We start from the raw sequence: 55800 nt of genomic DNA, 5'->3' as shown, positions 1-55800 counted from the left end.
CGAATGGCAAACAACTGTTATATTCCTAACTTGAAACAGACATTTCCGTAGGTAAAAAATAATGGTTTGAACCTGGTTTTATAGCTAAATAGACATCTCACTTGTAAACCCTGCTTTGAGTGGAGTTTATGGTGCTTACTCTGGTTTTATAGCTAGATAGACATCTCACTTGTAAACCCTGCTTTAAGTGGAGTTTATGGTGCTTACTCTGGTTTTATACCTAGATAGACATCTCACTTGAAAACCCTGCTTTAAGTGGAGTTTATGGTGCTTACTCTGGTTTTATAGCTAGATAGACATCTCACTTGTAAACCCTGCTTTAAGTGGAGTTTATGGTGCTTACTCTGGTTTTATAGCTAGATAGACATCTCACTTGTAAACCCTGCTTTAAGTGGAGTTTATGGTGCTTACTCTGGTTTTATAGCTAGATAGACGTCTCACTTGTAAATCCTGCTTTAATTTGAATTTTATGGTGCTTACTCTGGTTTTATAGCTAGATAGACGTCTCACTTGTAAACCCTGCTTTAAGTGGAGTTTATGGTGCTTACTCTGGTTTTATAGCTATACGTCTCACTTGTAAACCCTCCTTTAAGTGGAGTTTATGGTGCTTACTCTGGTTTTATAGCTAGATAGACGTCTCACTTGTAAACCCTGCTATAAGTGGAGTTTATGGTGCTTACTCTGGTTTTATAGCTAGATAGACATCTCGCTTGTAAACCCTGCTTTAAGTGGAGTTTATGGTGCTTACTCTGGTTTTATAGCTATACGTCTCACTTGTTAACCCTCCTTTAAGTGGAGTTTATGGTGCTTACTCTGGTTTTATAGCTAGTAAGACGTCTCACTTGTAAACCCTGCTTTAAGTGGAGTTTATGGTGCTTACTCTGGTTTTATAGCTAGATAGACATCTCACTTGTAAACCCTGCTTTAAGTGGAGTTTATGGTGCTTACTCTGGTTTTATAGCTAGATAGACGTCTCACTTGTAAACCCTGCTTTGAGTGGAGTTTATGGTGCTTACTCTGGTTTTATAGCTAGATAGACATCTCACTTGTAAACCCTGCTTTAAGTGGAGTTTATGGTGCTTACTCTGGTTTTATAGCTATACGTCTCACTTGTAAACCCTCCTTTAAGTGGAGTTTATGGTGCTTACTCTGGTTTTATAGCTAGATAGACGTGTCACTTGTAAACCCTGCTTTAAGTGGAGTTTATGGTGCTTACTCTGGTTTAATAGCTAGATAGACATCTCACTTGTAAACCCTGCTTTAAGTGGAGTTTATGGTGCTTACTCTGGTTTTATAGCTAGATAGACGTCTCACTTGTAAACCCTGCTTTGAGTGGAGTTTATGGTGCTTACTCTGGTTTTATAGCTAGATAGACATCTCACTTGTAAACCCTGCTTTAAGTGGAGTTTATGGTGCTTACTCTGGTTTTATAGCTAGATAGACGTCTCACTTGTAAACCCTGCTTTGAGTGGAGTTTATGGTGCTTACTCTGGTTTTATAGCTAGATAGACGTCTCACTTGTAAACCCTGCTTTAAGTGGAGTTTATGGTGCTTACTCTGGTTTTATAGCTAGATAGACATCTCACTTGTAAACCCTGCTTTAAGTGGAGTTTATGGTGCTTACTCTGGTTTTATAGCTAGATAGTCATCTCACTTGTAAACCCTGCTTTAAGTGGAGTTTATGGTGCTTACTCTGGTTTTATAGCTAGATAGACGTCTCACTTGTAAACCCTGCTTTGAGTGGAGTTTATGGTGCTTACTCTGGTTTTATAGCTAGTAAGACGTCTCACTTGTAAACCCTGCTTTAAGTGGAGTTTATGGTGCTTACTCTGGTTTTATAGCTAGATACACGTCTCACTTGTAAACCCTGCTTTAAGTGGAGTTTATGGTGCTTACTCTGGTTTTATAGCTAGATACACGTCTCACTTGTAAACCCTGCTTTAAGTGGAGTTTATGGTGCTTACTCTGGTTTTATAGCTAGATAGACATCTCACTTGTAAACCCTGCTTTAAGTGGAGTTTATGATGCTTACTCTGGTTTTATAGCTAGATAGACATCTCACTTGTAAACCCTGCTTTCAGTGGAGTTTATGGTGCTTACTCTGGTTTTATAGCTAGATAGACATCTCACTTGTAAACCCTGCTTTCAGTGGAGTTTATGGTGCTTACTCTGGTTTTATAGCTAAATAGACGTCTCACTTGTAAACCCTGCTTTAAGTGGAGTTTATGGTGCTTACTCTGGTTTTATAGCTAGATAGACGTCTCACTTGTAAACCCTGCTTTAAGTGGAGTTTATGGTGCTTACTCTGGTTTTATAGCTAGATAGACGTCTCACTTGTAAACCCTGCTTTAAGTGGAGTTTATGGTGCTTACTCTGGTTTTATAGCTAGATAGACGTCTCACTTGTAAACCCTGCTTTAAGTGGAGTTTATGGTGCTTACTCTGGTTTTATAGCTAGATAGACGTCTCACTTGTAAACCCTGCTTTAAGTGGAGTTTATGGTGCTTACTCTTTATAATAAAGGAGGTGAAAAACTTGCAACTCCTACAGGACAGAGAGACTTAGAACAGAGTAGGAGACATGATAAAATGCTTGGGAATATTATATTAAAGATATTTTTAAGTTTGTCTCAAGTGTCGTGAGTGTGGCACTCTCTTAACAAGGGCAATCAAATTTAACATTAAAATAAATACCCAGACATGTTTATAAAGAGATGTTTCATCGTTTGTGAAGACTTGATGTCTCATTTAAATTAAATATTGTAATAGTTTTTATTCCTTTAGCTGTATGGACATAATTTAACTTTTGGTCGTTTGAAGAAGGCATGTTGTAGCTCTTGCTGATGGATATAATTCATCTTTTGGTCGTTTGAAGAAGACATGTCGTATCTCTTGCCGATGGAGATATTTTAATTTTTGGTCGTTTGAAGAAGGCATGTCGTATCTCTTGCCGATGGAGATATTTTAATTTTTGGTCGTTTGGAGAAGGCATGTCGTATATATCTCTTGCCGATGGAGATATTTTAACTTTTGGTCATTTGAAGAAGGCATGTCGTATCTCTTGCCGATGGAGATAATTTAACTTTTTGTCGTTTGAAGAAGGCATGTCGTATCTCTTGCCGATGGAGCTGATTTAAATTTTGGTCGTTTGAAGAAGGCATGTCGTATCTCTTGCCGATGGAGCTGATTTAAATTTTGGTCGTTTGAAGAAGGCATGTCGTATCTCTTGCCGATGGAGATATTTTAACTTTTGGTCGTTTGAAGAAGGCATGTCAATGTCATGGAGTCAAATACCGTTGACTTAAATAAAGATTATATCAAAAGTAAAATTATAACTACGAAAAGTTCATATCTTGTATTTTGCAGAGATAAGCTTAACATTTCACCGTTGGCGGAAACGTGTTATCTCTCTTTCTATGGAAGTTGATATAAATTTCATAGTTGATTTAAGGCATGTCGGTTCGATTAATAAGGAAAAAGTAAATTAACAAAAATACCGACTCTGAGGAAAACTGGAAACGGAAAGTTCCTAAAAACTGTCATATTCCTGACTCGGTACAGGTATTTTCTTATGCAGAAAATGGTGGATTAAACCTGGTTTTATAGCCAGCTAAATAAGGACAAGAGTAGCATACTGCTGTTCAAAAGTCATAGATATATAGAGAGAAAACAAATCCGTTTAAAAACTAAATAGTTATCAAAGGTACCAGGATTATAATCACCGTATATCATCGTACAGCGGATATAGGTACTAACCAAGCGGGCGTGAGCGATTTTGATCTTACACGGTAACGAAAATCTTTGTTGAGTTCACATAATATCAATGTGTACTTCAATCTAAACATTATTGCTATTTTAAGAAATGATTTGGTCGTAGGTTGATGGTTAGAGATGTCTCATTATTTCCCAAAACAAGAGGGATTACTAAAACATTGTAAAAGCATGTGCAAATACTTGTCAAAGAAGTTGGCCCTCGTCTCATCCGATATAATTCTATATGCATTGCAACTCTTTTTCTGATAGAAGGTCAATGTGTGTGTGTAATGAGTATAGCTGTTTCAATAATTGGCATTGAAATCTTTCATACATATGTTATTTTTCGATATTTTATCCCTAAAAAAGTGTTGTGGACGGTGTTTAGCTGACCACATAAATCCTTATGTACGGTGCATAGTTATGTTGTTGTACACCGTACACAAAAACATTATTTTTATACTCGTTTATTACCCAAAATGTTTCAAGGAATGAGTAATCACAGGTAGGTTTATGATTGGTGACTATTACTTTTGCCCTGTATTAGGTTTCTTTCAGATAAAACATGTAAATGTCTCAACAATTGTATCGAAATTGAAAGTTGGTGTTGACATTCACAACTATTTGCGCTTGTACAAGTTAATTGTTCTTATTAGAATATCAAATTTGTTTTATGAATAGGAAAAAATCGATGCAAAAATTATTTGGGAGCAGGAATTTCAAATGTTGAGAAATGTACATTGAATATTGATCAAGCAAAACTAAGATTTTCGTTACCATGTAAGGTCAAAATCGATCATGGCCGCTTGCTTAGTACCTATATCCGGTGTACTGATGATACACGGTGATAATTTAGTACGCCAGACGCGCGTTTCGTCTTCATAAGACTCATCAGTGACGCTCATATCAAAATATTTATAAAGCCAAACTAGTACAATGTTCAAGAGCATTGAGGCTCCAAAATTCCAAAAAGTTGTGCCACAGAAGAAAACACATAAACTTAACTCAAGCTTATGAAGTTGTTATATCATTTGCATTGTTCATTGGATGCATGTCGTCTCGCTTGCTAAGCAGTTGTTATAGTTTTTTCAATGTTTTTGAAGACTTAAGCTTGTGAAGTCGTTTACCACTTTACTTGTTGTAAAAATTTCAATATATAATGTGGATACTTTTTAACGTGATGTGGTTGCCTCATTATGTAATGATGTTGTTTCATTACATGATGTGGTTATTTAGTCATGGCATGTCGTTACTTTATTACCTGATGTGGTCATTTTATTGTTGTTATTTGGTTACTTCATTGAGCGATTTGGTTACTTCAATACGTGATGTGGTTACTTCATTGTGTGATGTGGTTACTTCATTATGTGATGTGGGGACTTCATTATGTGATGTGGGGACTTCATTATGTAATGTGATTACTTTATTATGTAATGTTGTTACTTCAATACATGATGCTGTTACTTCATTACGTGATGTTGCTACTTCATTACGTGATTTTGCTACTTCATTATGATTTTGTTACTTCATTGTGTGATGTTGTAACTTCATTCTGTGATGTGGTTACTTCGTTATGTGATGTTGTTACTTCATTCTGTGATGTGGGGACTTCATTATGTGATGTGTTTACTTCGTTATGTGATGTGGGGACTTCATTATGTGATGTGATTACTTTATTATGTGATGTTGTTACTTCAATACATGATGCTGTTACTTCATTATGTGATGTGGTTACTTCATTATGTGATGTTATTACTTCATTACGTAATTTTGCTACTTCATTCTGTGATCTGGTTACTTTATTACGTGATGTTGTTACTTCATTCTGTGATGTTGCTACTTCATTATGTGATGTTGTCACTTCATTTTATGATGTGTTTATTTCATTACATGATACGGTTACTTCATTATGTGATGTGGTTACTTCATTATGTGATGTGGTTACTTCATTATGTGGTGTAGTTATTTCATTATGTGATGTGGTTACTTCATTATTTGATGTGTTTACTTCATTATGTGATGTGGTTACTTCATTATGTGATGTAGTTACTTCATTATGTAATGTTGTTACTTCATTACGTGATGTTGTTACTTCATTATGTGATGTGATTACTTCGTTATGTGATGTGTTTACTTCATTATGTAATGTGATTACTTCATTATGTGATGTGATTACTTCATTGTCTGATGTTGTTACTTCATTGTCTGATGGTGTTACTTCATTACGTGATGTAGTTTTTTCATTATGTGGTGTGGTTACTTCATTATGATTACGTGATGTTGTTACTTCAACACGTGATGTGGTTTCTTCAATACGTGATGTGGTTACTTCATTATGTGATGTGGTTACTTCATAATGTGATGTAGTTACTTCTTTATATGATGTGTTTATTTCATTATGTGATGTAGTTACTTCATTATATACTGTGTTTATATCCTTATGTGATGTTGTTACTTCATTCTGGGATTTTGTTACTTCATCAGGTGATGTGAATACTTCATTATATGATGTGTTTATTTCATTATGTGATGTTGTTACTTCACATTCTGTGATGTGGTTACTTCATTATGTAATGTTGCTACTTCATACTGTGATGTGGTTACTTCATTATGTGATGTGGTTGCTTCATTACGTGATGTGAATACTTCATTATATGAGGTGTTTATTTCATTCTGTGATGTTGTTACTCCATTATATGATGTGTTTATTTTATTATGTGATGTTGCTACTTCATTCTGTGATATGGTTACTTCATTATGTGATGTGATTACTTCATTATGTGATGGGGTTACTTCATTATGTGATGGTGTTACTTCATTACGTGATGTTTTTACTTCAATACGTGATGTGGTTTCTTCAATACCTGATGTCGTTACTTCATTATGTGATGTGGTTATTTCATAACGTGATGTGGTTTCTTCATTCTGTGATGTGTTTATTTCATTATGTGATGTAGTTACTTCATTACCAGATGTTGTTACTTCATTATGTTAGGTTGCTACTTCATTATGTGAGGTGGTTACTTCATTACGTGATGTTGTTACTCCATTATATGATGTGTTTATTTCATTATGTGATGTAGTTACTTCCTTCTGTGATGTGGTTACTTCATTCTGTGATGTTGTTACTTCATTATGTGATGTTGTTACTTCGTTATGTGATGTGTTTCATTCATTACGTAATGTGGTTACTTCATTATGTGATGTGGTTACTTCATAACGTGATGTTGTTACTCCATTATATGATGTGTTCATTTCATTTTGTGATGTAGTTACTTCATTCTGTGATGTGGTTACTCCATTATATGATGTGTTTATTTCATTATGTGATGGTGTTACTTCATTCTGTGATGTGGTTACTTCATTATGTAATTATGTTACTTCATTATATGATGTAGTTACTTCATTTTATGTGATGTGTTTTTTCATAATGTGATGTTGTTACTTCATTTCCTAAAGTGGTTACTTCATTCTGTGATGTGGTTACTTCATTACATGATGTTGTTACCTCACTATATGATGTGTTTGTTTCATTATGTGATGTGGTTGTTTTAGTACGTGATTTGAAATTGCATTAGTTTACATGATGTGAAATAAAAGCATGGTACTTGATGCAGATACTTTAATACATAATGTGAATAATGCAGTACGAACCAAATCAAATCAAATCGATTTCATTAAGCACTAATACTGCAATAGTTCTTTGCAACATTGTTTTCTTCAAGGATTTATCATACATATTGTTCCAGTCCAACATACAGTACATATGTCAGTATCATTCCTTTTCAGTATAAAACTAAATTTATCTTGTTCATACATATTAACAAAAAGATGAGACAATGGCTGCATTTCTTTCTAACCAAAATTTTGTAAACGTTGTGTGGCGTTTGTTGTTGTTTTCTAAACGCTACGAAAGTAGAAACAAATACAACGTTTAATAAGTCTTTACTGACCCTGTTTGAACTTTCAATTATGCATACATATGTTGTTGGTAAACAAATTTTTTACAAACGTAGAAAAAATATATCGTTTAATCAAGTTCAAGTTAGAAACAAATGTAGCGTTTGTACTAACAAACGACGAACGACAAACTGTAGACGCATCTTTAGCGATTGCATAGTTTGTCAAAGTTTATGTAAACTTTGCAAACGTATGTAAGAAACAAATGATCAAAACATGTGCGCGCTTAGTCGTTTGCATCGTTTGTTGTAGAAAGAAATGCACCCTATATCATTTACATAACAAAATATGTTATTTTTCTGTCAAAGTCTAACGCTTTACATTTAATGACTGAGGAAATGGAACTCATTTGCAATTCCATCCTTGCAGAGTGAACAAATTCTCTTGTTCTAACGACGTTTTAGTATATCTACCAACTTTTATCAGTAATTTGCCATTACTCTAATTTTTACCATTTATGAAATGTCACTTTTGTTAAGGTCTAGTAGAAGATATTATTTTTCTAATTCGAAATAATTTTTAACTTTACAATACGTTCATAGTTTTTTACCATGACTCTTTATTTTAATTGCAAAAAATCTTTTTTCCAGAGTTCTATGAAACTTCTAATGTTTATTTCAAAAGTGAATAACAGTCATTTTGTATTCGCCATGGTACTTTGATTTTTCCAAACACGTTAAAAACCACTTTTAACTAATAATACTTTTCATAATGGAAAATCGATCTTTCTGAAAGATGCCGTTTGCATACAAAAATAAGGAGATATGGTATGATCGCCAACGGGACAACTTTCAAATTAAGTGGATGTGAGTAATGATAGGCAAGTTATTCTGTCACTCTGTGTTGTATAAGCTGATCAGATAAGAGCAATTTAAATGTAGTTAACATTAAAAATATTACATGTCTCGTGACCGTCGAGTAATTCAAGTTTGGTGCATGTATAATTATATTGTAAAAAGTGTATATATATCTTGATATAAGCTGTACTCAAATTACAATTGGAATAAAGTATTACTATTAATAGGAACAACTCTTTGTCACATGGAAAAATGAAAATATTTACACAAATAGCCAAGATGGTAGAAGTCTTTATTTTTTATAAGGAGTTTGAGACAAAAATTTGTACAATTTACGCAAATACACAACATTAAACATTTGGAATGCATGTTATATTCAAAGGGATCAAGATTATGTACAAACAAGATTTGTATACAAATCCTTGGTATACGTCTGAAATCGTAAAATCTTATCTATCGTAAACAAGAAAAATGTCTCCGGAAAAATATCATGATTATTCCGTATATGTTTCCTTCATCTTCAAAAAATATATTTTTAACCTTGACCGCAAACAAAAACAATAGCAAAGTATTTTTGAGAATCAGTTCTTCAGCCTCTTGCACTAAATATATAAAATTGTTGGCTCTAAAGATTCATAGTGTGCTTCCTAACTAAACCTGTGATTTACATGTTTCTGACTGAATGAGAAAATGAAACCGCATAACTCCACCAAAGGCAAGCATCATGTTCAAAGACAAAGGTAAAAGTAACAGCTGACTTGAACGTGAACATTAGCATGATGAGAAATGAGACGCAAATTTAGTTTAAAATGTTGCGTATCATGTCTTCTTGCCATTTTTTCATTTTCGTTTTTCTTTCTTATTTATTCAACGATTAATAACATTGACAGCTATCCACCCGAACAGAATAGACAGCATTTTATTCCAAGGAAATCTCCATTTGTAAAAGTAGCACAGAAAGGTACCAACTATGATAATTCAGAATGTCATGACCTGAAAGATGAACATAATGAGAAAGTGGAACTACATTATGACATTTCTACTTTGAATATGCTGGGTTTCATTGAAACACCTGAAGATCAAATTATTAGAGATGACGGTAAGTTTTTATAAATCATGCACATTTACAATCACTATAAGTTGATATTTATAATGAGTAAAAGTTGAGCCTGCCATATTGCCATATCTTCCATAAGACATATCTTTCCTAACTTGTACAGTGTTCCAGCTACATTTTTTTAGGATTTCAAAAGGGCAGGGTGCCAATCCTGAAGAAGGGCATTTAACGCGCGGTCCTACTAAAAAGCGCCCGAGAGCGCCCGGGAAAAGAAAAAGCGCCCGGGGAAAAGAAAAAGCGCCCGGGGAAAAGAAAAAGCGCCCGGGGAAGGAAAATTAGCGCCCGGGAGAATAAAATAATAATATTATATAACAATAATTTTATTCCAAAAAAAATAATCATTGCTTGTTTTGTCCTTAATATAAATTGGGATATGTACAATGCTACATCTAAAGTGCCGGTTCAGGCACTTTTGCATTTTAGATATCAAAATTGTATATACATAAGTAAATAAATATAAATGAGAGTATATAGAAGAATCCTGAACGATATTGTCCTCGATCAAAACGTATATTTTGTTACTTAAAAATAATCAGTGCCTGAGGTCTAATATTTTAGCAACTGCATGGTGAACACATTTTTTATGCAGATGCTGATAAAGATATATGATATCTTTTTATAAAACTACAACTGTTTTAATGGCAATGCTTATAAGGGTTTTAATGCTTAGTTTTAAATTTAAACAAAACTCCTGCTTTTTACCGCCTTGTTTTAACTGCGGTACATGTATATATATATAGTACTGCTTTATTTGCTGATTTATTATGTGTAACTCTTTTAATATTGATTAGATTGATATTTATCTGTGAAATTTAAGTTTTGTTTACATTTTTCATTTTGATATCGTTTTTGAAAAACATGTCTTTTGATGTCTTACAGTTTATGAATCTTCAGCATAAACTGTGATCCATTAATTACTATCTGTCTTTCGAAATAGTAGGCCTATTCATATATTATTGTTAAAATTGAAACATTTATACTTGTTTTTGTGTTTTATTAAAAATGTCTATTATCTTAATTTACAAATTTTATTTACTTGTCTAAAATTTAAAAAAAATCAATGTGCATAACTTATTTCATCGCCGGACACAAAGTTGTCTCATGCCAATTAAATATCTATATAATTTCCCCGGGCGCTAGTTTTCTTCCCCGGGCTCTATTTTTCTTCCCCGGGCGCTTTTTCTTTTCCCCGGGCGCTATTTTTCTTCCCCGGGCGCTTTTTCTTTTACCCGGGCGCTTTTTCTTCACCCGGGCGCTCCCGGGCGCATTTTAGTAGGACCCTTTAACGCGTGATATGATAATATGTAAAGGGCATGTTTTAATAAAGATATTAATCAAACAATGTATTTATTAAATTGTGCATAAAAAAAATAATAATTCAATAATACATGTACATGTAATTTTCCATAGTTATAATGTAAATATGATGTACAATGTACATGTATGTCTCTTTTAAAAGTGAAAATTGCTGAATTTGCAGTTTCAGTACTCAATTCAATATATATAGACCACTTTCGAGTTCATCCGTCACTGGAAAAAACTCATCAATTATACGCGCCTTTATGACGTCATTTACCAGATAAAGGGGGTTGCCTGTATCCCTGCACTATTTACGTTCATCAAGCGTCTTAGTGATCGTCATTGTGCAGGATAAACAAGAAATAATGGTTGTTCTGTAGGTACTTAATGACAATTCCCTTATGACAGCAATGCTGATTGTCAATTTTGAGAATTCAATCTGCCGAATAATTCGTACAATATAGAATTATAGTTTTCCAACCACTTGCTCAACGTTGGAACGGAAGTGACGACGCCCCTAAACGCACAGGGAAGGAAGGAAGTTTTCTGAAACTTTTAAGCAATGCTAGCTAATTACCACAAACACAGATCAAGTTTGAATTTTAGTGGCATCACTTGCAATGTTCTTGAGTTATGTTGAAAAATTGCTGAATTTGTTATTCTGCACTCATTGCATTTGATGTACATGTACATTGCACTTAAAGTTTACTTAACTTCAACTGAATGTTCTCAAATTTACATGTATTAATTAATACACAATGCCCTTTCCACCAATCACAGATCAAGTATACAATGTAAGTTTGGGTGTCATCAACTTCGTTGTTCCTGAGTATCCCTTTATAAATGAAATGGCCCTATTTGCTCTTTTTGCACACTCTATTGCTTTAACAGTTTTTGAGTTGTGACTTGTGTCCCTTTATAAATGGAATACATGTAGCCCTATTTTCTGTTTTGCACTCTTTCCCATCACCACATTCTTCTTTTATATCCTGTATTTATCGATATTTAATCCAGTAAGTATTTACCATACATATAGATTATTGTCTTCACAGGTTATAGATCTCATGCATTTAATGTACTAATCAGTGAGCGACTTGGTTACCATAGAGCTTTACCAGACAACAGACATCCAAAGTAAGTAACTTGCATACATGTAGATAAAGACAAATCTTGTGCCTTAGATAAACATAATAAAGGCAAATCCCATGCTTTAGATAAACATGATAAAGACAAATATTATGCCTTAGATAAACATGATAAAGGCAAATCTCATGCCTTAGATAAACATACATTGTAATAAAGGCAAATCTCATGCCTTAGATAAACATGATAAAGGCAAATCCCATGCTTAAGATAAACATGATAAAGGCAAATCTCATGCCTTGTATAAAAATATAATAAAGGCAAACCTCATGCCTTAGATAAACATGATAAAGGCAAATCTCATGCTTTAGATAAGCGTGATAAAGGCAAATATCATACTTTAGATAAACATGAAAAAATATCATGCCTTAGATATAAACAAAACTCATGCTTTAGATATAAGCAAAACTCATGCTTTAGATATAAGCAAAACTCATGCTTTAGATATTCATGATAAAGGCAAATATCATGCTTTAGATACAGATAAATATCATACCTATTAATTATATACAATGTAGATACAGGCAAAACTCATGCCTTAGGTGCAGACAAACCACATGTCTTAGATAGTCAGATGATCTCATGTCTTGGATACAGTCAAAATTACCCCTTAGATACTGACAAATATCATGCCTTAATTACAGGCAAAACTCATGCCTAACATGTAGATACAGATAAATATCATGCCTTAGATACAGGCAAAACTCTAGTCCAAATAATTATGACTTCTGGCAAGGCTATTTAAATTTTTTTCTGGGACTCCTTCCAGAAAAAAATTAAAATAGCCTTCCCAGACTTCATAATTATTTGGACTAGCAAAACTCCTGCCTTACATGTAGGTGTAAGCAAATCACATGTCTTAATTACAGGAAAAACTAATGCCTAACATGTAGAGACAGATAAATATCATGTCTTAGATACAGGCAAAACTCATGCCTTAGTTGGAGGCAAATCTTATGTCTTAGATAGTCAAATCTCATGTCTTGGATACAGTCAAATTTATTGCCAAAGTTATAGGGAAAGCTCATTTCTGAAATACAGGCATATCTCATGTCTTAGAAACAAAAAAATCTCATGCCTTAGATATAGACAATTATCATGCCTTAGATACAGGCAAATCTCATGCCTTATACATGAAGATATAAAATGCAAGCAAATCTCATGTCTTAGATACAGTTAAATTCATGCCTTACATGTAGATACAGACAAATCTCATGTCTTAGATACAGGCAAAATTCATGTCTTGGATACAGTCAGATCTAGATCTCATACCTTAGATACAAGCAAATCTCATGTCTTAGCTATAGATACAGGTACATCTAATGTCCTAGATACGGGCAAATCTTATGCCTTGCATGTGAAAGACAATCACAAAACTTAGTTACCATAGACGATTACAAGACAACAGATATCCATAGTAACACATGAGTGATAATGATAATAAAACAATTATTGAAAATGAGATACAATTTAGTTGGACATCTGAACAAATGATGCTGTGATTTTAAATACCAAGAAATTAAATACATGGTAGCAGGGATGTCAGATCTTTATTATAATTGATAAGTTCTACATTCAATTGATTATATTTTATAGTTGTCAGAGTAAGATCTACTCAACAAAGCTTCCCAGAGCAAGTGTTATTATATGTTTCTACAATGGTATATTTTATAGTTGTCAGAGTAAGCTCTACTCCACAAAGCTTCCCAGAGCAAGTGTTATTATATGTTTCTACAATGGTATATTTTATAGTTGTCAGAGTAAGATCTACTCCACAAAGCTTCCCAGAGCAAGTGTTATTATATGTTTCTACAATGGTATATTTTATAGTTGTCAGAGTAAGATCTACTCCACAAAGCTTCCCAGAGCAAGTGTTATTATATGTTTCTACAATGGTATATTTTATAGTTGTCAGAGTAAGATCTACTCCACAAAGCTTCCCAGAGCAAGTGTTATTATATGTTTCTACAATGAAGCCCCTTCAGCATTGCTACGTACAGTCCACAGTGTGCTAGACCGTACACCAGCTTATTTGTTACAAGAGATTTTATTGGTTGATGATAACAGTGACCTTGGTATGTATAATTTTTAGAATGTCATACAGTATGTAACAGTTTTCAGAGATTTCAATAAGATATTTATATTTCTATCATGACTATTGGACCATGATTTCTGTTGTAGTAGTCTCATTCCCTGTATCAATGTCAATTTAATTTTATTGGTGGAATATAACTGTATTCTTGAAGGTTTTTACAAGACCACAAATAGGATGTATTTTTATCAAATTTATTGTTCTATTTTTAAAACTGTTACAGATAGACAAAAAAAAAACACAACAACACAATTGATTATCATAGCATGATATATGAATTAGGATATTTGTAAGTAACTTGGCTTCATTGGTAAATCATGTGACCAGGTGACATCTGTCTATTTGTACATTTGTTATTATCCTGATTCGGAGTTATTTCTCGCAATTTGATTGGCTGATATTGTCCTAATAAATTTCAGTATAATTGTTTATCATGTCAATTGGAATTGTCTCCCTTATTTATTACGTCAATTGGAATTATCTCCCTTATATCATTGACCAAATAAAAAAAAATGAGTTGCTTTACAGTGCTAATATTTTTAATTTTTCACAGTTTCAGATTAAATATCTATAATATATTTGATAGATATATTGTCCTAAAATTGAATTTGAATATAATAATATGTAAAATAACAAAATCATGATAGAAATTTATCGCGTCAATAAAATTCTTGTATTAGGATAATTGCATACTGTGTAACTAATAATATCTGACATCTTATTATAGATATATATTTATATGCATCAAGGAGAAAATAAATTTACAAATAATGTCATCAATTGCCAATAATTTCAACTCAAATTTCAGAAATAATTCAAACTGAGACAACCAGAAATGGCCTATTTAGGTAATACTGCAGGTTATGAATGATGTTTAGATACATGTTTGATAGAATCTAATCTACTCTTGGTTTTAAATCCTGCTCATTTTTATTGTAAATTGGTGTAATAACAAAACATTGCCAAAATAAAAGCTTTCAGCCATATTAAAACCTTTAATAAATTAATTCAAAATTCAATAAAATTCTATAGCACAAACGGCTGAAATTAAACTTTTAGAAATGCCCTTACTGGTGTAATATAATTGTAGTTGGTCTTATTTTATATACATATAGAATAGAAAATTTATTTAAGTTTCTTTAAAATTTTCCATTTTAGACAACCTGTCATGTCAGATAGAAGCCTATGTGAAAAACAAGTTACATAAAGTAAGATACATGAGGACTGCCACAAGACAAGGACTTATCAGGGCAAGGATGTATGGGGCTAATCAGGCAGAAGGGGAGGTAAGTCTAATTGTTAGATACATGAGGACTGCCACAAGACAAGGATGTACGGGGCTAATCAGGCAGAAGGGGAGGTAAGTCTTATTGTTAGATACATGAGGACTGCAACAAGACAAGGACTAATCAGGGCAAGGATGTACAGGGCTAATCAGGCAGAAGGGGAGGTAAGTCTAATTGTTAGATACATGAGGACTGCAACAAGACAAGGACTAATCAGGGCAAGGATGTACGGGGCTAAGCAGGCAGAAGGGGAGGTAAGTCTAATTGTTAGATACATGAGGACTGCAACAAGACAAGGACTAATCAGGGCAAGGATGTACGGGGCTAATCAGGAAGAAGGGGAAGTAAGTCTAATTGTTAGATACATGAGGACTGCAACAAGACAAGGACTAATCAGGGCAAGGATGTACGGGGCTAATCAGGCAGAAGGGGTGGTAAGTCTAATTGTTAGATACATGAGGACTGCAACAAGACAAGGACTAATCAGGGCAAGGATGTATGGGGCTGATCAGGCAGAAGGGGAAGTAAGTCTAATTGTTAGATACATGAGGACTGCCACAAGACAAGGACTAATCAGGGCAAGGATGTACGGGGCTAATCAGGCAGAAGGGGAGGTAAGTCTAATTGTTAGATACATGAGGACTGCAACAAGACAAGGACTAATCAGGGCAAGGATGTACGGGGCTAAGCAGGCAGAAGGGGAGGTAAGTCTAATTGTTAGATACATGAGGACTGCAACAAGACAAGGACTAATCAGGGCAAGGATGTACGGGGCTAATCAGGAAGAAGGGGAAGTAAGTCTAATTGTTAGATACATGAGGACTGCCACAAGACAAGGACTAATCAGGGCAAGGATGTACGGGGCTAATCAGGCAGAAGGGGAGGTAAGTCTTATTGTAAGATACATGAGGACTGCAACAAGACAAGGACTAATCAGGGCAAGGATGTACGGGGCTAATCAGGCAGAAGGGGAGGTAAGTCTAATTGTTAGATACATGAGGACTGCAACAAGACAAGGACTAATCAGGGCAAGGATGTACGGGGCTAATCAGGAAGAAGGGGAAGTAAGTCTAATTGTTAGATACATGAGGACTGCCACAAGACAAGGACTAATCAGGGCAAGGATGTACGTGGCTAATCAGGCAGAAGGGGAGGTAAGTCTAATTGTTAGATACATGAGGACTGCCACAAGACAAGGACTAATCAGGGCAAGGATGTATGGGGCTAATCAGGCAGAAGAGGAGGTAAGTCTAATTGTTAGATACATGAGGACTGCAACAAGACAAGGACTAATCAGGGCAAGGATGTATGGGGCTAATCAGGCAGAAGGGGAGGTAAGTCTAATTGTTAGATACATGAGGACTGCCACAAGACAAGGACTTATCAGGGCAAGGATGTACGGGGCTAATCAGGCAGAAGGGGAGGTAAGTCTTATTGTAAGATACATGAGGACTGCAACAAGACAAGGACTAATCAGGGCAAGGATGTACGGGGCTAATCAGGCAGAAGGGGAGGTAAGTCTTATTGTTAGATACATGAGGACTGCAACAAGACAAGGACTAATCAGGGCAAGGATGTACGTGGCTAATCAGGAAGAAGGGGAAGTAAGTCTAATTGTTAGATACATGAGGACTGCAACAAGACAAGGACTAATCAGGGCAAGGATGTACGGGGCTAATCAGGCAGAAGGGGAGGTAAGTCTTATTGTTAGATACATGAGGACTGCAACAAGACAAGGACTAATCAGGGCAAGGATGTACGTGGCTAATCAGGAAGAAGGGGAAGTAAGTCTAATTGTTAGATACATGAGGACTGCAACAAGACAAGGACTAATCAGGGCAAGGATGTACGGGGCTAATCAGGCAGAAGGGGAGGTAAGTCTTATTGTTAGATACATGAGGACTGCAACAAGACAAGGACTAATCAGGGCAAGGATGTACGTGGCTAATCAGGAAGAAGGGGAAGTAAGTCTAATTGTTAGATACATGAGGACTGCAACAAGACAAGGACTAATCAGGGCAAGGATGTACGGGGCTAATCAGGAAGAAGGGGAAGTAAGTCTTATTGTTAGATACATGAGGACTGCAACAAGACAAGGACTAATCAGGGCAAGGATGTATGGGGCTAATCAGGCAGAAGGGGAGGTAAGTCTTATTGTTAGATAGACTGCCACAAGACAAGGACTAATCAGGGCAAGGATGTACGGGGCCAATCAGGCAGAAGGGGAGGTAAGTCTAATTGTTAGATACATGAGGACTGCAACAAGACAAGGACTAAACAGGGCAAGGATGTACGGGGCTAATCAGGCAGAAGGGGAGGTAAGTCTAATTGTTAGATACATGAGGACTGCCACAAGACAAGGACTAATCAGGGCAAGGATGTATGGGGCTAATCAGGCAGAAGGGGAGGTAAGTCTTATTGTTAGATACATGAGGACTGCAACAAGACAAGGACTAATCAGGGCAAGGATGTACAGGGCTAATCAGGCAGAAGGGGAGGTAAGTCTTATTGTTAGATAGACTGCCACAAGACAAGGACTAATCAGGGCAAGGATGTACGGGGCCAATCAGGCAGAAGGGGAGGTAAGTCTAATTGTTAGATACATGAGGACTGCAACAAGACAAGGACTAATCAGGGCAAGGATGTACAGGGCTAATCAGGCAGAAGGGGAGGTAAGTCTTATTGTTAGATAGACTGCCACAAGACAAGGACTAATCAGGGCAAGGATGTACGGGGCCAATCAGGCAGAAGGGGAGGTAAGTCTAATTGTTAGATACATGAGGACTGCCACAAAACAAGGACTAATCAGGGCAAGGATGTACGGGGCTAATCAGGCAGAAGGGGAGGTAAGTCTAATTGTTAGATACATGAGGACTGCAACAAGACAAGGACTAATCAGGGCAAGGATGTATGGGGCTAATCAGGAAGAAGGGGAAGTAAGTCTAATTGTAAGATACATGAGGACTGCCACAAAACAAGGACTAATCAGGGCAAGGATGTATGGGGATAATCAGGAAGAAGGGGAGGTAAGTCTTATTGTTAGATACATGAGGACTGCAACAAGACAAGGACTAATCAGGGCAAGGATGTACGGGGCTAATCAGGCAGAAGGGGAGGTAAGTCTTATTGTTAGATACATGAGGACTGCAACAAGACAAGGACTAATCAGGGCAAGGATGTACGGGGCTAATCAGGCAGAAGGGGAGGTAAGTCTAATTGTTAAATACATGAGGACTGCAACAAGACAAGGACTAATCAGGGCAAGGATGTACGGGGCTAATCAGGAAGAAGGGGAAGTAAGTCTTATTGTTAGATACATGAGGACTGCAACAAGACAAGGACTAATCAGGGCAAGGATGTATGGGGCTAATCAGGCAGAAGGGGAGGTAAGTCTAATTGTTAGATACATGAGGACTGCCACAAGACAAGGACTAATCAGGGCAAGGATGTACGGGGCTAATCAGGAAGAAGGGGAGGTAAGTCTAATTGTTAGATACATGAGGACTGCCACAAAACAAGGACTAATCAGGGCAAGGATGTACAGGGCTAATCAGGCAGAAGGGGAGGTAAGTCTAATTGTTAGATACATGAGGACTGCCACAAGACAAGGACTAATCAGGGCAAGGATGTATGGGGCTAATCAGGCAGAAGAGGAGGTAAGTCTAATTGTTAGATACATGAGGACTGCAACAAGACAAGGACTAATCAGGGCAAGGATGTACGGGGCTAATCAGGAAGAAGGGGAGGTAAGTCTAATTGTTAGATACATGAGGACTGCCACAAAACAAGGACTAATCAGGGCAAGGATGTATGGGGCTAATCAGGCAGAAGGGGAGGTAAGTCTAATTGTTAGATACATGAGGACTGCCACAAAACAAGGACTAATCAGGGCAAGGATGTATGGGGCTAATCAGGCAGAAGGGGAGGTAAGTCTAATTGTTAGATACATGAGGACTACCACAAGACAAGGACTAATCAGGGCAAGGATGTATGGGGCCAATCAGGCAGAAAGGGAGGTAAGTCTAATTGTTAGATACATGAGGACTGCAACAAGACAAGGACTAATCAGGGCAAGGATGTATGGGGCTAATCAGGCAGAAGGGGAGGTAAGTCTAATTGTTAGATACATGAGGACTGCCACAAAACAAGGACTAATCAGGGCAAGGATGTACGGGGCTAATCAGGCAGAAGGGGAGGTAAGTCTAATTGTTAGATACATGAGGACTGCAACAAGACAAGGACTAATCAGGGCAAGGATGTATGGGGCCAATCAGGCAGAAAGGGAGGTAAGTCTAATTGTTAGATACATGAGGACTGCAACAAGACAAGGACTAATCAGGGCAAGGATGTACAGTACACACAGAGAGGATGTAATCTCATACTCCCAACACTGATTCTGGTGTAACACAGTGTCACACTGTGAAACACAGATTTCCCCTCCCAAAAAACACCAAGTAATTACTCCCATCTGGGAGGGTTTTATGACCTGTTGATTGCAGGTAAAAGTAATAAAAATCAACAAAGCATGACTGCATGGTCATGACAGAGACACATAATTACATGTCAACTATTCTCTCACTTCTTCCTATTTTAATCATTTCCTATTTAGTTTAATTTTATTTCTGAAAGCTACTATAAAAAAGGTTAATGAAATGATTTTAAAAAATTATTTATACAAAAAGTATTTTTAGATTTGAAATTTATTTACATTCTTTCATAATCTCATAATTAAGAATGGTAACTTGATATTTACAATAAGTTGTATTTATAGTCAGTTTAAACATATAGATATTAATATATAATACATGGTTTAAAAATAATAGTAATGATACCAAAAAAATGAATATAATAAAATAATGTAGATTAATTTCATACATATTATAGTTAAATAATCTTCATTTATTATTTAAATTTATCAAAATAAAATTGAATAAATTCAATTAAAATATATGTCTTTATTTTCTATTAATAATACTCCACTTACAGGTGATATTTTGTTTGTATGCTGAATATTTTTAATAAATAAAGTTGTGCAGAAATCTTTAATAAAATCGAACTATAATATATCTCTGATAAAATTTAACAAATCTCACACTTTTCATCATTTTTGTGACTGTCATTTAATGGCAGGAAACATAAGAAATGTTAATTGTACTACATCAACAACTAGTCAGTCTAGTGGCACAGGCAGAAGGGGAGGTAAGTCTAATTGTTAGATACATGAGGACTGCCACAAGACAAGGACTAATCAGGGCAAGGATGTACGGGGCTAATCAGGCAGAAGGGGAGGTAAGTCTAATTGTTAGATACATGAGGACTGCCACAAGACAAGGACTAATCAGGGCAAGGATGTATGGGGCTAATCAGGCAGAAGGGGAGGTAAGTCTAATTGTTAGATACATGAGGACTGCCACAAGACAAGGACTAATCAGGGCAAGGATGTATGGGGCTAATCAGGCAGAAGGGGAGGTAAGTCTAATTGTTAGATACATGAGGACTGCAACAAGACAAGGACTAATCAGGGCAAGGATGTACGGGGCTAATCAGGCAGAAGGGGAGGTAATTCTTATTGTTAGATACATGAGGACTGCCACAAAACAAGGACTAATCAGGGCAAGGATGTATGGGGCTAATCAGGCAGAAGGGGAGGTAAGTCTAATTGTTAGATACATGAGGACTGCCACAAGACAAGGACTAATCAGGGCAAGGATGTATGGGGCTAATCAGGCAGAAGGGGAGGTAAGTCTAATTGTTAGATACATGAGGACTGCAACAAGACAAGGACTAATCAGGGCAAGGATGTACAGGGCTAATCAGGCAGAAGGGGAGGTAAGCCTTAATATAAGATTGATGGAAACTGGATAGAGTGAGGCTGTTTTTAGTTATAAAGGTAGACAGGATTCACTATATAGCTAGTCTTTGCATTGTTTTCATTTGAAAAAAATTGGTATAGTATGTTACGTTATCCTCCTCAGCCCTACCAATCAGGATCATGGATACAGTTTGAGACTAACTCATTTATAAACAATTAAAATTTCCTGTTCTTTTCCAGGTTTTAGTATTCCTTGACAGCCATTGTGAAGTGAATACAGATTGGCTACAGCCTTTACTTACTAGAATCGTTGAGGACCGTGTCAATGTGGTGGTACCAGTTATTGATATTGTTAATGCTGACACCATGGAGCTTCAGACTTCACCACTGGTTGTTGGAGGGTTTAACTGGGGACTACATTTTAGATGGGACCAGCTACCTGTACATATTAGAGATAACCCTGATGTAGCCTCAAATCCTGTAAAGTAAGTTATATAAAACTTTAAATGGAGAATGTGTCAAAGAGACAGCAACCTGAAAAATACAATATTTCCCTGCCATAATATTGTAAATTCAGAAATTATTGCGTGTATTTATTATTGTGAATTTTCACGAATGGACAACTTTATGAGTTTAATTATTGCAATTACAAAGAAATATGCATAAAGATCTATGTTTCTGTTATCAAAATGTGAGTTCTTATTATTGGGATACTCACCCAGTTGTATTATTCACATCAATAAAAACCTCGCAATAATTTCTGAATTTACAGTAATTGAAAAACATCTAAATCTATTTATGTTGTTAGTCTTTCTGGAAAAACATATATAAAATTGAGAATGGAAATGGGGAATATGCCAAAGAGACAACAACCCGACCATAGAAAAAAAACAAAAACAGCAGAAGGTCACCAACAGGTCTTCAATGTAGCGAGAAATTCCTATATATATGTTTGAATATAATAAATCTGAACCATAAAATCTGTAAAGAAATCTGTTGAACAAGAGACTAAAATAGATCAGAAAATTCATACGTATATCACACATAAATTTATTTACATTTAACCAATGCAAGAGATAACATCTTGGTCCTAGGGATTTTGACTGATGGATGGACTTTTTTTTAAACATGACGACCAGCAATGCATTGTGCTGAAGGACATTAAACTACCAATGATAAAGAAGTTTGCTTGCAGTTAATTAACAGAAAGTATATGGTTTTAGATATTATAAATAATTCAAACCTCAATGAAATTGGACAGAAGTGTTTTCTACATGAAAAAAAAATCATGTGTAAAAAAAAGTTTGTTTAGATTTTACTGAATTTTATTACGGATAAACGAACTGAGTTTCGGCTGTTTACATTATCATGATTCCAGTTTACAGTTTTAAGGCAATAAAGTAGATATGGAAAGTAAGATCACAAAAATACTGAACTCCAAAGAAAATATAAAACCTAAAGTCTGTAATCAAATGGCAAAATCTAAAGTTCAAACACATTAATATTCAAATGAATGGATAACAACTGTCATATTCCTGACTTGGTGCAAGCATTTTGTTATGTAGAAAATATTAACCTGGTTATATAGCTAGCTAAACCTCACACTTGTATGACAGTTGCATCAAATTCCATTATATTGTCACCTATGCTTGATGGTGGATTGAACCTGGTTTTATAGCTACATGTAGCTAAACCTCACACTTGTATGACAGTCGTATCACATTCCATTATATGACAACGATTTGTAAACAAAATAAACCAACATGATAAGTAAAAATGTCAAAATAGGTACAGCAGTCAACATTGTGTTATTATCGTAATTACTATATATAAAAATATATAAAACGAGTGGAAGATACCATAGACATATATTTAAACTCATAAGTCAAAGACAAACAGATAAAATTATGGCAACAAACATCCCAAACACACAACCATGTTAAAAGAAACATATGTATAGAGTATAGATTTTTTGTTTAGTTATGGTTGTAAAGATAACATAAGCAAACACTATGTAATGAATAGGTGATGATTACTGAAAAAAGAATATTTGAGATGAAATTTTAAAGTTTTCCTGGTTTATTTGGAATGAAACTTACCAGGAAACACAGGAATTTAATAGGCCATGATTAATTGAATTTTTCATAATTTTCATGTTTAGGCCTTGTATAGACACCCATAGAGTATATATTTTTCTCATTGTTGAAGGAACAGTTGCCAAAAGTGGCTTACATCAACTTTAATTGAACTTTGGTGTATAGTTTGTCTCATTGGAATCATACCACATCTCTTTATTTCTATTTTACAATGAAATCTGGTGGATAATTGTCTCATTAGCAATTATACCACATCTCTTTATTTCTATTTTACAATGAAATCTGGTGGATAATTGTCTCATTAGCAATTATACCACATCTCCTTATTTCTATTTTACAATGAAATCTGGTGGATAATTAGCAATTATACCACATCTAAGATAAGTAGGATACCTAGTGATCTGGTGTCAGTAGGTCAAAGTTTAAGGTTACTTTTACAAAGCAATGGACCATCAAAGTGTTTTCTTTTTCAGGTCCCCCACTATGGCTGGAGGATTATTTGCTATGGACAGAAGCTACTACTTTGAACTTGGTGAATATGATTCTGGAATGGATATCTGGGGTGGCGAGAATTTAGAACTGTCTTTCAGGGTAAATATCAGGAACGGATATCTAGGGTGGAGAGAATTTAAAACTGTCTTTCAGGGTAAATATCTGGAAAGGGTATCTAGGGTGAAGAAAATTTAGTCATTCTCCTTTACCATGTTTACCAATGGAAAACAAATGCAGATTTTTTTCTTCCCTTTGCTTACTTTGGTTTGCCTTAACCATATGTTATGAAACTCATACACAATGCATATTAACACAAAACACAGATCAAGTTGGATTTTGGTTGCATCACTCTTATTATGTTATGGTTATGCCCATTTACAAAAGGAAATTTGCTTAGTTTTTCATTTTTGTTCTCTAACTATAGTTGGTCTTTACCAAGTGTTATGTCACTTATGGCGTTGTCAGTTTATTTTCGATTTATGAGTTTGACCTGGTATCTTTCGTCCCTCTTTTATGCATAATGCTTATAACAACATAACACAGATCAAGATTGAAATTTTGGTGGAGTCATTTTTGTTGTTCTAGAGTAATGTCCCTTTGCAAATGAAAAAATGCGGGTTTTTGGTTTCATTCCTTTAAATATGAAAGCTTGTCTGAACTTAATGTTGTAAAAAGTATACACAATGCTAATTACCACAAAACTCAGATCAAGTGCAGTTCCTGAGTTTTGTCCCTTTATAAAGTAAAGTGCACCATCTGTGTCCCATGGACACATTCACCATTTTTAGCACACCTGACCTGAAAGGTCAAGTGAGCTTTTCTCATCACTTGTCGTCCTGCATCTGTCGTCCGGCGTCTGTAAACTTTTACAAAAATCTTCTCCTCTGAAACAACTGGCCCAAATTTAACCAAACTTAGCCACAATCATCATTGGGGTATCTAGTTCAAAATATGTGTCCGTTGACCCGGCCAGCCAACCAAGATGGCCGTCATGGCTAAAAATAGAACATAGGGGTAAAATGTAGATTTTGGCTTATAGCTCTGAAACCAAAGCATTAAGAGCAAATCTGACATGGGGGTAAAATTGTGTATCAAGTCAAGATCTATCTGCCCTGACATTTTCAGATGAATCGGACAATCCATTGTTGGGTTACTACTGCCCCTGAATTGTTAATTTTAAGGAAATTTTGACGTTTTTGGTTATTATCTTGAATATTATTATAGATAGAGATAAACTGTAAACAGCAATAATGTTCAGCAAAGTAAGATCTACAAATAAGTCAACATAACCAAAATTGTCAAGTGACTGGTTAAGGAGTTATTGCCCTTTATAGTCAAATTATAGTATTCTTCTTCTCTGAAACTACCTGAAACTACCTGACCAAATTTAACCTAACTTAGCCACAATCATCATTGGGGTATCTAGTTTAAAAAATGGGTGGTGTGACCCTGCCAACCAACAAAGATGGAGGCCATGGCTAAAAATAGAACATAGGGATAAAATGTAGATTTTGGCTTATAGCTCTGAAACCAAAGCATTAAGAGCAAATCTGACATGGGGGTAAAATTGTTTATCAAGTCAAGATCTATCTGCCCTGACATTTTCAGATGAATCGGACAATCCGTTGTTGGGTTACTACTGCCCCTGAATTGTTAATTTTAAGGAAATTTTGACGTTTTTGGTTATTATCTTGAATATTATTATAGATAGAGATAAACTGTAAACAGCAATAATGTTCAGCAAAGTAAGATCTACAAATAAGTCAACATAACCAAAATTGTCAAGTGACCGGTTAAGGAGTTATTGCCCTTTATAGTCAAATTTTAGTATTCTTCTTCTCTGAAACTACCTGAAACTACCTGACCAAATTTAACCTAACTTAGCCACAATCATCATTGGGGTATCTAGTTTAAAAAATGGGTGGTGTGACCCTGCCAACCAACAAAGATGGAGGCCATGGCTAAAAATAGAACATAGGGATAAAATGTAGATTTTGGCTTATAGCTCTGAAACCAAAGCATTAAGAGCAAATCTGACATGGGGGTAAAATTGTTTATCAAGTCAAGATCTATCTGCCCTGACATTTTCAGATGAATCGGACAATCCGTTGTTGGGTTACTACTGCCCCTGAATTGTTAATTTTAAGGAAATTTTGACGTTTTTGGTTATTATCTTGAATATTATTATAGATAGAGATAAACTGTAAACAGCAATAATGTTCAGCAAAGTAAGATCTACAAATAAGTCAACATAACCAAAATTGTCAAGTGACCGGTTAAGGAGTTATTGCCCTTTATAGTCAAATTTTAGTATTCTTCTTCTCTGAAACTACCTGAAACTACCTGACCAAATTTAACCTAACTTAGCCACAATCATCATTAGGTATCTAGTTTAAAAAATGGGTGGTGTGACCCTGCCAACCAACAAAGATGGAGGCCATGGCTAATTATAGAACATAGGGGTAAAATGTAGATTTTGGCTTATAACTCTGAAACCAAAGCATTTAGAGAAAATCTGATGGGGGTTAAATTATATATCAGGTTAAGATCTATCTGCACTGAAATTTTCAGACAAAACAGACAAACCATTGTTGGGTTGCTGCCCCAGAATTAGTAATTGTAAGGAATTTTTGCAGTTTTTGGTTATTATCTTAAATATTATTATAGATAGAGATAAACTGTAAACAGCAATAAAGTTCAGCAAAGTAAGATCTACAAATGAGTGAACATGACCAAAATTGTGAGTTGACCCCTTAAGGAGTTATTGCCCTTTATAGTAATTTTTTAACAACTTTTCAAAAAATTTTGTAAATTTTTGTAAATTTTTTGAAAATATTTTCCACTGTAATTACTGGGCCAAGTTCATTATAGATAGAGATAACTGTAGCAACAAGAATGTTCAGTAAAGTAATATCTACAAACACATCACGATCACCAAAACACAATTTTGTCATGAATTTATCTGTGTCCATTGTTTAATATGCACCAAGGTGAGCGACACAGGCTCTTGAGAGCCTCTAGTTTTATTTTTACTACTTAAAACATTTAGGAAATTTTTTTCTCATTTGCCATTTTTTACCTTAATATATTGATCTACATTGTATAATTTTTGTCTTGTTGTCACAGAATTATGCTGACACAAATTAAAAATTCTTACGCTTAAAGACATGGACTAACAAAAATATCTATAGATACTTAATCTAGACAATCATTTAAATATCAGATTTGATGTAGAGTTCCCTTGGAATTTTTAAATATATATATATATATATATATATATTAAAAATTTACATTTATTGTCGAAATTCAGATCTGGTGTACAAAACAAAAACATATTGACACCTTATGTTTGTGGCATAACATCTTGGCCACAAGTTTTTATTGTTTTCTGTTTAGTATTAAATTTATAGTCAGATCCATTTTGTTTCATCTTGTGAATAATTTTATTTGGCAATCGCCAATGGCAGTCAGCAGGGTTAAAGAACATAAGTTGTTCGACCTGTTAGTCAAATGCGTTTTGTTTAAATATACTTTTTCACTTTTTTGGTCTTTTGTAAAATGTTGTTTGTGCTGTATTTAGTCCCTACAACGAACTTTGTTTACATGCACACATATAAAAAATGTAATTTCAACCGTTTGAAGGAACTGAATTAGATTGAAATTAATTTCTTCTAGTTGTCTCTCATAGACCGTTATCTGTTTTCCCGCGCTTCATGGGATATAGCCATTCAGCACGACAGGGCCGACTCGACTAGACATGTTTCTCAGTTAAAATCTTTTATCTTGCTTATGTGAATTTATTTGATGTTATATGAAATGTTTTGATTTCAGTAGTAATTATAAATTACTTGACTATATTTCGTCAACATGATATTATGTATCATAATGTGCAATTAAAATCAGCACATGGCACTCTCGTGTGGGTATTCAATTTGAACTTAAGTTTGGTTTTTATTAGTCTTATGTGCTTAGAGTTGGGTAGTCTATGGGCGTAGTAATTGTAGAAGAATTGCAGTTTTTATCCAACACAATCATAGGTTTTAACATAGTTTTCAATTAAGACTTGTTTATATTAAAAATTATTCATAATGAAGCCCAACCCCTGACTATTTCTAGATCTGGCAGTGTGGAGGGAGGTTGGAGATCATACCTTGCTCCCATGTTGGACATATTTTTAGGAAGCGACGTCCCTATGGATCTTATGGCGAAGGGGATACAATGTTGAAGAACTCTCTGAGAGTGGCCAATGTTTGGATGGATGACTACAAGGTAAAGTCTATTCTTCTGTTACCATGATTACTAAATATTATTGCAATATCCTAATATATTGTATAGTATACTACTGCATTTATATAACTACAAGTTATTTGGAAAGGAACATGACGTTTTTAATGCAATAAATGGATTAAACATTTACTGGAGGCAACTTTTATCACGTTTAAATGAAGTAACAAACTTATTTTGCCGCCGAAATTTAGATTGATGTACGTTTTCGAGTAACAAGCACCGGAACTTGTTGAAATGCACGAAGTGATAAAAAGTTGTATTTTTATCAAATAACCTGCTACACACTGTGAAGACAATGCTTCAACCTCTTTTCTAAAGATAATGAATCGTTTATGTCTGAATTTCTAATTATCAATAAAAAATTGATGTTTCATCAACTTGGTAAAAATTGAAAATGTCCGATGACAGAAGCGACTGAAAGGGAGTATCGTCAAGAACAGGGCGACTTGTTTTCGCTTTTGGGGGTCGGGGAAAGGAAGTGACGGTCAGGAAGGCGACTTCTTCGCCCAAGTCGCCTGGTAGCGTGAGCCCTGGTATACTACTGTATTAAAATAACTACCTGTCTGAACTCATTAAAAGTTACGTTCTCTTTAGACACATTAAAGGTGATTACCTGATTAAACACATTAAAGCTGATTTCATTCTGTCTCTGTTTTATTTCTTTGATCTTAAACTGAAATAGTCCATGTATTCAACAAAATTACTTAAAGATAGATTTGTAGTGCTTTTTTTAATCCTTTCAAAAGGTCGATGGTAGCCACAATATATGTTGTCATTCTAATTGATATATTGTCATTCTTATTTACATGAAGTCTTCTGTAACCTTATTTTTTTTGGAAGGATGGAATTTCCTTTGTATTTTTATTGACTAAGAAGAAGGTGTAAAATAATACATAATTGATTGTATTTTCATATTATATTTCAGAAATATTTTTATAAACAGAGACAACAGCCTACAGATGTGTCTTATGGGGATATTTCAGACCGAGTGGCATTAAGGAAAAGACTTCATTGTAAATCATTTGAATGGTATCTCAATAATGTATATCCTGAACAGGTAGGTGTTATTCTGGTTAAAGTTGTTCAGAGCAGGACAAACAAATAAACAATCAAATAGGTTTATTTACCGGATTTTTGTGACAAAAATGTCGGTTATTGATTTGGGGATGTACGGCAGTCGGTCGGGCAGTCAGGCGGTCGGGCGGGCGGCCAAAAAAAGTTGTCCATGCATTTACTCATGAACCGTTCATCCAAAGCTTTTAAAATTTTAATATGTTGTTACTAACAACAAAATGAAGGTCAAGTTAAAGAATGACGATTTTGACTTTTACCGTTCGGGAGTTATGGTTCTTGAAAGATTGAAAAATGGCGTTTCCAGTCGTGTCCGTGTATTTACGCATGAACTGTTCAATCAAAGCTTCCCAAATTTTAATATGTTGCTCCTGATGACAAAATGGAGGTCAAGTTCAAGAATGACGATTTTGACTTTTACTGTTCAAGAGTTATGGTTCTTGACAGATTGAAAACTGGCGTTTCCAGTCATGTCAGTGCATCTACTTATGAACTGTTCAACCAAAGAATTTCAAATTTTAATATGTTGTTACTGATGACAAAATGAAGGTCAAGTTTAATAATGTCGATTTTGACTTTGACCGTTCAGGAGTTATGGTTCTTGAAAGATAAAAAAATGGCGTTTCCATTCATGTTGTTGCATTTACTCATGAACCATTCAACCTAAGCTCTTTCAAATTTTAAATATGTTGATACTGATGACAAAATGCAGGTCAAATTTGATATTGACGATTTTCACTTTCACTGTTCATCAGTTATGGTTCTTGTGATATTGCAAAGACACAAATAAATGTTAATAAATTCGGTTTGCTGTCGTGACAGCCTCTTGTATGAACATGATGTAGTGGTTCAAGTTGTACACAACAGGACAAACAAATAAACATGTACAGAGGTTTAAGGAGCTCGCGGGTATAAAAAATTCAGCAAAAAATTAAACATTTGTTTTTTCATTACAAATTTTATTTATTACACTATTAGTACGGCGGCTTTGTGAAAAATTGTGCACATCCTGCTACAAGCATGAAATTTGGCATAGACCTTCCTCAACTATTTCTCTTTCATTTCAGATAGGGAGGCATTTGAAAAAAAATTCTCACTTCCGGTAAAATCCAAAATGGCGGACATCATACTTTAATTTGCCCAATATTGAAGGGTAGTATGTGAAAAGGTGTTATTATCATGCTACTATCATAATATTTGGTAAAAACCTTTGTTTAGTACTACTTTTGTATATATGATATAGATAAGATTACTTCAAAAACCCTTCTTCCGGTGAAATCCAACATGGCGGATATAGTACTAAAATAAGCTTATTTTTAGGGAGGGTAATTGAAATGTGTTTTAAAGTATTGTTTCTATCATTATATTGTGAAGGAATCTTTCTTTGGTGCTTCTCATGGATAAAATGAATAAGACATATGTCTTTTAAACCCTTACTTCCGGTGATATCCAATATGGCAGACATAGAATTATTGATAATATTCAACTTTTTTAAAAATGTAAATAAAATGGGTTTTTTTAGCTGGTCATTAAACTTTTGGCTTTAAGTCATCTCAAAAACCACTAATTTTATTCAGCTTTATATGTTTGAATACAAAATTAACACTTCCGGTGAAAAAAATACAAATATGGCGTAAATTACAAAGATGAGTCCTCAATCCATATCTTCGATGTAGAATTTTGGATAGATTGATTAAAAAAAATCAAAATCACTCAAAGTTCTTGAACATCTTTAGAATGACTTATTTATGGCCACAAGTACATGTTTATTCACATTCGGGAGCCTATTTTTCAAATTTACACAGATCGTGGTATTTACATCTACTAGTGTAATGTACAAGCTCCTGAAAAGACGAAGACGCACACAAACAGTTGTCCAAAAGGTTCCCATGGACCATATTTTTCCCTTTGCCATTCATAGACGATGGACTGGTTAGCATTGGAACCAATACCAAGCTTGTTACTTATTTGCACCCGCCATGGTATATAGCACGTTTTACTTGCTGAAAAGACTAGACCGAGTCGTGGGAATAGCCTCAATAAGTATTTCCTCTTCCAAAATCACATTTTTGTCTTGCTTCGTTAACCCCATCTGATAAATTTGTTCGATCTTACAACAAAACCACGTATCGTTCTATCAATGACATTGTCAAATCCATATCTGGTGATGTTGGTTGATTAATCATCATTCTAAATGATAGAGTCACATCTTTAAACACCATCTATGTCACCAACGCAGTTCCTTTTCCAGCAAACGTGTAATCTCTCAATGCCTTGAGTATTTAAAAGCTCATGGATAGATATATATCTGAAGCTTTTTCCACTTCCAAATGCAAGCCAAAGTTTGTCTGCCCCTATGTCACTGAAAAGCAACATCAGTATCGACTGTTCGAGTCATGACTCAGTTAAATCTGTACATCAGGCACATGCACGTGAACATGATGCTAAGCTTGAAACATCACCATGTGGTGGATAACACAGAACATCCTGACAATTGTTGCTACAACTACCTTTTCCTCAAAATCTATTGAGCAAGCTGTTGCGTATGAAAACTAAAAAGTTCGTTCTTATTGTCGTAATCTTGTTTTGACTCTAAATGTAGCTCTTGTTTCTTATAACAAATGCTCAGGATATTCTATCTTATCTACCTTGAGATGTATTTCAAGTTTATCACCATTTTCACATTAAGAGGCTGACAATAGAATCATGGTGTATGTGTCTGATGCAATGAAACACGAACTTGCAGGAGTCATGATTCGAATAGTCGTTACTGTTTCGCTATTCCGTGACTGGGGTAGACGAACTATGGATTGTGTTTGGGAGGGCAAAAAGCTGTGGATAAATATATATCAATGACCTTTCAAATGCACATGGCAATGAGTGATAACACACACTTATTGTGTTCCATGTCTTTACCAGTTCTGATATGGTTCTCTGAATGCTTGAAAAGGAAAAAAAGACTGCGTGGGAGACATTGATGGCATTTGAAGATGTAACTTTGACATAAAGAATGATGATTAATCAGCCTAAACCACCGAGGTTTAACTGTAAGATCACACAAACTTATCAGATGGGGTTATCATGGTTAACGAATAAAGAAAATAACTATTTGCGCAAAAGGGAAGACTAATTGAGGGTATTCTCTCAACTTGGTCTAGCGAAACAGGAACGACTATTCAAATCATGACTCCTGCAAGTTCGTGTGTCATTGCATCAGACACATACACCATTATGCTAATTTTTCAAGCATGTAAAACGTGCCATATCCTAAGGCAGGTGTTTAGGGGGACGAGCTTGGAATCAGGCACTAATGGATGGCGAAGGGACAAAGAGGATAACTTTTAAATAACTCTTTCTAAGTCCTCATAATTTTGTCAGAAGCTTGTACATTGTGGATGTGCTAGGGAATGCGGTTTAATGCCAAAAAATGCTACATCCTAAGCATCAGAAACAAAAGCCATAAAATCTAGAGTTTAAATGGACACATACTACAACAAGTCAAGCATAACCCATACCTAGGCCTACAAATTTCGGAAGACCTCAAACGGACCACCCACATATTAAACGTGGCAAAGAAAGCTAATTCAACACTAGGCTTTCAAAGAAGAAACTTGAAATACTGCCCATAAGATTGCAAGTCAGTTAATTGCCTGCACTCTCTTTAACCGTTATATTAAAGCCAGAATTGGTATTGACAACGTTTCATACAGATACAGATACATACAGAGGATGTCGCTGTCGTTGTTAATGTGGAAAATAGCGTCTCCCGTGCACTGCTTTGATGGCATGTGTTGTTGTGACTGTGAATAAACATGTATTTTGAGCCAACTAGTTGTAATTTGAAAAATGTTTTAGTACTTCAGTAATTTTATTTTGTTTTAACCAATCTATCTTAAACTCAAAGATATGGATTGAGAACTCATTTTTGAAATTAACACCATACTTGGTTTTTGTTTTACCGGAAGTGTGATTTAAAAATGTACAACAGAATAAAACTAGTGGTTTTGAGGATAACTAGAAGCCAATAGTTTAATGACAAGCAAAAAGTAACAACAAAAAACATTTTCTTTACATTTTGAAAAAAGTTAAATATTTGAATAGAAAATTGATATTTCTATGTCCACCATTCTGAGTATTACCGGAAGTAAGGATTTTAAAGAGATATGTCATATACATTGTATCCATGAAAAGCGCAAAAGAAAGGTTCCTGCCTAATGTAATGATAGTAGCAATACATTAAAACACATTTCAATTACCCTCCCTAAAAATAAGCTTATTCTAGTACTACATCCGCCATGTTGGATTTTACCGGAAGTAGGGTTTTTGAAGACATCTTATCTATATCGATTCATATATCCAAAAGTAGTATATAACAAAGGTTGGTACCCAATATTATGTTAGTAGCATGACACCTTTTCACTGGCTAGCCTTCGATAAAGGGCTAATTTAAGTATGATGTCCGCCATTTTGGATTTTACCGGAAGTGAGACATTTTTATACGACCGCAAAATTTGAAAAAATTTTCGTCGTATATTGCTATCACGTTGGCGTCGTCGTCGTCGCCCGAATACTTTTAGTTTTCGCACTCTAACTTTAGTAAAAGTGAATAGAAATCTATGAAATTTTAACACAAGGTTTATGACCACAAAAGGAAGGTTGGGATTGATTTTGGGAGTTTTAGTCCCAACATTTTAGGAATTAGGGGCCAAAAAGGACCCAAATAAGCATTTTCTTGGTTTTCGCACTATAACTTTAGTTTAAGTAAATAGAAATCTATGAAATTTTGACATAAGGTTTATGAACACAAAAGAAAGGTTGGGATTGATTTTGGGAGTTTTGGTTCCAACAGTTTAGGAATTAGGGGCCAAAAAAGGACCCAAATAAGCATTTTTCTTGGTTTTCGCACCATAACTTTAGTATAAGTAAATAGAAATCTATGAAATTTAAACACAAGGTTTATGACCATAAAAGGAAGGTTGGTATTGATTTTGGGAGTTTTGGTCCCAACAGTTTAGGAATAAAGGGCCCAAAGGGTCCAGATTTAAACTTTGTTTGATTTTATCAAAAATTGAATAATTGGGGTTCTTTGATATGCCAAATCTAACTGTGTATGTAGATTCTTAATTTTTGGTCCCGTTTTAAAATTGGTCTACATTAACGTCCAAAGGGTCCAAAATTAAACTAAGTTTGATTTTAACAAAAATTGAATTCTTGGGCCTCTTTGATATGCTGAATCTAAACATGTACTTAGATTTTTGATTATGGGCCCAGTTTTCAAGTTGGTCCAAATCAGGATCCAAAATTATTATATTAAGTATTGTGCAATAGTAAGAAATTTTCAATTGCACAGTATTCAGCAATAGCAAGAAATCTTCAATTGCACAGTATTGTGCAATAGCAAGAAATCTTCAATTGCACAGTATTGTGCAATAGCAAATATTTTCAATTGCACAGTATTGCACAATAGCAAGAAATATCTAATTGCACAATATTGTGCAATAGCAAGAAATTCCAATTGGATTTCAATTGGAGTTATCTTTCTTTGTCCAGAATAGTAGTTGAATCAACTTAAATCATTGTTTTATACAATATACAATGTATATTCACTTTTACTACCAACTGATAGATTAAAACAATCTTTACCATTCAGTGATAACAAGCAGTTTTTTTACATTTTAATATTTTATGATGTATTTAAATGAGTAGTTATTGTTGCAAACTTCATTAGAAATTTGAAATGAGATCAGTTTTGAAATAAGGGAAAGGGGGATGTGAAAAAAAAATTGGAGGGTCAATTTTTTTCATTTCAGATTTCATAAATAAAAAGAAAATTTCTTCAAACATTTTTTTGAGAGGATTAATATTCAACAGCATAGTGAATTGCTCAAAGGCAAACATTTTTTTTTAAGTTCATTAGACCACATTCATTCTGTGTCAGAAACCTATGCTGTGTCAACTATTTAATCACAATCCAAATTTAGAGCTGAATCCAGCTTGAATGTTGTGTCCATACTTGCCCCAACCGTTCAGGGTTCAACCTCTGCAGTCGTATAAAGCTGCGCCCTGCGGAGCATCTGGTTTCCAATTGCCTCCCTATCTGAAATAAAAGAGTAATAATTGAGGAAGGTCTATGCCAAATTTCATGCTTGTAGCAGGATGTGCACAATTCTTCTGAAATTTGCTTGTAGCCACCGGACTATATTAGTTATTACTTTATAACATGGTACAAAAATCACCAAGACAAATCGATTTGGTTAGGCCACAGATGACGTTAAAAATGTTTATATCATTGAAAAAGCTCTAAATTAACTCCCTTTGGTGGAAAAATGTCATTTTTTGACGTTAAAATTGAAATATCTTTTTTAACTCATCGGTGACCTATATTTTTTTTTATTGTTTTCAAACAAGCTGTACATAAACTAGATAATTGTAAAATTTAAGCGATTTCTGTAATTTCGTTCTTTTTTTTATGTCAATATAACCAATATTTCTCCTATTAGTTCAACAGAAAAAAAGGACATTAACAAAAATGAATGCTTCTTTCGGAGGCAGATTGTGAGCTTAAATGAACGGTGACCCCATATTTTTATTTTATTGTTCTATTAGGTATAATATAAAGTTTAATCATAGAAAAAAAATAGCAAAATCCTATATTAGAAAAAAGAGTTGATTTAGACCCGCAAGCCCCTTAACTATAACATAATATGCTTGGACATATGTCATGTATGTAGTGGTTCAAGTAGGATAGACACATAAACATTGGAAGATGTATTTAGTGAGACACTTACATACACTTGTTTAGAGGTTTAAGCAGGACATACACATAATTTTGTGAAGTGGTGTACCGGGGTAAGTCTGACAGACACATATTAACTCAGGAAAGATTTAAGTAGGACAGAAATATAATCTTGTCAAAAGGATTCAGTAGGACAGACATATTAACTCAAGAAGAGTTATAAGTAAGGCATACCAATAGACATGGGAAGATGATTAAGTATGACAGACACATTAACTTGTGTAGAGGTTTTAGCCGCTTTTGAAGAGCTTTAATCAGGACAGACACATTAACTTGTGTAGAGGTTTTAGCAGCTTTTGAAGAGCTTTAATCAGGACAGACACATTAACTTGTGTAGAGGTTTTATCAGCTTTTGAAGAGCTTTAATCAGGACAGTCACATTAACTTGTGTAGAGGTTTTAGCAGCTTTTGAAGAGCTTTAATCAGGACAGACACATTAACTTGTGTAGAGGTTTTAGCAGCTTTTGAAGAGCTTTAATCAGGACAGACACATTAACTTGTGTAGAGGTTTTAGCAGCTTTTGAAGAGCTTTAATCAGGACAGACACATTAACTTGTGTAGAGGTTTTAGCAGCTTTTGAAGAGCTTTAATCAGGACAGACACATTAACTTGTGTAGAGGTTTTAGCAGCTTTTGAAGAGCTTTAATCAGGACAGACATTCAAACTTGATTACATTTTACAGCAAGATAGAAACAAACTTATGAAGAGGTTTAAGTAGAACAAACACATTAACATAGGTAAATTAGGTGTTAGCAGAACAGACTCATAAACTTATGAAGATAGGGATGAAGAAGTTTATTGAGGACGAACAGGAAAATATGTTTAGGGATTACTTTATGTTGCAATTCTCTTTATATAGACATTGCAATTTCCAATGAATTTCATTTTACATAAAAAATGTGCCACTTTTAATGTGAAGTTTTGTTATGACCCTGCTGTAGTGTAGTGGCATTTTGTTAGAGTTATACCCCTTTATAAATGAAAAAATAGCTGAATTTTTCATTTCTGTTCTCTAATTACAAATTATATCCTAGAATTGAAATTTCATATGCACTTCTATTTTTCAAAGGTGTATGTATATGTAAACACAGACATGTGCTGCATATTTTCAACAATTAAATGTCAAGTTTAAACCTATAATCAGATTCTGTACTACCCTTGCCTTCACTTTGGGTCTTCCTCAGAATTCGATTGGCTGCGATCTATGTGTATTGATATTGGCAAAATTCCCAAATTGTGTCTAAATACATATTTGAGAACCAGTAGGTAAACAAAAAGATTTGTTAGTCTGGTATTGTGTTAATTTTAGTTTCTTTTATATATTTCGGAGTTAAGTAATACTTTCATGATCACTGACCTAGTACATATTTTTGTTAAGGGGTCAGCTGAATCATGCCTCCGGTTGCAGGATTATCTTGCTGTATTGAAGATCTATTGGTGACCTTTGTCTGTTTTCTGCTCTTTGGTCGGATTGATGTCTCTTTGACGCATTCCCTATTTCCATTCTCAATTTTTAGAAAATATCTATGAATACTGTGGGTACCAACTTTCATGGATTAATTGAAACTTGCATATTCCTGGATATATAATTTTGTGGTTTTGCCAAATTTGCATACAAGCATATATAAAGGATAAGTAATTAGGAAAACACTAAAATTAGTTGATTACCTGTTATACAAAATCCAAGTAAATAAGTATCCCACAAATAATAATGAATTGACAGTATTTTATATCTCCCCAAAAGAGGCGTTGTTTATGAAACAGCTGCATTTATCAAGTGCAACCTTTAGACAGCATGTAGAGGTTTAATAAGAAACAGACTCCTAATCATGTCTAGAGGTTTTAACACATTGTTTTAAAATTATTTGATTATTATACATACTTCCTATAACTTGGATTACATGTTTGAATTTTGTGTTCAAAAAAATATATACCTGTAAAACAACAATTTGCATTTTCTATGTTTGAGTAAAAAATACTAAATAAAAGATGTAAGACCATATAAATGATGATTGTCCTTTACAATATACTCTATCCAGGTTTTACCAAACTCAGAAGGGATGGCTCCTGCTGTTATACATCCTCCAGAGAAAAGACTCCGAACAAAAGTGCTACGGAAAGGACAGGTATGTTATAATGAAACTTAAAAGGCATGGCAGGTTTCTTCTTGAAAAAAAAACAATGAAGCTCTGAAGGTGTGACATATTTCTTCTTGAGAAAAGATTATGAAGAGCTGAAGGTGTGGCATGTTTCTTCTTGAGAAAAGATAATGAAGCTCGGAGCATGTGGCACGTTTCTTCTAGAGAAAAGATTATGAAGCTCAGAAGGTGTGGCATGTTTCTTCTAGAGAAAAGATAATGAAGCTTAGAAGGTTTGGCACGTTTCTTCTTGAGAAAAAAATAATGAAGCTCAGAAGTGTGGCATGTTTCTTTTAGAGAAAATATTATGAAGCTCAGAAGGTGTGGCACTTTCTTCTGAGAAAAGATACTGAAGCTCAGAATAGATAAATGAAGCTCAGAAGGTGTGGCACGTTTCTTTTAGAGAAAAGATAATGAGGCTTAGAAGGTATGGCATGTTTCTTCTCAAGAAAGGATAATGAAGCTCAGAAGGTGTGGCATGTTTCTTCTTGAGAAAAAAATAATGAAGCTCAGAAGTGTGGCATGTTTCTTCTAGAGAAAAGATAATGAAGCTCAGAAGGTGTGGCACGTTTCTTCTTGAGAAAAAAATAATGAATCTCAGAAGTGTGGCATGTTTCTTCTAGAGAAAAGATAATGAAGCTCAGAAATGTGGCATGTTTCTTCTAGAGAAAATATTATGAAGCTCAGAAGGTGTGGCACTTTCTTCTGAGAAAAGATACTGAAGCTCAGAATGTGAGGCATGGCTTTCTGAGAAATGAGGGTAGCTTTATAGGTTGTGGTTGGACACATATACTTTAAATTATTATTAAGCTCAGAAATTCTGGCACTTTTCTTTTACAGAAAAGAGGCTAGCTGTATGTTTTTTTCTGTATTACATGTATATTATGAATTGTAATGAATCTCAGAATGTGTGGTTTGTATTTAAAAAGTGCAATCTTTTATAGAACATTTCTAAAGTTAATAATATTAGAAGGTATTCAATCAGTCCTTATGTAGTATTATTTGAAGTAATTGTTTCTTTTCAGATTGTACATACAACCTCTGGTCTTTGTGTTCAAGGGGAGAAAGACATTTATGCTAAAAGATCAATGTTAATTCTCCAACATTGTGGGCAGGCTGGCAAAGAGAAGAAATATCAGGTAAAATCAATATAAATACAAAATATTGTGAGCAGGCTAACAATGAGAAGAAATATCAAGTAATATTATACTGAAGGGAAATATTCCAGCAGTCCTTTAATTTAATTTAATTAGTTACCTAGACAAGAATATGAGCTCATATCACATGTGAAGGAAAACAGACAGAAATAGTAATAAATGTTGAAATCAGGACACTTCAGTACAATTTAATTGTTAATCAGGCTTCACCTAGCTGCAGGGGAGAGACAGGAGGGACATACAACATTAACAGGGAATATGAACCCATTGTTGAGGATAAGTAGAGACTATCATAGTACCCCGGGAATTTTACATGTACTTGTCTATGTTGAGGATAAGTAGAGACTGTCATAGTACCCCGGGAATTTTACATGTACTTGTCTATGTGTAATGTCATGGTATCTGTGTAATCTTCATTGTCGTTCCATCATTAAATTGTTCATTTGTAGAGACGTTTTTTTCCACTTTATATACACATTAATTCATTTTACAAAATACCATCACAGGGCCCATTCCCCCATGTGAAGATCCCTAAATAAAACTGCATGGGATAGAAATCAATCTTAAGTGCACTTAAACATGTACATGTAGAAGAATTTGATTGATTCTGGAATATTCAAAAAAAAATATTTTAAATGGTTTTGTGAGGTTCCCATATCAACTCAATATTCAAACAGTTTCAGAATTTGTCATAAAGATATTTTTCAAATTAGAAATGAATTAACATATGTATTGAAATTCAATAGCATAAGGTTGACTTCTATCTGACATAGCTAATATAATATCGATATAAATATTTCATTGCTGTTGACATTGAAGGAACAATGGCATCTGTATTTTGTTAATTATATTTTTTTTTCAGATAGTATATGAGACAGTTGACATTAAAAAGATTTAAGGTGATACCTAACACTACAGGGAGATCAAGGGCGTAGCTAGAATGAAACGATGTGCAAGCAAACAAATTTTGGGACCCTTTTATGCAGAAAAATGGGGGTTTTTTTCGGTTTTCGGTCATAGGACGGTTAAAAGAGGAGCTTTATGTAGATAGGACTTATAAAAAAATTATGAATGTAAAACTATTAATAAATCTTCTAAATAGAGTAATATATAAACAACACATCATTTGTGATACATAATTTACTCAAAATTGTCCAAAATCTGCTCTTCGGGTCTAGGCAGAAACAAACTTCTCTATTTTTTTTGTCAATACTCACACTGAAATCCTGATTAATATGCCTTAAATGCGTCAAATGCTACTGCCGTAAATGTTTCTGTCATTGTTCATTGTTGATCATACATTTGTTTTCAACATACGTAGTACACTGATAGATCTCCATGGTAGCACTCGCGATATGTTATACTGGCAGCGTGCGTGTTCGGCATCAAGCGACTTCCCAATTGAATTCGTCAAAATTACATGCCAGGTCAGTTTCGTATGTCTCAGACAGATTAGATTTGTTAGTTTGTTATATTTCCTACAAATACGATGAAGCACATACAGCGCAAAGAAGCGATTTTCTGATAATACTAGACGCGACTCCATTCTCCAGTTCCCTTATCATATGGTCTATGAACGCAAAAAATAATGAGACTTTCCAATACTGTTTTGGCGTGTTTACAGGGTTTACAGGGTCATTGGCTCCGGTAGTCTGTCGACCACATCGCCTTGGCATATTTTCAACGATATTGAAGGATTCTGATAATTCTAATGCCGATTGGTACATATCATTCCAAACTGATGAACCGTACACTGTATTATGTGCTCCAAAACTACATGTCATAGACTGAGTATTACAAATTCAAATCTTGTAAAAGATACAAGTTACTGTCCGATTTTGACATAATCTCCAATAAAGCTTTTATTTCGAAACCAAATGCCGTCATTTAATGATATTTCATCAATTGAAAAAGTGACAACATAGGTGTTTCCTTTAACATTCAGTTTATAATTTTTAAAGCAATTGCTTTTATGCCGTCGCGTATGGCCATCTTTGTGACCCAGATCAGAGACTCCGCCCAGATCAAGCCATAGTATTTTGTTAAACAGGCTCCTGGTCAGTCATTCTTTAACACCTATGTATGTTTTCTAATGCAATACATAGCTTGAAACTTTAAAAAAAAAGTTAGTGGATTTAAGAAGTTTCAGAATATGTTCTTGTAGATGTATTTTTGTATTTAAAGGGTCATCCGTTTGACTATCAAATAACATAGAAGTCCGAGTGAAAAAAAGTACATTTTTATAAATGCGATTCCGTTTTCCGCCGTTCGTACGATGTTTCAACAAAATATGGATTCATTTCAGTTGTTGATTTAGTATTGACAATTTTACTGAATTATCTCCTAATAAATACGTTTTTTTATGTTTAATTTGTGTTTCTTTAAGAGGTCAGGTGCTCTTGTTCATTCATAAAATTATCGTTCATTCATACATTTATCGTAAAATCAAAATCACTACACAGGTTAATGCGTAGTGTCAAATTATTACCTGTAATCTAAAAATAGACAAACTTTATTTGCGCAAATAATTTAGCGGAACGAAACCCTTGTTGAAAACACATAACAATAAGTTCGTTTTCCTTTTCTGTCAAAACTCCGTAATATTTATCGATCACCTTACTAATAAAATGGACCCGTCCAAACGTAGTAGATGCCAAGTCGGTCCAGATGAAGAGATATTTACAATTTGGAATTTTCTAGTTTATTAATACATAGATTGAAAAAAAGTACGTCTTTTTAAATATCATGATCAAAACTGGGTTTGCATAACAAATGTCAGATGAAACCATTATCCTCGTCTTTTCAGTGAACAAGTCTACTACGTTTGTTGACACTCGACGGTCCACCGTGTTAGCAATTTTATTTCACATGTTTTCGAAATATTGAAGATCATTTTTCGCAATGTTTCCTGAAAATTGATAAATATCAAAGCAACGTAGAGCTGTTTGTTCTTGTTCGTATAATAAAATTGAGAAAGGAAATGGGGAATTTGTCAAAGAGACAACAACCCGACCATAGAAAAACATACAACAGCAGAATTAAGGTCACCAACAGGTCTTCAATGCAGCGAAAAATTCCTGCACCCGGAGGCGTCCTTCAGCTGGCCCCTATACAATATATTTTTACTAGTTCAGTGATAACGATTTAATGTCATGTTTGTCTGTGATGACCCCCCTTTTCGGGATTGCATGAGAATTGTAGTTATCTCGTACCCACATGCACTTGTTTCTATCCATAGGAAGGTCGACTATCCATATAAAACTATTTATATGGATAATCGACCTTCCTATGGATAGAAAGAAGTGCCTGTGCTCGTACCGCATCAGTAGGACACATATCAACTGAGCAATAATGTTTGGAACTTAGTTTTAAAAATGATGACAAAGTAACATTATGAAAATATTTTTATTAAGCTGAAATATACATTTATTCTTTACATGTTTATGTCTTGTAAGATATTTTATTTCTTTCCCGTTTTTTAACATTTGCGTCTGGAAAGTTGAAATGTTTTAACTTAATAATCATTTGTGTTAATGGTTAAATATAAATTAATAATGAAAATTGTTAAAATTAAATCAATAAAGGAAATTATTGCCAAGGAAGTTACAAACACTACCAGGGGATAATCCATGATGATTTCTTTTTGAGTTATATGTTTCAGCACATGTATATTTGACCCCAACTTTAGCCTGGTAAACGTGTTGTCTCCTTGTGAAATATAAAACATATTAAAAATGACTTTCTGCTAAAGTCTTTTATTTATATAAAGTTAAAACCTTCTTACTTTAAACTAGACAACACTCATGTCAGGTTTAATTCTTGTATATATGTGGATGAAAAATAAAAGTCCCCAAACATTAACATGGCAGCAATTGCTTTTACAGCCTTTAAGGCTTTGATTTATTTTGCCATTATTTTTTTTTTTGCATGCCGAATCGATGTGCACGCAACTGCGTGTTAGCGTATAGGGAGCTACGCGCCTGGAGATAACTCTGTAAAGTCAGCTTAACGTTTTAATTATTTTGTGTTGTAAAAGGAATATTAAGATCAAAATTGGTGTTTGTCAAACTGCTATATAACCAGTGTAATTTTTCTGACAAAATGGTTGGTTCAAAATTTTTGAAATTTTTATATTTTTGTTAAAGGGTCAACATAAATACTTTGAACAAGTTTATAAAAAAATAAACAAGCCAAATTAATTTAAGTGAAAGTGTTTGGTACCATCTTAAACATCTCCATTTTGATATTTTTTTTCCTGATTTGGCAAGAGACAGTTGACATTAAAAGGATTTGAGCATCTCTATTTTGATGATGTTTTACAGATTTGGCAAGAGACAGCTGACATTAAAATGATTTCATCATCTCTATTTTGATAAATTTTTTTCATATTTGGCATGAGACAGCTGACATTTAAAGGATTTCATCATCTCTATTTTGATAATTTTTTTTCATATTTGGCATGAGACAGTTGACATTAAAAGGATTTCATCATCTCTATTTTGATAATTTTTTTTCATATTTGGCATGAGACAGATGACATTAAAAGGATTTCATCATCTCTATTTCGATAATATGTTTTCCAGATATGGCATGAAACAGTTGACAGTGAACTAATCCTAGCCTCTGTGCTGTGTTTAGATGTAGAATCCAAGGAACAGGGGCATTCTTTTGCCAGATTAATGAAGTGCCATGGTTCTAAAGGATCTCAAGCATGGGTCTGGACAAAGAAGGTAATATTTGGTCTTAATATTGGTTAGATGTACCAAAGATGGTAAAACTAGATAGAAGTACTCTTTCATAACACCCCTTTTGGGGAGAAATACTGTAAATTCAGAAACTATGGTGATGTTTTTTAATTTCGAAAAATGTGACAGTGTTATAATCACAATAATTTAAACTCACATTTTGAAACTTTTCTATGTGAAATAAATTGGATTTTTATTAAAATCAATTTTTAGTCTAAAATGACAAAATCACAATACTAAATGCCTGCAATAATTTCTGAATTTACAGTATAATACATGTATTCATAGATATTTGTTGTGTTTGCATATTGGTTGCCAGATATGATCTTTATGTTTCATCTCAGAGACATAGTTTTGGAATGTTACCAGTATAAATGCACATGATAGGCAAGGAATTGAATTCTGAATAAGACCTTAAGTGAAGTGAGGGGTAGTGTAGAATTTTAGTATAAGTTTGAACTATTACAAGTTCTGGGAATGTTTTGACCTTTGAATAAAAAAGTAGTGCATTTCAACTTTCCATTAAAAAGTAAAATCTCAAAAATTCTGTCCCTAATCAAATGATAAAACACATCAAATGAATGAACAACAACTGTCATATTCCTGACTTGGTACAGGCATTTTCACATGTAGAAAATAATGTAGAAAATGGTGGATAAAACTTTTAGAAATTTCATAGTAAAAGTGGCAAAGTTTTAACCATAAAGGGAATTCCTATGAGAAATTGCATTGTTTATATTTACAGAAATGCAACTTTTAAAGTAGCTTATTTGCCTTTTAGTCTTTTCTTTGCATGTAGTAAAAAGTAATAACGCAAACATTGAACACCAGGTGAAATTCAAAACTAAAAATCCTTTATAAAATGGTAAATCCTAATCTTATACTTACATTTTAAACAAAAGGATAACAATTCTCAAATTCCCGACTTGGTACTGGCATTTCTTTATGTAGAGAATGGTTGATTAAAACTGATTTTAAAGCTAGCTGTATCTCTCACTTCCTTGGTAGTTGCATTTAATTTCATTATTTTGAAAACAATGTGGGAATCAAAACAGACATGATAGGTAAAAATGTCAACAATTCAGGTACAACAGACAGCATCGTGTTATAATCTGGATTACCTATTGTTATGCGTTTACTTTACTACATTGGTTAGAGGTATAGGGGGAGGGTTGAGATCTCACAAACATGTTTAACCCCGCCGCATTTTTGCGCCTGTCCCAAGTCAGGAGCCTCTGGCCTTTGTTAGTCTTGTATTATTTTAATTTTAGTTTCTTGTGTACAATTTGGAAATTAGTATGGCGTTCATTATCACTGGACTAGTATATATTTGTTTAGGGGCCAGCTGAAGGACGACTCCGGGTGCGGGAATTTCTCGCTACATTGAAGACCTGTTGGTGACCCTCTGCTGTTGTTTTTTATTTGGTCGGGTTGTTGTCTCTTTGACACATTCCCCATTTCCATTCTCAATTTTACTTTTGTTTAGTAATTCACAATTGACCTTTCTGCAATAATAGGTCTAGTATATTTGGTGTATGGAAGGACTGTAAGGTGCACATGTCCAACTAGCAGGTGTCATCTGACCTTGACCTCATTTTCATGGTTCAGTGGTTATAGTTAAGATTTTGTGTTTTGTTCTGTTTTTCTTATACTGTATGCAATAGGTCTACTATATTTAGTGTATAGGACTATCAACATAATATCAATGATTAGTAAAGCAGGCAAGACATTTCAGCCTGTGCACTCTTGTATACATTTGGTGTTGCTTTAATTGTTATCTGACAAATTTATAATTTTAAAATATTAAATGTTTTACAGAGTGGAGTGTCTTTGCTGTACAATCCTGCGACAGGAAAATGTCTGAAGGCAACTAACAAGAGTAAACGTATCTACCTTACATTAGATATATGTCAAGACAACACTGATATGGCATTTGAAATGTCAGTTGAGTAGCCTACAACACAGATACAGCATTTGAAATGTCAATTCAATAGCCTACAAAACAGATACAGCAGATATCAGGCACAGCATTTTCAAAAAAGTATATGTGTAAAAGTCTTTCCTAAATAATTATCATGTTGGGCTATAGGTGTGTTATTAAAAAAATTATTTGAAAAATGTGATTGATTGCTTGTTGGTTGCTTAACATCCAGTGGCAAATATTTCATGCATATTCAGGACGATGAAAAATGTGTATTTTAGAGCAGTATATTGATTTAGATACTGTAATCATGACCATTTTCATGCATGGATAATTTACACTTATTTCATATTATATAGTTAAAATTAGATTATGAAATCAATAAGTCATGACTTATTCAAGAACACGTCTTTCTATGGATCATTCAAAACAAAGTTTAACATTAAATGTAAATCATTTAAAATTATTTAGGAAACAGATTTCACCCCCAAATCTATGGCAATACAATGTTCATAAACTCCTGACAGTTACGTTTAGAATATTAGAAAGGCTCTACAAGCCTTGTGTTCTGTGTTTAGTGGAGTAACTTCCTATTACACTTGTTGAAGTGGAAGAATCCATATTTATGTCTACGTAAAATATTTATGCTCTAAATAATAACCCAGGAAAATATCCAAGTTTACAATTGGTTTTATCTTAAAGTGAAAACCACAAGTAATATATCTGCACTAAAGTGTTTAGGTTATAGGTAATAACTTGTATATTGATAAAATTTACATAATTAAAAAGATTAAAACAAATTAATTATTTTGCAATTGATGGGACCAAGTAATGTATTATATCTCCTCCTTTGCTTTGCTTCATCTTCAAGTAGTTTTTGTGTATCATATAATATTCTAGATTAAGTTTTTGCAGTTCCTACTATACATTAATGCATTTATGGAAAAAACATTGACACTGGCGACGGCTATTCGTTTTGCCTAAATATTTGTCAATATATTATGTCATCTTGTTTATATATAACTATATTTTATCAGTATTGTTATCTATATGTATTTGGTTGTTTGTTTGTAACATGATCTTGTCTTTCTGATAATTCTGTGTTGTGATTTATAAATTCATAAAGATAAAGCTGACAAGAAGTCAAATTAACTGGAATCTACAGCTGAACACGGGTGATAATACATAATGATAGGGCATCCTAGCTGGAGACAGGTCATAATATATATTGATAGGGCATACACACTGGACTCAGGTCAGGAACTGAGCATTATGAGGATTATCTTTGTATATAAACTAATTATTTGAATGTATTAGGACACAGTTTACTAGTCAGTACATTGCACAATGTTAAAATTGTTTCTAGTCTGTCATTAGTCAATGTTACCATTCCTACCACTACAGGGATACTGTAAGATTTTGTCTTTCATGTAGCTTTCATTAGTCAATGTTACCATCCCTCACATTACAGGGATATTGTAAGATTTTGTCTTTCATGTAGCTTTCATTAGTCAATGTTACCATCCCTCACATTACAGGGATATGGTAAGATTTTGTCTTTCATGTAGCTTTCATTAGTCAATGTTACCATCCCTCAAATTACAGGGATACTGTAAGATTTTGTCTTTCATGTAGCTTTCATTAGTCAATGGTATCATCCCTCAAATTACAGGGATACTGTAAGATTTTGTCTTTCATGTAGCTTTCATTAGTCAATGTTACCATCCCTCACATTACAGGGATATTGTAAGATTTTGTCTTTCATGTAGCTTTCATTAGTCAATGTTACCATCCCTCACATTACAGGGATATGGTAAGATTTTGTCTTTCATGTAGCTTTCATTAGTCAATGTTACCATCCTTCACATAACAGGTATATGGTAAGATTTTGTCTTTCATGTATATTTCGTTAGTAAATGTTACCATCCCTCACATTACAGGGATATGGTAAGATTTTGTCTTTCATGTAGCTTTTATTAGTCAATGTTACCATCCCTCACATTACAGGGATATTGTAAGATGTTGTCTTTCATGTAGCTTTCATTAGTCAATGTTACCATCCCTCACATTACAGGGATATTGTAAAATTTTGTCTTTCATGTAGCTTTCATTAGTCAATGTTACCATCCCTCACATTACAGGGATATTGTAAGATGTTGTCTTTCATGTAGCTTTCATTAGTCAATGTTACCATCCCTCACATTACAGGGATATTGTAAAATTTTGTCTTTCATGTAGCTTTCATTAGTCAATGTTACCATCCCTAACATTACAGGGATATTGTAAGATTTTGTCTTTCATGTAGCTTTCATTAGTCAATGTTACCATCCCTCACATTACAGGGATATTGTAAGATTTTGTCTTTCATGTAGCTTTCATTAGTCAATGTTACCATTCCTACCACTACAGGGATATTGTAAGATTTTGTATTTCATGTAGCTTTCATTAGTCAATGTTACCATCCCTCACATTACAGGGATATTGTAAGATTTTGTCTTTCATGTAGCTTTCATTAGTCAATGTTACCATCCCTCACATTACAGGGATATGGTAAGATTTTGTCTTTCATGTAGCTTTCATTAGTCAATGTTACCATCCCTCAAATTACAGGGATACTGTAAGATTTTGTCTTTCATGTAGCTTTCATTAGTCAATGGTATCATCCCTCAAATTACAGGGATACTGTAAGATTTTGTCTTTCATGTAGCTTTCATTAGTCAATGTTACCATCCCTCACATTACAGGGATATTGTAAGATTTTGTCTTTCATGTAGCTTTCATTAGTCATTGTAAATTACCCCTCCTCAAGTTAACAGAGGTTAATACTGTATAGTGGGTTATTTTTGCAGAGTGTGTATTTCTTGCTTAATTTGGTAGATAAATGAAATAGCAAAAAATTATGCACAAGTTTTTGTCGAGCCTGCAACTTTTGTTGCAGAAAGCTCGACATAGGGATAGTGATCCGGCGGCGGCTACGGCGGCGGCAACGGCGGCGGCTACGGCGGCGGCGTTAGCTCACTTCTTAAAAGCTTTATATTTTAGAAGGTGGAAGACCTGGATGCTTCATACTTTGTATATAGATGCTTCATGTTACGAAGTTTCCATCAGTCACATGTCCAATGTCCTTGACCTCATTTTCATGGTTCAGTGACCACTTGAAAAAAAAGTTCAAATTTTTTGTAATGTTGAATTCTCTCTTATTATAAGTAATAGGATAACTATATTTGATGTGTGCGTACCTTGCAAGGTCCTCATGCCCGTCAGACAGTTTTCACTTGACCTCGACCTCATTTCATGGATCAGTGAACAAGGTTAAGTTTTGGTGGTCAAGTCCATATCTCAGATACTATAAGCAATAGGGCTAGTATATTCGGTGTATGGAAGGACTGTAAGGTGTACATGTCCAACTGGCAGGTGTCATCTGACCTTGACCTCATTTTCATGGTTCAGTGGTTATAGTTAAATTTTTGTGTTTTGGTCTGTTTTTCTCATACCATATGCAATAGGTCTACTATATTTGTTGTATGGAATGATTGTTAAGTGTACATGTCTAGCGGGCAGATGTCATGTGACCTTGACCTCATTTTCATGGTTCAGTGGTCAAAGTTAAGTTTTTGAGTTTTGGTCTTTTTATCTAATGCTATATGCCATAGGTCAACTATATTTGGTGTATGGAAATATTTTATGATCTTTATGTCAGTCGAGCAGGTTTTATTTAACCGTGACCTCATTTTCACTGTTCATTGCACAGTGTTAAGTTTTTGTGTTTTGGTCTATTTTTCTTAAACTATAAGTAATGTGTCAACTATATATGTTGTATAGAAGCATTGTTAGCTGTACCTGTCTGCCTGGCATGGTTCATCTGACCTGGACCTCTTTTTCAAGGTTCATTGGTCTTTGTTTAGTTATCTTGGTTAATGTAAAGTTTATGTGACAGTTGTAATAAAGCTTAGATTTATACTTAAGACTATCAACATAATATCAATGATTAGTATAGAAGGCGAGACATTTCAGCGTGTGCACTCTTGTGATACTTTCTTATAGCTAAAGCATTTTGTAAACAAGTATTTTATTGATCAACTGTATCAGATTATAATCAATAAATGAAACAGCATTTCAAAAAGACAAATCATATAACAATGATGCTTGCCTTTCATTTTTAGCTGACCTGGCCCAAAGGGCCAAGTGATCTTTTCTCATCACTTGGCATCCTTCGTTCGTCGTCGTCTGTTAACTTTTACAAAAATCTTCTCCTCTGAAACTACTGGGCCAATTGTAACCAAACTTGACCACAATCATCATTGGGGTATTTAGTTAAAAAAAATGTGTCTGTTGACCAAGATGGTCGTCATGGCTAAAAATAGAACATAGGGGTAAAATGTAGATATTGGCTTATAACTCTGAAACCAAAGCATTAAGAGCAAATCTGACAATGGTGTAAACTTGTTTATCAAGTAAAGATCTATCTGCCCTAAAATTTCCTGAATCTGACAATCTGTTGTTGGGTTACTGCCCCTGAATTGGTAATTTTAAGGAAATTTTGCCGTTTAAAAAAAAAAATGGTTATTATCTTGAATATTATATAAATTGTTAACAGCAATAATGTTTAGCATAGTAAGATCTACAAATAAGTCAACATGACTAAAATGTTTAGTTGACCCCTTTAGGAGTTATTGCCCTTTATAGTAAATTTTACCATTTTTTCTTAAATTTTTGTAATCTTTTACAAAAATCTTCTCCTCTGAAACTATTGGGCCAAATTTAACCAAACTTGTCCACAATCATCATTGGGGTATTTAGTTCAAAAAACATGTCCGGTAACCCATCCATCCAACAAAGATGGCCGACATGGATAAAAATAGAACATAGGGGTAAAATGTAGATTTTGGCTTATAACTCTGAAACCATAGCATAACGAGCATATCTGACAGGGTTTAAATTGTTTATCAAATCAAGATCTAACTGCCCTGAAATTTTTAGATGAATAGAACAACCGGTTGTTGGGTTGCTGCCCCTGAATTGGTAAATTTAAGGAAATTTTGCTGTTTTTTGTTATTATCTCCAACATTATTATAGATAGAGATAAACTGTAAGCAGCAATAATGTACAGCATAGTAAGACTTATAAATAAGTCATGATGAGCAAAATAGTCAATTGACCCCTTAAGAAGTTATTGCCCTTTATAGTAAATTTTCAACAATTTTCATTAATTTTGTAAAGTTTGGTAAATTTTTACAAAATGTTTTTCTCTGTAACTACTGGACAAAGTGCATTATAGATAGATATATTGTTAACAGCATGATTGTTCAGTAAAGTAATATGGTGTCACAGGGGTGGGCCAATATCTATGAACACATCACCATCACTAAAACACAATTTTGTCATGAATCCATCTGTGTTCTTTGTTTAATATGCACATAGATCAAGGTGAGCGACATGCTTTTTAGAGCCTCTAGTTATCTTCAACAATTTCCGCCAAAGTATTCAATTGAAATTTCACAATCCACCAAATTAAAACCAACATAATTTTTCAAAGACATTGTTGCCCCTATATTGCATAAAATGTTTGAACTTGCGAAAATAATCTGCTATGCAGTGTGTTTTTGTCTTTCATATAGCTGGCATTAGTCATTGTTTATCATCCCTCCTCAAGTTTACAGAGAGAGATGTTATAATTTTATATTCCAGAGATTGCCATTATTTTATGTAAATGATCTCTCCTCAAGTTTACAGAGGTATCTAATGATGAGATTTGTAACAGCATTTATCAATGGACTTGTCCTGAATATGCATGAAATATATCTGAATGTTCATCAATTATATAATTACATTGACTAACAATGACTTAAAAATATGCTTTTAAAATAGTCACTGCATGTATTACTGTATTTTTTATTAATCTGGTGATTATATAAACAAAAAGTCATGTAACAGTTATTGTCAATTACAAGTATATGTCAGTTTAAAGTTGATATTTCAAATGAATATTAAATGTTTATACTTTGAATTTTAGATAGGGAACATACACAGTTAACCTAAAACATTGATTATGAATATTATGTTCAACATTCTAATGTAAACCATTGTGAATTTTTTATATGCTATATAAAATGTGTTTTACATGTGAATTCAGAGTTCAATTTGTAAAACTCAGAATCTAAAATACATAAGAGATTTTTTGTGATATAAGAATGACACATCAACGTTATTCAACATAATCCTAAAGAAACAGGACTACAGTTTACTCCAAATTGCCATATTTTTATAATACTGAATTTTAAGTATGCAATATATTTTATGCTGAGTTGGTTAATTTTATACAATATATTTCTATGCAATAATACTCCCTGTAGTTCTTGGGACCAACTATTTGTGATATTAATATTTTTATTTAAAGGTTTTTTATAGTTTTGTCACAGATTATGAATACAACCCAGTGATTGATCTTATCTATTTGTAAATTTTTATAAACATCTTTTTGTGCTAAGGTTGAAATGAAATTTGATATATATTATAATATGCAAATCCAAATCAAATTGTCCATTCAACAACATTTTTAAAATAAAAAAATTATATCTTTAAAAAACAGGATATCCTGAATTAATTCCTGGTATCAACATTTGTTTGTCAGTTGCCATGTAAAAATTTCTGTCAAAACTGTATATATTTAAAGTCCACAGATTTCAACTAAACCTGAAATAAGAGTAGCATATGATATAAACTCATTTTTTGTAAAAAAAATAATCTCATAATTTCAAAATATATTTTTTTTTATATTAACAAGATGCCTGAGGTTTAAACAGATATGTGAAATACTCCTGCTGACATTTTTTTTAATCTTTTGAACATAAGTTTTTTTGAATTTTAGTAGTGTTATATTAGAAACAATGTTTTGCAAGAATAAGGTTTGGAACATGGTAGTACTATATTGAAGATAGTTAGTAATGCAACAACTAACATCAATGGAATTATTTAAATCTAATATATAAGATACAGTTTTGAGGGGAATTATTTCAATCTAATATATAAGATACAGTTTTGAGGGGAATTATTTCAATCTAATATATAAGATACAGTTTTGAGGGGAATTATTTCAATCTAATATATAAGATACAGTTTTGAGGGGAATTATTTCAATCTAATATATAAGATACAGTTTTGAGGGGAATTATTTCAATCTAATATATAAGATACAGTTTTGAGGGGAATTATTTAAATCTAATATATAAGATACAGTTTTGAGCTATTAAAATGATGCAGCTATGTATATGTGAGGCTTATTAATATGGTTTATTTGATAACCTTAAAGGGACTTGTAAAAAATGAACAAATTTTAATGTCAGAATAAATAAGGGCTTAGTCCTTTGAACTTTCTAACTTAATATGTTTATGAAATGAAAGTATTATTAAAGTAAATAAAGTATTTAAATAATGTTATGACCATGATGTCTAACTTCCTCTGAAGTTATAAACCATCACAACTAACTTCATCGGATGTTTGAACTATGACACCTTATCTCATCAGGAGTTTAAACTATGACGCCTTATCTCATCAGGAGTTTAAACTATGACACCTTATCTCATCAGGAGTTTAAAATATGATGCCTTACTTCATCAGGAGTTAAATTTATGATGCCTTACTTCATCAGAAGTTAAAACCATGACACATAACTTCATTAGGTGTTAGCACCATAATGCCTTACTCAATCAGGAGTTAAAACTATTTCATTTAACTTCATCACTGTTATAACCATGGTATATTATATTTATCAGTGAATTATATTCATCAGTGAATATATTGCTAGCTGATGTAATTCATAAAGTTACTGGGGAGCATGGAACAACTTAGAATTTGTCTTTTCTCGACCCCACTGTCTTTTACCTTCAGTTTTTCTACATCAACTACACTCGAACAAATGAATCAATTTGAACCAAACTTGATCACAATCATCCTTGGAGTTTCTAGTTCTAAATATGTTTCCAATGATCCTACTTGACCACCAACATGACTGCTAAGTCTAATAATATAAAAAAATATATAATATGCAAGTATTGTTATTTTGTAAAATCTTATTAAATAAAGAAAACCAGGAATTGGGGGAAATTTTCAGAATGTTGAGACTGTCAATTATGACACAAATTCCTTGGAAGATGTTTTTTAAATATTTTTTTTTGTGATTTTGGCAGGACAACCTTTAAAACAATTAAAATGGCCAAAATCATCAGTCTCTGCCATAAAGGATTTGAATAATCATTTTGCATTTATATGTGGGTTGTTTTAAATGATTAAAGATAGAAAAACATAGATAATAAAACAGCCAAACAATAATCATAATAATATGACCAGTTATAGGAATTGTTTTTAATCACTATGTTTTAGCAAATTCTGTGTTTTTATGGCAAAATTATTGTAGAAAGAGAGAAATGGAAAAAAATATCATCAGATGAACAAGACCTACCATTAAGTCAATATGGACTAAATTTTCTGTACATTCCATAGACAAATTAATGCCCTTATATGACAAATTTATCCATTCTTCTTTATGTGTGTTATTTTTTGGGGAAACTGCATGTGTTTTGCATAATGAGGTTTTTTTTTGTGTTTTTTGGAAAAGGTATCTGAATATCACCACTTAACAAATAAATGTTCTAAGGTCGCTGCTAAATCTGATTCAGGGGTTATTTTTAGCTCAGTGGATCTGAAAATTATATTACTTATGGCTTGAATGATTTTGTCAGTAAACTTTAATGTGAACACCCAGTGCCATTCATCATATAATAAGTCAAGCTTGACTTAGTTGCAATAGGGCAAAAAGAGTTTGGTCTAAGTTTAATAGTACATCAACAATTTATAATCTGAAAATTGACTTTTTTTAACCATATCCTTTACCAAATAACCCTTAAACATTTTATTGGGATAAAATAGACTAAATCTGTGTTATGAAATGATTAAAGATCTTAACTCAGCTCTGTACAACTCTTTTTAAAGATTTGAAACATCAGAAAAGGAAACAATGGCCAAAATTATCATCTACGAAAATTAAACTACAGGATTTGTCTTTCTCAAGGTCAACTTTTAGTTATCTATTCTAATGAATATTATGCATATTTGATGGTCTATATATAAAGTGAGACTGGTTTATCTTGTGATGCCATGTTAAAGATATAATGGTTTAGATTTCAGTGATACATGGTTCTGGTATAAACATTATTCAAGAATAAATATAGCAACATATATATTGTTAGATAATTTATATTTGTTATTGATGTTTAATTGGTGAACTGTATTCAATGAACATTTTTGCGCTTTAAAAGCTTGATAACAGATTTTAAGGAGATTTTCTTGTTATTTACAAAAGGTTGTTATTAAATTTCCATTCGAATCATATTTTAGACAAATTTTAGACTTTGTACAATTATTCAGGGTAAATAATGGACAATCAGTTAAAAAAAAATGGTTGTGGAATGAAGCACTTATAAATGCTCCTGATGCTATTTCTTGTCAATTTTGGAGTCTGTTAATTGTCAACAGTCTGTTAATTGTCAACAAACATCATAAGGACCATAAGAGCAACCGTTCCTGAGCTATTTGAAACTATGCGATTTACAAATGAAGTGAAAATAATCGTCATACTCAGATTTTGATGTTAAGTTTTTAATAACCAAAGTTTTAGTGTGTTTTTTTTAATTTAATACTTACATTGAATAATATATAATTAAAAATGCTGTGTTATTGTTCATAACCAAAAAAAGAGGTATTTACTCCTCAATATTGAGTTCTTTTGAAAACTGTGGATTTTTTTTTGTTATATTAGAATCATAAACTATTGATCCAGAAGT

The 55800-nt window shown here is 33.8% G+C and overlaps 2 protein-coding genes across 2 annotated transcripts; one reads left to right on the top strand and one right to left on the bottom strand.

Annotated features, from left to right (window-relative positions):
* Positions 1 to 5261: 5261 nt before the first annotated feature.
* On the bottom strand, positions 5262 to 7570 carry LOC139511164 (uncharacterized). Its single transcript, XM_071297738.1, has 5 exons — positions 7511 to 7570; positions 6944 to 7096; positions 6385 to 6676; positions 5642 to 6298; positions 5262 to 5611 (listed from the first exon to the last, which is right to left on the bottom strand). The coding sequence occupies exons 1-5, from the start codon at positions 7568 to 7570 to the stop codon at positions 5262 to 5264; spliced, it is 1512 nt and encodes a 503-aa protein (XP_071153839.1).
* Positions 7571 to 9045: 1475 nt separating this feature from the next.
* On the top strand, positions 9046 to 46602 carry LOC139513894 (polypeptide N-acetylgalactosaminyltransferase 11-like). The gene is made up of 12 exons (XM_071302841.1): positions 9046 to 9607; positions 11977 to 12058; positions 13976 to 14142; positions 15318 to 15445; positions 21498 to 21742; positions 23827 to 23944; positions 27962 to 28114; positions 29058 to 29189; positions 38039 to 38125; positions 39163 to 39276; positions 43878 to 44024; positions 45858 to 46602. The coding sequence occupies exons 1-12, from the start codon at positions 9295 to 9297 to the stop codon at positions 45990 to 45992; spliced, it is 1821 nt and encodes a 606-aa protein (XP_071158942.1). The 5' UTR covers positions 9046 to 9294; the 3' UTR covers positions 45993 to 46602.
* Positions 46603 to 55800: the final 9198 nt, after the last annotated feature.

The sequence above is a fragment of the Mytilus edulis genome, chromosome 2, assembly GCF_963676685.1.
Source record: "Mytilus edulis chromosome 2, xbMytEdul2.2, whole genome shotgun sequence".
Lineage (NCBI taxonomy): Eukaryota > Metazoa > Mollusca > Bivalvia > Mytilida > Mytilidae > Mytilus > Mytilus edulis.
The sequence above is the reverse complement of the archived record's forward strand: the minus strand, read 5'-3'. Positions and strand labels throughout refer to the sequence as shown.

Excerpts from the sequence above, each read along its gene's own strand:
- LOC139511164 (XM_071297738.1), bottom strand. The coding sequence starts at position 7,570 with ATGTATGAACAAGATAAATTTAGTTTTATACTGAAAAGGAATGATACT. Across the intron at positions 6,299-6,384 it reads TAATGAAGTATTCACATCAC|AATGTGAAGTAACAACATCA; the intron begins GTAATGAAGCAA and ends ACCACATCACAG. Across the intron at positions 5,612-5,641 it reads TAATGAAGTAACCGTATCAT|TGACAACATCACATAATGAA; the intron begins GTAATGAAATAA and ends CATAAAATGAAG.
- LOC139513894 (XM_071302841.1), top strand. The coding sequence starts at position 9,295 with ATGAGACGCAAATTTAGTTTAAAATGTTGCGTATCATGTCTTCTTGCC. Across the intron at positions 39,277-43,877 it reads GCAAAGAGAAGAAATATCAG|ATATGGCATGAAACAGTTGA; the intron begins GTAAAATCAATA and ends TATGTTTTCCAG. Across the intron at positions 44,025-45,857 it reads CATGGGTCTGGACAAAGAAG|AGTGGAGTGTCTTTGCTGTA; the intron begins GTAATATTTGGT and ends AATGTTTTACAG.